This window comes from Hydractinia symbiolongicarpus, chromosome 3 (assembly GCF_029227915.1).
Source record: "Hydractinia symbiolongicarpus strain clone_291-10 chromosome 3, HSymV2.1, whole genome shotgun sequence".
In the NCBI taxonomy this organism is placed as follows: domain Eukaryota; kingdom Metazoa; phylum Cnidaria; class Hydrozoa; order Anthoathecata; family Hydractiniidae; genus Hydractinia; species Hydractinia symbiolongicarpus.
In genome coordinates this window covers 20041634-20102581 of record NC_079877.1, presented here as the reverse complement: position 1 = coordinate 20102581, position 60948 = coordinate 20041634, and the positions used below count along the sequence as shown (strand labels likewise).

The 60948-nt window shown below is 33.8% G+C and overlaps 3 protein-coding genes and 1 long non-coding RNA gene across 7 annotated transcripts; 1 reads left to right on the top strand and 3 right to left on the bottom strand.

Moving 5' to 3' along the window:
• Window positions 1–6375: 6375 nt before the first annotated feature.
• Window positions 6376–23126, bottom strand: LOC130636149 (disks large homolog 2-like). Its single transcript, XM_057445778.1, has 15 exons — window positions 22862–23126; window positions 20949–21092; window positions 17956–18009; window positions 17646–17873; window positions 17275–17484; window positions 16362–16518; window positions 10991–11120; window positions 10745–10901; window positions 10084–10292; window positions 9631–9807; window positions 9462–9537; window positions 9095–9383; window positions 8839–9011; window positions 7484–7685; window positions 6376–7010 (listed from the first exon to the last, which is right to left on the bottom strand). Exons 1-15 carry the CDS (start codon window positions 22937–22939, stop codon window positions 6904–6906), a joined length of 2391 nt encoding a protein of 796 aa, XP_057301761.1. The 5' UTR covers window positions 22940–23126; the 3' UTR covers window positions 6376–6903.
• Window positions 11868–17484, top strand: LOC130636150 (uncharacterized). 3 transcript variants are annotated; one of them, XR_008982225.1, is made up of 3 exons: window positions 11868–11934; window positions 12193–12346; window positions 13417–17484. It is a non-coding gene; the product is annotated as an uncharacterized LOC130636150 (long non-coding RNA). The 3 variants fall into 3 exon arrangements; XR_008982226.1 differs by lacking the exon at window positions 11868–11934 and having other exon boundaries at window positions 12003–12346; window positions 13417–13509; window positions 14659–17484; XR_008982224.1 differs by lacking the exon at window positions 11868–11934 and having other exon boundaries at window positions 12003–12346.
• A 2028-nt stretch (window positions 23127–25154) lies between the features above and the next one.
• On the bottom strand, window positions 25155–39941 carry LOC130636147 (uncharacterized). Its single transcript, XM_057445777.1, has 7 exons — window positions 39548–39941; window positions 32295–32339; window positions 32161–32204; window positions 27133–27301; window positions 26977–27047; window positions 26800–26855; window positions 25155–26119 (listed from the first exon to the last, which is right to left on the bottom strand). The coding sequence occupies exons 1-7, from the start codon at window positions 39908–39910 to the stop codon at window positions 25728–25730; spliced, it is 1140 nt and encodes a 379-aa protein (XP_057301760.1). The 5' UTR covers window positions 39911–39941; the 3' UTR covers window positions 25155–25727.
• Window positions 39942–43154: 3213 nt separating this feature from the next.
• LOC130636144 (leucine-rich repeat and calponin homology domain-containing protein 2-like) lies at window positions 43155–53785 on the bottom strand. Of its 2 annotated transcripts, XR_008982222.1 has the most exons (21): window positions 53543–53785; window positions 52500–52641; window positions 52291–52417; window positions 50755–50860; window positions 50538–50677; window positions 49892–49957; window positions 49707–49774; window positions 49535–49601; window positions 49047–49136; window positions 48810–48970; window positions 48595–48732; window positions 48051–48075; window positions 47424–47540; window positions 47309–47338; window positions 47133–47183; window positions 46615–46669; window positions 46352–46446; window positions 45377–45514; window positions 45172–45249; window positions 44528–44729; window positions 43155–43423 (listed from the first exon to the last, which is right to left on the bottom strand). XR_008982222.1 is itself a non-coding variant. In XM_057445772.1 (20 exons), exons 1-20 carry the CDS (start codon window positions 53676–53678, stop codon window positions 44592–44594), a joined length of 1968 nt encoding a protein of 655 aa, XP_057301755.1. In that variant the 5' UTR covers window positions 53679–53785; the 3' UTR covers window positions 43155–44591. The 2 variants fall into 2 exon arrangements, 1 of the variants encoding a protein (XP_057301755.1); XM_057445772.1 differs by having other exon boundaries at window positions 43155–44729.
• Between the last annotated feature and the right edge of the window lie 7163 nt (window positions 53786–60948).

Genomic DNA, 60948 nt, shown 5'->3' with positions numbered 1-60948 from the left:
GGCATTAGTTGACAAAAAATCAAAATTTTGATGTGACCATCATTTTCAGCATACTTTTTTATTAACTGTGTCAATTTTTGTCAAAAATAAAGCAGTTTTAATTTTTGGATAAATTTTGTCCTGAAATGACATTTAGGTGACAAAAAATCAAACTTTTGTACCATCATCATTTTCAGCATACTTTATTTGTTAACTGTGCCAGATTTAGCCGAAAATGAAGTGGTTTTAATTTTTGGACCAATTTTGGCCTAAAATAGCATTTAGGTGACAAAAATCAAAATTTTGATGTCACCATTATGTTCAGCATACTCTTTTTGTTAACTGTGCCAAATTTTGTCGAAAACAAATACCAATTTTGGCCTGAAACGTCAATACGAGACTTCCCAGTAGTTAAGGAGCTTGGGTACGAAGTTTACATCTGTGACTGAGCAAAGTGAAATCCCATGGTCGATTTTTTCTCAAAAAATGCTCCGAAAGAAAAAAACGACGGTTTTAAAGAATTTCCTACGCCTTCGGGCGCGGAAATTCAACAAACAAAAGGAATTGGAATCAACGGTTGGTGAATTTAAAACAAGCCTTGAATTTACGCAAGGGTTAATTGATGACAAAATAAAGGACATGGATAAAGCATTAAACGAAAAGATTGAAGAGATTAAACAAACAAACGAACAGCAACGAGTAACAAAAGAAAAAATATACGTAGAAAAACAAACAGAACTGAAACACAAAATACGAACACTAGAAGACAGAAATCGACGAAACAATCTTCGTATAGATGGGATTGGTGAAACAGAGGGAGAGAATTCAGAGGAAATCGAAAACAAGGTACAGAGGTTGTTTAAAAATCGATTAATCATCACAAAAGACATAGACATTGAAAGAATCCATAGAATATGACCATATACAGCACAAGATAACGCCAGACCACGGACAATAATATTTAAATTACTGAATTACAAAGACAAACTCCTAATATTAAAAAATGCTAACAGATTAAAGGACACGAACATCTACATTAATGAGGATTTTTTGGATGCAACAAACGAAATAAGAAAGGAATTGAGAGTACAAATGAAAAAAGACAAACTAACCCAGTTTTTTATTTTTTATTTTAACATAGTATAACAACTTAACATAAAAATGGATGATAACGCATCTTTTTTCGATATATTTAACTCTAACTTACATTGAACGACATGACTGATCTAGACTTGAATATTTTAAAAACCTGAAAGTTGAAACTACTAATTTTTCTCCGATTGAAGCAAAAACTCATCTTGCAAAATGTAAAAACAAATTTTCATTGCTTAACATTAACACAAGAAGTATAAGCAAAAACTTCGAAAATCGGAAAACAATGTTATGCAACCTTAAATTTAATTTCAAAAACATTTGTGTAACAGAAACCTAGCTCAAGGAACACATGGTAACGAATTCAAATTTTAACATCATCAACCACGTTCAGGAAATAGGACTAGTGGTGGTACATGTCTCTTTATACACAACTCTATTAATTATAAATTAAGAAGTAACTTGAGTATAAATACTGACGACTGTGAATCAGTAAGGATACGGTAACCCCTGAGACACATACTCAGTATATTCAAAATATATCCCCTCTGCTCGCTATATTAACCCTAGCAAATATATATATTCTGAAAGCCGAATAAATTATCGCTACAATCCTGGACATAATATTATTGGAAAAGGCCAATTTTTGGCTATTTTTCGAGCTGGCCAAATGGAATCGCCTTGTCAAAACTCTGCAGCCGGCAGGCTGCAAAAGCTTCGCTTTGGGAGATGTGTAGGCCAGGTAAATAGCGTCGAAAATGCGCTACTGGCAGTTTCTGCCATGTCCACATTTCGGAACAATCCATACGACGGCCCGCTAAGGTGCTAAAATTCGGGGAAACGGGGTGCGCTGACGTCAGCAAAAATTAGTATGGGTTAAGAATTTGAAACTAACCAAATAACCTATGATCCGCGATCATTGACAAGTAAACTTTGACAAGTTCGTAATGCGTTTGTGTTTTGTAGAAACAGTGTTTATAACTGCTTGTGGGACAAACTATGAAATTCGGCCCTCTTTTCCAATAAATTAAGTCCAGGATTGTAGATAGAATGATTATAAGATATTTTCATAAAAAAAATCAAAAAAGTAGAAAAAAAATTATATACAAAAATTCACCCTTCCAGTTCATTTTGTCGAACACTTCCCTCAGTAAAATTTTTGTTCGTTGAAAAAAATATCATTGCGAAGCTCTTATTCAGCTCTAAAAAACTTTTGCTTTTTTTACTCAAAACAACACGTGGTTCCAAAATTATAGCATCTTTTGTGTTACAATAGCTGTTTTATGACTGATTTATCTATTTTTAAGCATGATAGATCAATAACTCGATATTTCCTCACTTTCTGCGTTAGAAAAAGCAAAGTTTCGTAGCCAAAGATATAATTGTGTCACAGTGGCAGTTGAAAGATTGATAAAAGTTTTAAAAAATATTAATGCAGGAGGGGTTGCATATTAGAGCATATTTTTTTCTTCAAAGTTAATAAGCTTTCGGTAAAAAAGCGGTGTTCGTTGATTATTGTTTCATTCATAGAACGAAAGAAGAAATTAATCATTTGTTACTTTCTCTAATTATGTGTTTTTCGTTGGGCGATGATTTATTTTTTTTATCTGCGTTTTTTTTAACTTCAGGGGCAGCGCCACTACTGGGGCTGAGGAGGGAGGGGGGGGGGGGGGGGGGGGGTGACTTCAGCCCTTTTCAAAAAAGTGAAAGTGAAAAACTTTTATCAATCTTTCAACTGACGCTGTACTAGAAGGGAACATACAGAAATATCTACAAGATATAAAATTATATCATATCTCAGGGCAAATTTTTACACAATGCAAGCTTCAAATACTAGCTGAATCGTTTTGCAACTTTACCAGCATTAATTCTTATAGTTCAACAGAGCCATGTGTTTAATTTATGTTCGGTATAGTTCTTAATATGTTTTTTGAAAATTATGCTCTGTCGTTAAAACTCTCGTCTCACTCTCGGCGTGTTAAAATACAGCAAAAGTGATGCAACGGATGGGTTTCGAAGGGGCGCGTAAACAAAAGAAGTTTGAATAGAATTTAAATGGACGTTGCTTAGATGTATCTCCTTCTCTCTTGAAATCTCTTTGATTGAACTGAAGATGAGAAACTTGCAATTGAGGTCGAAAAGCACCCTTGTTTGTACAACAAGGGCTGCAGGGAATATAAAGAAAGAGATCGATGCAAGAATGCTTGGGCACAAGTTGATTAAACCTAGGACTAGAGGAAGGTATGGATCTGTTCAAGTAAGTTTTCGCCACATAATGGTTAAGATTATTTAAGATTTTTTTTTTACCTTATTTACCTTATTTTGAATCAATGCTGATACAAAATAAGGTAAAATAAAGTTTTAGATGTTAACTATTTTACTATCTTTGATCATTGTCTCCAGAAATCATGCCTCTTCGTCTAATTACTATGCTCTGATCTCCTCTACTTGGGTCACGGTATGCAGAATTGATGAAGAGGAGCGGCATGCTTATAATCGAGTTACTGGCGAAGAAGACGATGACGACGATGTGTGGGAGCCGGAAGAAGACAAGCCTAGAAATGTGTTTTATCTGTTTTGTGATTTTGACGATGAACCCAATTTGTAAAAAGACGTTTTTACATACCATTAGAAAGAAAATTACATCTTTAAAAAACACTTTTTCTTTTTTCTATCATAAGAAATATAGGCCACCTTTTTTATAAGAACATAAAAAATAAGTTCATAATCACGAATCGCGAAAGTTTATTTTGCCAAAACTTTCCAATTTCGGATTTCGCGAAAGTTTATCTCGCGAAAGTATTTCAATTTGTAGATTCGCAAAAATTTATCCAAAAAATTTCGCGAGAATTTGGACTCGCGAAAGTTTCTCTCGCGTAAGTTTCTCTGAATAAAGTATAAGAGGAGGTACAGGTTGGCACCATGATTTGACCAGTTTTTTGTAGAGTAGTTTAAGTGGAATCGATGGGGCCCGGAAAGGCAAACTAAGCTTATCAAGAAATTCCGCGGCTTTATTTCTGCAATGTACGATACCTACAAAAAGCCAAATAAAGCGGGGCTGAAAGTTCGCCTAAGTCAAAATCTGCAAGAGCTAGATTGGCAAGTCCTAAATTATTTGAGGAAAGAAACCCTGTTCCGACAAAGAAGGCATGTGTAACACCAATTCGATTAAAAAGAGAAGATGCCAATTGGGAGGTAATATTTCTAACTTATGTAATTTCATTTCCGTGTTACACTACTCTGGACATCTTGAAGGAAGGAAATAAAAACACTTGTTAAGAGCTTGAGAATGTGTATCAAGTATATATCGAGGATAATGTCCAGCATGAACATAGTAACGTACTTGCTAATCATGTTTTGTTTATTTGTTTTTAGATGCTTGTTTACCCTGAAGAAATAGCTAAGAGATATTTTACAAGATGCAATATATTTTACAATATATTTACAAAAGTTTCTATCTGATAATTTTTTAGGTGGATGTAAATGACAGCGAAACATTGTCTAATCTTGATCCTGATCGAGTTGCCCATGATTCATACTAACTAGTTGCACGAAATGACCACAAATTATGTCCCAACAACGTAACTCGTTGCCAGCAGTGCCGTGTATTGTTTCAAGACACAGATTTAGTGGTAGTTAAAACTACTGGTTAAAGAGAAAGATTTCACAAAATTGGAAGGTTACGTACAAGAGCAACATCTAGCTATTTGCATTTTCTTACATCATGTTTAATGAAATACGACCAACGATTTACATTCGCATCAGGTAAAGTTACATCTAGTACTGTTGATATGCTACCTGATGGAAGTAGGGCATTGTTCATACAAAAAGGCAAAATAATTTGTATAAAAATTTGACATGTTACACAGATGATGACATGCTTTTTATATATTTGTCATTTTCCTTTTTGTTGAAAGTTGTTTTGTTAAAAGTTGATGTGCTAAACGTCATTTCTCTTTTGTTTCCATTGTACTCCCATACTGCTTTAGTTTTCACACTATTACGGAAACCTTTCCTCTAAGCTTTAAGGGTTAAAATGATAACTTTAAAGAGCCTTTTTTATGAAGAATTTCGATAGGAATATTATTACTTGGTGCGGTTCTTCTTGTGTTTCGTAATTTTATTTTAATATATGTATCTCCTTGTAAAAATGAATTTGTTTCTCTTGTTTTCCCAACATCAGTTCGCGCCGAACTATAGACCAAACCAAGAATGCTGAACAAAATTCCTTAGTACTGTCAGAGAATATCCAAAACCCGGAACATATATAAAATAGCCAGCCTAAAAACATAAACAAGTTAATCATTATGAAAAACAAAACACAAGTCTCTAACAAATGCATATAATGGGTTGGTTCTAGGTCGTTGTAGATTGTTTTTAGGTCGTTGTAGGTGGTTTTTAGGTCGTTGTAGGTGGTTTTTAGGTCGTTGTAGATAATTTTTAGGTCGTTGTAGGTGGTTTTTAGGTCATTGTAGGTGGTTTTTAGGTCGTTGTAGATGGTTTTTAGTTTAGTAAGTACGAAAATATTCTTAGTTATCTCAAGTCAAAGATCTTATTTTTGACGTTTACTAGAGTAAGTATATCCAAAACCTACTTACTTTCACCACATTCAGTAAAAATTCTGTAAAAATGTTGTTAGAAAGATATATAGATACTTAGTTGTGACATATAGTTATTTATTTGTTATCAGAGTAGTTATCTTAGTAGATTTTAGGATTTTGAAATGTATATTTTTTCTTGCTTAAAATTTATTTTCTGGCTGCCATAAAATAATTTTTTGTTCGCCTCTTCTTTTACATTCTCAAATTCAGGAATGTTATGAACTAATGAAACACTACATGCCAGAACCCTCTACAAAACTATTCAATTATCCGTAATAGCCTAAGTGAAATCTCAAAACTAACGTCTATCTGCTCTGAATATTAACATTCATTTGTATTGTCTATTTAGTTTAGTAAACATTTTAAAGAACGTTCATCCGCAAAACTTTCCACCGTATTTTTATTTTTTTTGTACTTTAATTCCATAGAGTCAATTTCATTAGGAAAAATCTGTATTTCTGAAGGCTATGTTGGGCGAAGAACTGACTTTGCCTCTACTAAAATTACTGATTTTTTGGAATCCGAAATGCGGAAACTTCGGGAAAATGTAATCATCCTCAAAAATATATGTTTCGCAAATAAAGAATTTTGGGTACTATCCGCAAACATTTCTTCCGCCAATAAATAGTACCCTAAGGTACACTTTGGTAGAATAGCATGGGACTGATTTGCAGATGGTAGAAATAATAGAAAATCAAGGATGGTAGAGAAAATAAAATGTTCACGTCTGACAATAATAACCCTATATACAGTACAGCGGAGGATTACAAGAAGTTGTGAATAATATTAGTTATAAAAAAAATCATTCATTGCTAATTTAAATTCAGGGAATTCGCTTTTTAAAACATTATAAACGAAAGTTCTTTTTAAATAAGTAACTTAACGACATTGTTGAACTAGCATGTTCAAACTGTTACTGGTCTACAGACACAAAACTTCCTTTGCCTTGTTCCACACACATACAATCAGAACGTTTTCGCATGAAAACACTAAAAGGAATGCTTCATATTTAGTTATAAATATATATACGAGTTATCTTTGCGTTCGGGAACAGGTTTGTGCGGACAATTTCAAGCACAATGCACGAAATAAACTAAAAAATAATACTATCCACATCTAAAACTTTCAAAACATTTATGTTAAAAAATAATTCGAGGTGTGGACGCAGTTATTGACAGGGCGGATACACATAAACTACGTATATATATAGTTAAGATTGTCCCAATATTCTTTATAACTTTTCTTTAGTAGGGATCCACACGACAGGCGAACTTTGCTGTCGAATGACGTCCTTAGACCGTTGATAAATTTCGTCGTACGATTCGCCAGTGACGATAGCTAAAGAAAAGAAAAAGTCGGCTATTGAGTTTAGGCTCCAAAAATAAAAAGTTAGTAAACAAACCCTTACTAACTCCCTGAACCCTTTTTAGGCCTGTTTTTTAGGGCTAGGAAAGCATTGTGTTCTCGAGCACTTGACACAAATACAATTGTAATAAAAAATTGTATGAGTTTACGATGATGTCATCATGTATTTCGGAAAATAGGAATAAAATAAGAGTTAAAATCTTTGCAATAAAATGTCTTGAAAACACACAAATAGGCAAAAATATTACTTTCGATGGAAATTGAGATTTTAATAACGTTTTCATTCATTAAAAAAACAAAAAAAAAAACAAGAAAACACCGGTCTGAATATGTTAACGCTAAGGGCATTAACATATTCTCCTGAAAAAAAAAGAAAGAAAAAAACGAAACAAAAAAAAAACGAAACAAAAAAAACTCAGCAACACACCGGCCGTTTTTTTACTCACCAGTATAATATTCTCCAAATTCTTGTTCTAATTTCTGTGCCCTTTCAAAAGCTTTTTGCGCAGGTTCGAGTAGTAACCTCTTGTTCATGTCTTGCATCCACTCAACTGAAAGTGGTTTAATGAACAGAGCGATAGGGTACAATTGTGCCACTTGTAACCGTTTGATAGCATACCCACTGACGTCAAGAATGCAGTGTTTGCCCTAAATACACAGTCGAAAAATACACATTTGTGGAAAAACCTACTTCAAAGATTTTACAGGTTAAAAAAATATATCGTTTTTGTAACAACTCATTTTTAAATCTTACGTGAATTTAATTTTATGAAATTAGCAGCAAAACCAGAAAAAACAGATTAAATTTTCAGAACTTGCCGTGACTGAATGATGAAGGATGGAAAAGATGTTTATTTCCACGCGTGAATAAAGCATTCCAGTAAACCTGATTATTGATGTGCGGAAATAAAAAAAATCGTAGGAATCCTTTTTAGTTATATAACTAAGCACTAATTTTAACCCTAAATATACTGGGCTTTTTTGAGGCCTATAAGTCTCCAGACATGGTAAGGTCATGAAACTTTGCACAGACATTGCCCATTATATAAGTAACAATCTGACAGGTTGGAATTTTTGCTAATGTCAGCATTTTTTTGATGAAATCACACTCGAAGAGGTGCAACAGAAATTTGCGATTTCTTTTAATTTTGCTCCATCAAAGTTAATATTGAATTTCGAAGACACTTTTGGAGTAAATGTATAATGATTGAAAGTTACCATAACTAGAGTACCTGTAAATGCCCACATTTGGCAATAATTTGCTTAAAATTGCGTGCTTAAATGATCAAACTATCCATAATTTTCGTATAACTTGCTAATTTAGCAACAAAAAAAATTGGAATCGTTTTATTTCATCATGCAATGGAACTTTTTATTCCATAATATGTATTTAGACTATTTGGGAACTGAATAGAATGCCGAAATGAACAAAACATAGAAAAAAATTATTTTCAACAATATAAAACAACATGAATATCATATACATTACAAATATTTTCAAAATATTATTTAATGATGGAATTTCCAGGTAAAAATACAACAGGTGGCCAAATGACAAAACAATAAGCACAATCACATTCAGCACCTGCCAAACAGTTAGTTATCATATCAACAGGTGGCAATTTAATGAATTTATTTTTTGGGAATATCATCCTAAATAAATTTTAGGAAAAGTCATGAAGTTTCGTGGAATTACCGTTCAGAATTAGCCGTTCAGAAGTTATTAAAAAAAAACCAACAGGGGGGGCGGAATTACACTTAGCTAAATAGCTATCCCGTGTGATTAAACGTATGGAACTACCTTTTCGGAAACCTCTCGTACAGAGTGTACACTGGTTCCGTAGAGATTCTCGTTGTACTGTCCCGCTTCGATGAATAGATGGTTAGCTATGTCTTGTTCCATCTTCTCACGTGACTCGACGAAATGATAATCACGACCAGATACCTCATGTTCGCGTGGAGGCCTCGTGGTATCTAAATGTTAAAAGAGAGATAAAATAACAAAAGATTATAATTTTGTCATTCGGGGAATTAGATACGATACTAAAACAACTTACGTGGAACGCAACTGCCAAACTCATTAGGAAATTCTTGAATAAGATCGTCGTTAATCCTGTCTTTTAATGGTCCGAGTATTATAATAGGCCTCGTATATTTTAACTCTTGTTGTGCTACACACTCGTAAGAAAGAATGACATCTTCCGATTTCGATAACATCTCGCTATCACTTTGCGAAGGATCGGCGTCTGTGTCACCATCTAGTTCTTTTTTGCCTTTAAATGGAAATCGCTTAGCAAAATTAAAACTGCGTTTTTGTTTGGAGCTAAAAGACGCGCCACCACTGTTCTATAAGAAAGAAAAGAATATGAATCATCAGTAAGACACGTGCTGCGTGAGACGACTCGATGATCAAACGAACCATACCTTATAAGCTTCATCGTTAATCATGGCTTGTTTGAATTTGACTGTTTTTTGGCGCGCACGTTCTCGTCGTTCAACTCTAAAATGGCAGAAATTTTAGAAATGGTTTTTATGTTTAAAATACGTGGTATTACCACTAAGAGGGTGGAGGTTTGACTATCACAACTAGTACCTTCGTTTACTTGGTATAACACCAAGTTCTCCTTCCTCTCCGTCAGCATTTAAACGCACAGCTTGCCACCATTCGTCGTCACTGGCGTTCGTCACATGAAGAATATCACCAAATTTAAAACTCAACCCTTGACTGGGTAGACCACTGTCCCGGGACTTGTCATACTCAAACAAAGTTCTAAACGAAATAAAAAACACAACCTTCACAACCAACCGAAGCTTTAGTCATGTTATATTCAGCCTGTTTTCGATCTGTGCAAATCTGGGAGGAGGAGAGGGAGGGGCAGTGTCTGTAGATCTCCATCTGCAGACCAAACGCGGATGGTGAAAGTAATACATTAGCAGATTTTATTTCAAACCACGACAAGTCAAAGGATGTTACGAGCTATTAAGGTTGTTATAAATATTCTTTTTTTATAAATATTCTTGTTTGTAATTTTTTATGCGCTAGTACCTAACATATAGCGTCCTCTTCGCAGATGTTTTCAAGCTCCCTCCTCCGGTGCTGCTCATCATTCTATCTCTTAATGCGTGGATTTTCTGTTCGAATCTGTTATACTCTTCCGGCTTGTATTGCAGCTTTAACGTTGCCACTGCTCCAGCACTTTTCAGTGCTCCTGCGGCTTTTTCATGGGTAGCAGATACAATATCAATGTCGTTCACCTAAAAAAAAAGCAAAAGAATTGACTAACGACAATGTATGATCGAAAAACAATATGGCCTAATTTTTACAATTATTTTTTCAACAAGAGTTTTACTTAAATTTAGCCAAACAAAAATATGTTTAAAAAAGCATTTCATCAATACAACCTGGAGCAACTTTTAAGACGCAAGAAGAAAAATTGGCAGTATGTTTAATTATAGAGAGGTGCACACATGGTTTGTGGCTACTAATGATGTTCTACCCGCTAAACTATTGTCTAATTCCATATTTTTCACAAAGAACAATATTGGCACCCGTTTTTGAAGAGGGGTTAGTAAAAAAACTATCCCTTAAATACAATTTCAAAAGTTTTGATAAGCAACATGAACTTTTTTGCATGTAAACCAAAAATTAAGCTTGTGTAGGCAGAATGGAAAAGTGAGGTTGAAATTTGTGACGTTTTTAAGCTTACCAGTAGAATTTGATCTCCACGTTTAACCTGTCCAGATAAATCGGCTGGGCCACCAGCTAGGATGAAGGAGATAAAGATACCTTCTCCATCCTCTCCACCGACTATATTGAAACCTAAGCCCGATGGTCCACGATGGAGTTCTACAGTTCTTGGCTCTCTACAATCAATACGAAACATTCGGCGATTAAAATCACTATGCATTGAAAAAGTGCACTGTCAAAATGTTTCTGTAGGTCAACTACTTACCTTGTGGTGTTATCAATGCTTCCAACACTTATGGCATCCTCATGCACATCATCATTTTTCATGTTGTCCTCTTCATCAACAACAGGGGGTAGAAATTCAGCAACAACACCTTCATTAGTTTCATTTGGATCTACACAAATGCAGAATGAAGCCAGTAAACAACATGTCAACAACAGGAAGAAAAGGTTAATTAAGCCCACAGGTATCATATTTATCGTTGTTTTTAACTCAGGTCAGGACAGGATGTCAGGACAAGTTCATACATATCAGACACTGACATTGCGAAAGAGCAAAACAAACAATACAGCTCTTCACAGTTTAAGGTGACGGTATACCTTTTGAGCATGGTTTTTAAAATCGCGATTTTTTCAGCGATAGTTAATCAAAGTTTATTCATTCATACATCACCAAAAAGCATTTTCAACCACCTATCAAATGGTATAAAAATAATTTGAAACTTTTAACTCGTGAAAAGTACAGAGACATTTTTGAAACACACCCTGCCTTCAAAAAAAGTGACTTCATTTACAAAACTACTTCGTTAGAACTACTTCATTAGAAGTTCTATAGAATCGTGATAGATGTATGTAAAAACGATTTTTTAATTATTTCCCACAAAGTTTTTGATTTATTTTACTTTTTCTAAAAAAGCCATTTTTTAACTTAAACTTTTGCCTGATGATGTAATATCTAGAGAATTGTTGATTTTTTAAAAATAAAAAAAAATCGCTTTTAGATAAACACGTTGGCTACAACACAGTAGCACTCTCCCTTGTAGATCTTCTGCAGTTTTGTAAATGAGATTTGATATGTAATAGATGGTATACGAAAAAAACAACACTACGAGAAAGTGTTTCAAAGATTTTTTAAAATATCACACCTTTCATGCATACTCATAATGATGGTGATACTTTCACACTTCTGAGGCGATGAATATTCAGAAGGTTGTCCTTTTAAATTTTATTATTCGCAAAGACGTCACTGAGAATACCATAGAAAAAGAACTTTCTAAGTCGTTTAACATTTTTCTGTGACTTGCGGAAACAGAACAGCATGGCATACATTTTAGATATGAAAGTGTTTTTTTTTCAGATGCAATGGTCATTTCTTTTCGGAAAGGAAATAGAATTTATTTTCAAAAGTTATACTCAAAAGGATGATAAGTGTTAAAACATTCACTCTTAACTCTTATTCAATTTAAGCTGTGAAAGACCGATCAGAAAAAAAAAGTTGGTTATTTGGATGAAGTCAATATTCCCCTTCGAAAAATAAATAAATAGTTTCACCATTGGGAAGATCGTCGTTTCTATAGTGTAAATGGCTAATAAAAAAAATCGATTTTTTGATACAGTAAAGGTATACCGTCACCTTAACTTGTGCACTCATTTTCTGTATTAAAAAAAGAAGTAAACAGAGTAAATTGAATAAGGCTTTGACCATGGGCATTATAAATATTTCTCATTTTCAGAAGAAATAATTAGTCTTGTGGCATGAAAATTTAGTATGATGTTGCCAGTAACCCTACTTAAGGCGGTAATACACGATTCGATTAATCTAATGTTCAGACTTGTCGAATTCGATTTTAAAAAAGCCGAACCGGTTTAACTTTTTCGATTAATCGAAAGGTTTTTAACCAATCAAAATGCTTAAAATCTGTACATCAAATAATTTGGAAGCGCTCTGGAGCTTATTAAATAAGAGATCCAAAAGAAATTAAAATAATCTTCTTGCTCTAACCGAAATTCGTTTAATAACATACAACAAACTCCAAAATTAGGTCTTTACTGCGGCCAGGCCTTTTCATCCACATATGACGTTTCTAACGTTTTCTTGAATTTGTAGTTGCTGAAATTATAACTGCAACAGCAGCGAGTTCAACTTCGTCTTCGCTCTCTGAAGACATTTTATAAAAAGGAAAATATCAAAAATCTGTTCTTGTGCATCACCTGTGAATTATTTTAATGCTCAATATAATTTCGATAAATTGAATTCGATTAATTGAATCGTTTATCATCGCCTTTAGAACATATGCGAAGGAATTATAACTTTTCTTTTTAAAATGTTTCGCAAAAAAATTATTTCGCTTTTCTTCATGGTCAGAGCCTTCTTAATTCATAAAAATTTGCTTCTTTTTTTCAATTCTCAATAAGAACGTTGTAACAAAAGAAAGATTTATTTAAACAATGGTTAGCTGAAACTGTGAACTAATGCATTTGTTTATAATTAACTGGGAGACACCCAGTTCTTGAATTCACCTTGTCCCGTTATGCACTAGCTATTTCCTAATCTTTTATGACTGCCTGCAAATACCCTAATCAGAATAGAGTCGGTTAAAATGTTTTGCCCAATCGCATCAGCGAAAAATTCTGGACACACTCACCCTACTAACTTTTTTAATAATTAGATCAATTCTTTTCCTTTCAAAGAGTATACAAGCGAGGCTAGTACGTGCAAAATTCTCTCTGCTAAAACATCCACGTGAAGTAAACCGAAAGTCCAATCAAAGCTGAAAATATCAGGTAACTGGCTAGTTGTGTTCCTAATTCTTTTTCGACTGCTCTAGTTTGTTTTCTTTATTTCGCATGAATGCCCTGTTACCTAAAGCTAGGTACAGTATTTTTGTTATTTATTATTTGCAGTATTTTGTTATTGCAGTGTTTTTGTTCTAGCCAACATTCACATTGCCACTTACATTACGAGCAAATTACAAGCTTTTTACGCACATGCTCTTTAAAGTTATGACATAAACAACTGCCAACGTCAAATATTTTGATTGCTAATAAACGTGGTAAGGGCCTATTTCACCAGGGTAATGACAAATTTGGCAAAGCAAAAGGTATACATTGTTTCTGCACATCACATTTTGGTATTGCTTTCAGTGCTTTTAAGGAACTAAATATTTGCAATGCTAATGATTTAGAATACGTAATTGAGCAAGGTAACATACTTTATAAAAGCACTGGTAGCACAGGATTTTTATCTTGCCCTGAACTACTACACCAATAAACAAATAAACAGTAGAGCATGTAAATGTCAATTCACTTTTTACTGACAATGTTTTTGGATTTTTGCACACAGGTACAAATTGCCTACCCCACTTAATTGATAATTTAATGAATAATTCCCCTCACATTGGAAAAATGTTTATTTGTCAAGTGCTTCATTTAAATTGCTAGATTTGAAAACAAAATTTCAAATGATTATGCACAACAAAGTGTATTATTATTATTACATATTATTACTCCGAATATTTATACAGGACATAGCCACTTCAGTGTTGGAAACACTGTTATCAATGTGGGTCCTGTGTTCGGAATGTATACATTAAGTATACACCGGTAATACCTACCCAATTTCCCTCACATGGCTTGGGTTGACTCATAGCTGGTAAAGTGGTAAAGACACTTGCTAAACATACCCGTGCTGTGGACCGAACCACGGACCTTGTGATTGCGAAGCGAACTCAATAACCACAAGGCCACGCACGGTTCGAGTGATGTTTAATAGCAAAACAAAACAAAAACAGTCTCAAACTTCGACTCTGTTTACATGCTCTAGCTTGTTGTTAAATTCTTGAAAATTATTTTTTTTACAATGATCTTGTTCTACTGGAATTTAGCTTGTTTTTCTCATCGCCCGAACCTCACGATAATTTTTAATCACCATAGGATAGACCAAGAAGTGAGTGAATCTTCACAAGTCCTGTTGAGCTATGAACGCTGTGTGACGTCACAAGCGATTAAAATTTGTATGAACCAAGTTGGCTTTTGTTTGATAATGGGGGCGACCATCAATGTAATTATCGTTTTTGGGGAACAAAATTTGCAAAATGAAAAATTTTAATGCCAAGTTGTTTTCAGGATATGTAAGAATGTTTTTATTACAAAAAAACTTTAGTAAGTTTTTTCGTTAGTTCTCCTTTTAAACAAAACAAGAGATGAGAACGATTATCGTAAATCCTCAACGCTTTTTTAAAACTCAAAACGTTTTAATGCGGTGCTTAACCGAGGGAGGCGCTTATTGAAAAAAATTTTTTCAACAAATCTTTTGTCAATACAAGATGGCCATATATTACAGAAATAACTATAACTGAAGTATTTTCCCTTTATATATTCCTCTAGCTAACGTCCTCGATTAAGCTGTGCACTTCTTCGAATAATCGCCGTATTTCTGTGTACTATGCGGTGAGGATATACAATAATTTCATTTGATTCTTTTTCATATCCAGACCACAAACCGTCGTGTAAAATTGCCTTACTCGGAGCTTCAATTAAAGGTCATTCTGTCAACAAACTTTGCCTAAATATATCTATAGCTTACCAGGTGTCTATTTTTTACACTGGATCCTCGTCAAGCTTCATCAAAAAGTACCGCATATCAGTGCAAAAACACGACAATTGCAAAATGGTTCATATAGGTAATATAGAAACAACGAATTGGTTTCCAAGAATATTATGCATTGACATTCAGTTTCTCCCAGTTATTAAGCCAAGCTTCTTGTTTGTTTATAAATTACTCTGGCTTGCTAAAATATTCAGGTATGCTGCATATGCTTGTTATTCAAAGCTGAGTTAAACAAAATACCAAAAAAAATTGTTAGTAGTTTAGTATTTATTTGTTTATTCTGCATTTTTACCTCTTTTTCTTTTCAGGTCACAAGCTGATACATAACTCGTAAAAACAAGGAATTTAGAGCATTTTTCATCAATTTGTGCTTGTTAATTTTAAATCAATTTATCGTTCCTGAAATAAACTATAATAACTAAGTTAATATTTGCTGTTATGATACAGGGAATTCAAATTCAAGAACTTCTGACTTTAACGCTAAGGTCTAAAATCAATTTGCTGTTCAACTTATTTTTATACCGATATTTCCAAAGTTGTCCTATACTATATTAAAAGCTTGAGTGTTTTGTTTTTGGTAAACAACGATGGAAAAAGGAAAGGTAATTGGCAGTGTATACTATGAATACATGTTTGGGAGAAATAAAACATAGATTTTGGTTAACTTGATAGACGAACCACAAGACTGCCACCTGAGATGAAATTTTCGTGCGTTTTTTTCTACCGTCTGTGTATATAATGACCTATCTTTTATTATAAACAAGTGTTATTTTTCATTATCATTTAACTGATTTCAATCTTGCATTTTTTGCAAAATAATTCACCAAATATTTCACAATAAGTATCAATATTATCGATATGGTAACTATTATCATAACTATATGAAGTTTTACGCCACAATACCAAAATTTGGAAGGAAAAACTTTCCGTGAAAATAGTTGTTGAAAAAATCTGTCTATCAAGGTTCACTTTAAGGGTTTATAAAAAGCAATCATCATAAAGACCAACTACTACTCAAATGATTCACCTTGTAAAGAAGAAGTGTGTGAATCATTTTGTGACGTTGTTTCTTCAGTCACAGCAGGTGTTGTACGTGATATTTGTAATTTGACATCTTGGCCAGTTGACTTTAGCACTAAAACTGCATTTTCATGTGTTGTGTTGACCAAGGAGTTTTTGTTTACCTAAAATAAATATCAATAATGTAGAATCTTTCATTACAAAACAACTGATATTGTGTCTGTTGGAAAGAGAGAATCAAAATTTAAATTGCAATGTATAAAAGATAATATGCAAGACATTTTGTAATGAAGGTCAGAGCATGCTAATGTTTGCAGTGGGGATCACTAAACGAAACAATGCATATTGTTGGTAGAGAGGAGAGGATAAATTTTACACAGAGTTTATTTAGAGTTTATATTTAATCAGCAATCACACAAAAAACAGATTTTTCGCATTATAAGTGCAGTATAAGTTTCCATGTAGAATATATTTGTAATAAATGAACTTTAATAAATAAATTGCTAGGTTCAAAGTTTTGAAATATTTTGGTAGGCAGCCAGTTAGCTATAGAGTTAGCTATATACATGTTTTAAATTACTTTAGGAACTAACTGTTGGTACAGAAGGTTTTGCAGCATATAAACTTGGTTTATTGACGAATAAGTAAAACGTTTCAGGGACAAGTTAGCTTTTATTAGCCCTGTAGCAAAGTTAACCTGCAGTATGGTAGCCCAGTTGTGTGCCTACTACTTTGTTTTTTCTAAAGGAGGGATTTCCAGGAAATTCCCATGTGGTTGTTGTTGTGTTGGTGGTTACTGTCTTGTAAAAAGATTCATGGAAAAAACATTTTCCTGGAAAAAACAGCTGAGCTTGCTTAACCCCTATAATTGCATTTTACCTAAACAACTACACAAAAATTAAAAATACTCTAACTCCTACCATAAGTATCTTATCTCCGACTTGCAGTTGCTCATCTGCATGTGCAGCACCACCTGGAATAATTTTTGTTACAAATATGCCAACATCTCCTGGTATGTGCTGGTTATCAGTTCCTCCAGCAATTGTAAAACCTAATCCAGTATCTCCTTTGTGAAGTTCAATGTCTATTATTTGTTCTTTGGGTGGTTCGATTTTAACCCTCTTAATTTTCTACAAAAAACAGAAACAGAAATCAATAATATGAAAAAATGTTGAATGACAAATGATGTAATCAAAAAATTCCAATACAGTATTTCAATACAGTATTTAAACGTTGCATTTCCATGCCATTGCATTTTAAAAGACTAAAGAAACGAGTGTTGAAGACTTACCAATATCACTTCTTCCCCAGCTGATTTAAGTGCTTCCACTGCAATTATGTGCTCAACAGTCACTGTGTCAATATCATTTACTTTTAAAATTATATCCCCTACTTTCATTGTACCATCATGATGAGCTGCCCCACCAGGAATTATTTTTGTTATATATATACTTGGTTCATTGGCAATGTGAGGATTATCCGTGCCACCAGCTATACTAAATCCTAAGCCAGCATTGCCCTAATGTATAAATATTCAAAGTCATGCAATTGACTAGGGAATGAATAATTCAAAAGACAAATCTATATGAAAAAAAACTTACCCGCTTCAAAATTACATCTAAATATTCTATTTGTTCTCCCTCCTCGCCTAGAGCCTAGAAATAAATCATCTTTTTAGTTCACCTCTATCATAGTTAAAAAGATGCCCAAAACACCAGATAACATTTACTCAATGCATGCCTATGAGGCTTAATCTAACTTAAAAAAAGGAAAAAGGAAGAAAACTGCACAGGGGCTACTGTTTTGGCACGGGGTATAAATGTTCCATCAAAGTTCATGGCCAGGAATTTAAACACATGTACAATATTCAAACATAAACAATATTTAATGTAAATTAAATTACGAAAAGTTGAACGGTGGCTCAATGGATCAAGAGAATAATTATTTATATAAAATGATACTTTGTTATTGTCAGTTAGTTCTTATTTTATTTTAGCAATTTTTTAAGTTTAATTTTCCAAAGGACGACAATAAAAATATTAAAATATTATAATAACATAAATATTGCACTATTCTTTTACCAATGTTTACAATAATTAGTGCAGCCACAAGTATAAAACAAATCAATTAAATTGGCTTCTGAAAAAAAGTTTTCAGTCAACGATAAGGGTTGCATACCTTAGGGTAACTAATTTGGCAGGAAGAAATTTTGGCAGGAACAAAATTTGGCAGGAATTTAAATTGGCAGATGGCAAAAAAATTTAAATTTGGTGGGAAATTAGTTTGGCGGATGTCAAAAAATCACATTTGGCATCAATTTAATTTGGTGGGTAGCAATTGCAGCTCTATATCCTCGACTTTCTTTCCAAGGGTTAGTTGTTTGTCAAACTGCTGCGCAAACCAATCAGCGAATTTTCTTTTCATATACGATTTACAGTGGCCATTTACAGTGAGATCCATAGGTTGAAAGATCTGGGTCATGTTGTTAGGAACAGTGACAAAAAAGAATTTGTTTGCTTGAAGGAGATCTGTAACTTCCTCCATAAGTTGACCCCTGAACACATCCAAGATTAGAAGGGCTAATTGGCTTGCAATGTCCAACTTCTCTTTATCTCTCTCCACGTAAGATATGACAATTTCATCAATGAATTTAACTGAATCTTCAGTGTTACTGAGGTGCTTTGGATTAAAACTTAACGAGAATGATTCAAGGAATTTGAATCGTGGCAAACTTTGTTTGGTTTTACCACCGTATATTAATTGTATTGGAAGAAATTTTCCATCCAGCATGATTACAAAAGTTTCTGTTATGCAACACTTGTCTGAACAACCGGCAATTGATACAGATTTTGTTCCTTTCTTGACCATGGCATGATGCGACACAGGAACATACTTGAGCGGTGTCTGATCCAAATTCATAATAAGGCTTGTGGGAATGTTGTGTTCTTCTACGAGCGATGTGATTTTGTGTAGAAACAATAGCTCAGCTTCTTTTTTTGCACCATCTGGTATTTCCACTTTTACTGTTGTTTTCATTCTCCTTGAAAGTCCCATTCAGTGAAAAAGGCTTTTTGTCCACGAGGAAGAGTCAATATTGACTGGACCACCGCGACTTCTATAGACACGCAAATACTTTTGTACCATAGCATCAAGTAAACCTAACAGTAATGGTCTTCCTCTAAGCATCAGTGACAGTTCCTGTTGAGAGTTTCCCCATGCTCATGGGTCTTTTCCAAAGTTGCTTCAATTCATTGTGAACAGTTATTGACGTCTGTTGGATATGGTGTTGGAATAAACACAATGGAAGGTCGTGAATAGAAACACCAAATGGTTCACAAGTATGCAGCAAATAGTACATACCAGGACAAATGGACTTCCGTATTCCGTCATGAATATATCCAGCTAGTTTATTTGAGAGAAAATGGTTTTGACATTTTGAAGTATCGGAAACGTGGTGTCAGCTATTTACCCAAAATTGTGGAAGGTGACTGCAGTTGCCAATTAAAGAAAGTTAAAGCGAAGTGCAGATTATGTGATGATTCAGTCATACAAAGTATAATCAGAGAAAAAGAATGCTTGATTTGATCAAGATTTGCTCAATGTCTTGAATTTTACTCTCGTCACATGATCTACTGTGTTGTACTTTCACTGTACTCCGTAATCACGTGATCATTTCTACAAAAACTCGTTGCGCGATAAGTTCAAAAGGGTGATTAGAGCTAGGCAGCTAGCTGGCTTGAAGTAATAAGGAAAAAATGTAAACGACACAACAATATATGAGGAATATAACTCAATATGAACTTATTCAAAACTATGCTTTATGTAGCATTCACTTATTCTGTCAGTTCAGTTCACACAAAAGCTTTTTTCTAGCTAGCTAGCTACCCTGTTTGTGCAGGTATGATTGTTCGTTTTTGGTTGTATGTCTCAAACCCATAGTATCGTAACTACTTCTTCCAAACTTTCAAAAATGTATGATAGTTCTTTTAATGATCACTTTACCGCCAAAAATATGTTTATCAAAGGTTTAAAAAAGATCTTCCATCAACCACATTAAAAAAACAAAGTGGCGTCCAGCGTTTCCCGCTTCCTTTCTGAATTTATTATCGCTCGCGAAGGAAATGCTTCCACAAGATCCAATGTAACATTTTACGGTCCAGATTTGCCCGCCGTGTGACGTAATCATCAGCATCCTAACTTTTATTTGCATTCAATATGTATTTTTATTCTTGCATTTTTTAGACGTTAGGTAGTTTTTTCAATTTAACAACGCTATGTGCAGCAACAATAGTGCTATGAGGTCATAAAAAATAAAAACATTGAAATGTTGCAAACACTGGAGAAAAAATGAGCCAATGAGTTACCATGGGAAAATGCTTTTGAAGATATCCTTATTTCAAGTTTTTTTTAAAGAAAAATTTATATTTATGGTTCAAATTCAAAAAAAAAGGTTTTCCTAGAATGATTTATTCCAAACATATGTTCTTAAAGGAGTAATTTTGAGCCTTTTACAATGTTGGATATTATTTTCTATTATATGTCTGGACTGTCACTAAAATTGCTATATTGTTACACAATTGTCACATAGACTAACCTGTTCCTGTAGAGTTTGACCATTATTTTCCTTGGTTTCTTGTTTTTCTTCATTTTTGTTTTCTGTAGAGTTCACTTCAGGTTCTTGTTTTTCTTGTAAAAGTTTATTAGCTTCATCATCTTCTTTTTGCTCTTCTTCATCAAGCTAAATAAGAAATGAAGGTTGAAAAAAAACTTTGACTGTAATAAAGGTGTCACCAAATTAAAAATAAAACCAGTTGGATGGTCCATGAAAAATTTGAGAGATAAAGTTTGATGACTATTATTGGAAGAATTATATCCAAATATTTTTTATGAAATATCTATGTAATAATATGCTAACCCTGTGTGTCAAATTTAAGGGGTCATTAACGTCAATTAATTTTGACAACAATGTTAATTTAATGAAAGCAATACATTTTACTTTCAACTTTGAGGCCAAATAACTTTAAAACAGGTGAAATGACTGATGTCTTTTGTATGGATAACTAAAATATCATTTTGAATGCAGCATCCCTCTAAACATATTCCTCTGTTTTCATGTAACAAAAATGCAATTTTTCGCCTATTGGTGAAATCAAAGCTAATTATCAGTTAGTAAAATATCACATTCATTCTCCTACAATTATTTACCCAAAAACAACTATAGATATACCTTGTGGTGGCTGTTATCATTATCTTCATTTATCTGGAGATAATTTGTTTTTCAAGTAAAATTGCAAGATATACTGTATATTTGCCATACTGTATTTTAGTCTGTGTAGTTATAACTTGCTTGCTCAGCCTACAGCCTTATTTAAACCTTTTTTACTTCAGCAAAACTATAGCTGTAGTAGCTCGAATTGTTTTAGATGCAGTCTATATGAAACTCCACATTACGTCATTTCTTGCCAACTTTTTCTGTTCACTGGCAACACTGCATGAATGTGACATGATAGCATCTACAACATTATAAAACCAGACAGGTGGGAGAACATTTTTAAGACAATAACTTTAACTGCAACATGTGCAGCTTTACCAAGTTTTTCCAATGACAAGTCTGCCTTTTGAACAATGAAAGGGTACATTGTGGTGTTTGAATCAGGGGTTAGCTACATCGAGGCAAGCTGGTAAGTATTGCAGTTATTTCAATCATAAACAGGCTTTAGAAATAATTCCAATGGGTATCACATAAATAAATGCAACACGGAAGTGAGACTTTAATCACATGACTAGGATGACATTTCAGCTGATTCGCTTTTTGTTTGACCCTGCACAAATACTTTCTCAGTTTACCCCAATTTTTGTTAAGTTGTTTTAAGATAGCATATAGTCAAAACTATAAAGAGCTGTTTGTTCAAATAATTATGTAATAAGCATGTTAGTGTTAGCTAAAGAAAAAACAGTAAAAAGGGTTGGTCTGTCAAAAACAAAAGAAAGTCAATAATACCAAGCTACTGTGTTAAACAAATATTAATGGATGCCTTCCATATACTTATGTCACACAAAAAGTTCCCTATTTGGGGGATTCACCAATATGACTATAGCGAATCAACACCACAGAGGGTGAGCATGAGTGAAATGTATATATTGTAAAGAGTGGTGTCTGACACATATTTCAAGAGAGAGCTCACTACTAAACTCGCTACTAGGCTCTATGTAATAGTGATGTACTAAGCTCTACTTTAATATGATTCAATATCCTTTTCAGTGGAACTTTAACTTTTGCTATTAGCTAGCTTTAATAATGCTATTTTGTGGAATTTAATTTTTAAATGGACAAAAATTTAGTAAATAAGTTTAGCTAAAATTTCTTCCCATTAAGATGGTAGAAATTAGCTAGACCAAAGAATAAGGGGAAATTATGAGGCTTGTCTGTCACAAGGTGGAAACCTGATCTAGATTTTATATATTCAGATTGAAAACTGCTCAATTTTACGTAGAGAAAATACAAACCTTCCTTTTGGCTTTTTTACGATTTAATGGATTAGAGCAAACAAAACGTTTTTTAAAGCTCTTCTTCTTTCCTGCCATAATCACCAAATTTTAGTCAGTTTCACTGAAGCATCACAACCTCTTTTACTTTGATTTATCACTATATTTATTAAGGGTAAAGTTTATTCAATTCCTCAGCGAAATCATACAATGTATATAATGTTTTGGAATATCACTCAACCCTATTGTGATTTTGTTTGTGTGTTTTTGTGATATTCAAAATAAAAGGAAGGGGGCGCTATTGCCCCGAGTACAATCAAGCGGGTCGATTAAACCGTAAAATAGGCGTTTAACTTTTACGACGATGTTTTAAGTTTAATGTAACTTCCAGAAGTGAAGCTGGGGATTATATAAAAATAAATTTTTGATAGCAATTTTAATGAACTAAGATCGCCAAATCCAGTTAGACTAATTGTAGAATTCTAATGTGTATTGTTGTTTTACACATGATTTTGAAATGATACTTACATGTCCAGCTTGGTGTAGACACCGTCGAACATACAAAGGGCTGTACATAAACTTCCAGTAGACCTCAGAAATTTTTTTTGCCGATATTTCACGCAATTTTTACTTTATTACTATGGTCCTCCCTTATTTTTTTATTAAAATTACGAGTTTAGTACTTAAAGGCTTGCGACAAGAGACAACCAACAGCTCGAACTTAAGATCATGAACACTGCAATATAGCAAAAACAGGCAGTCAAGTACTTAGGTTTTTTTATCGATGATAAGCTAAAGTGGACAGATCAGGTAAGTGCTGTTAAGCACAGAGTCTCTCGAGGTATTGGCATCCTGCATAAAGTGAAATTTCTTATTCCGCCAAGTCTACTTGTACACATTTACTATAGTTTCATACAATCACATTTACTTTATGGCAACTTAATCTGTGCCTCTCCAAATACACCCATGACTGGCCTTCAAAAGCAGATTCTGAAAGATCAAAATAAAGTAAATTCAATTAAAGGACTGAAACTTTTAAATTTACACCAAATCTATAAAATTGAATGCTGTAAATTATTGTTTAACCATCAACTCAATATATTGCCTCTAAATGTGGCTATAAATGTAACCAAACTTCTACTGTTCATCATCACCATCAAACAAGACTTTCATGTACTAGGGGTATGTTTGTACCCCACCAAGTCAGCAATTGCCAAATCTGGCTTATAAATACTGGAATGAATACTACACAAAAAGTATTACATTCCCAACTTCAATTCACACTTTCATCTATCACCTCAAAAACAAGCTACTAAACCTCTATCAACTATAAAATAAATGTATTTTCAAACGAGCAAGGTAAAACTCGGGTTCTACATATGAAATCAAAGTAAATTTCGCGGTAGAAATTTTCGCGGAAATTTAATTTTTCTGCGTATTTGGGCAAAACCCCGCAAATAATTTGTACCCTTTGTAGCTTTCAGTTCAGTAGTTTCTTTTGGCGCCCCTTCCTCTGATCCCACACTTTTAAATGTTGTAACTATTATAAATTTGACTTCTTAGCTAAGTGAGATTTAGATATAAAGAAACTATTTAGACTTCGTACAATTTGGTGTCTACATTAAGAACGAAAATTTTCGGACGGAAAAACTTTCGGATTTTTTGTTGTCTGAAAATTTTGTGAGTGCCGAAAGTTTTTCCGTCCGAAAATTTTGGTTTTCCTAATATTTTTTTTTAAAAAAAAACAGGACCAATGCATAGAAATTATATATAGGATAATTCGGAAAATCAATAAAAACTGCAGTTTTAGAACTTCTTATTTTCGTTATTTTCACATTTGGCTGAGGCTCTATCTATAAATTGGATCCTGAAGGACCTTTTTAGATCTTGATTAAATATATGTACACTTTAAATGCTTCTAGCCTTCTTTTTGTGTCCTTTCCTTTAATCATTAATTTTGAAATTTGATAAAATTCGTTCAAAAGACTTTTTTGACTTCATAAATCTTATCCGAAAATTCTTCCGCTAAAATTAAAAAAAATTGTGTCCGAAAGTTTTCCCCCTGAAAATTTTAGTTCTTAATGTAAGTAATTATTTTTACATTTTTTCTAAGAACAAAAATAAAAAAGAAAAATGGTTAAATTTCAAATTCTGCACTTTGTTCGTTTTCCAGTTAAACATCACCATCGATCTGAACACAGACATACTGATTGACTTTACTTTCAATGACACTGTTCATCGCAGGAAAATAAAATAAAATAGATTTACTTGAGGGAAAGGCACAGATTTTGAAGAGAAGTAAAAAAAATATCGGTTGTTAAATAAAATAACGTATCTTCTTCATCAATATTCTACAATATAATAATTTAAAAATACAAGTTCTGTATTTATTTATTTACAACAACCGGTGTACAACATGTCATATTATGGCGGCAAAACTTTCCTAATTAAACGTTGAAGGTTAATTTTTGAAGCTCTTTAATTCATCAGATTTAGTAACAGGAAAGGCATGGGACAAAGGCTGATTGGATTAGAGACAAGGTGGGTCGTTCCAATATACTGCCACAACAATAAATTTTATTAATCGAAAAGGAATAGGGATGAAATATATACAAGGTTAGGCAATGAGACAGTAAGCAGAAAAAAAATAGCCGCATTTGAAATTCTAACAGTAAAAGAGGATTCTAAATTCTATCAGGATTGGCGATTATTCCCGTCATTCATTCAGTTCTAACAAAAAGCTGTTCTCAGCTAAAGAATGAAGCAAAACAAACGAATGAACAAAAATTTCAAGATCACTCACACGAATTAAAATCTGCGGCCTTGCATGACATCAGCGTTTTCGGAAGGTAAAAATAAAAAAAACGACTTCGCTTCGTTTTTTACGTCATTCTTTGACGGATGTAAACGTATAACTTGTGCAGTTGCTTAGCGACGCTTTGCGGGAACTGTCATGAGCTTGGTGTATACTGGAACTATTTACACCAGCAGCTAGCGGTGACTGTGGTGCCACGTATCGAGGTTTAACAAACGCGAACGCGTTTATTGGGCGTGTATCGCATGAAAGCGGATTATTGACTAGCGTGGCTGATGTTGTAATAGAGTTCGTAATAAACACGTGTTCAGAGTCCTCGTCGCCAGATAGACGCGCGATATGTACGTCCAAGAGATGGTCTGGTGAGGAATTTGACGAAGAGCTGCTGATCGTACTTGCTGGTGAGTGGTAGAGTGAATTACGTTTAGCAGGTGAACCTAACGACTCCGGATCATCAGGATCAACTACAAAGTAAAAAACGCATTAACATAGGGAACATGAGTAAAAATACAAATTTACATGGGATACGAGTAAAAAAAAGCATTAACATAGGGAACACGAGTAAAAGAAACACGTTTACATAGGAAACACAAGTAAAAAATAACACATTTACATAGGGAACACGAGTAAAAAAAAAACGCATTTACATAAGGAACACGAGTAAAAAAAACGCATTTACATAGGGAACACAAATAAAAAGAAACCATTTACATAGCGGAGATGGTGTAGTGGTAGCGCATTCGACTTGTAATCATACGGTTTCAGGTTCGAGTTCTCACTCCGGCGCACTTTAAAAGCAGTGTTGTAAGCCCATTTAGTGCCATCTACTGACCGCTAACCGGCTTGTGTGGCAGGCAAGCAAGTTAGAGCAATGCTATAAGTATCTCTTGCGGTAATGTAACATAGTTACAGTCTGAGGGGAGAAAGAGCCAATCGCTAGGATGGAATTCTCAAGGACGATAAAACTTCCCGTTACTTACTTACTTACTTACTTATTTACATAGGGAACATGAGTAAAAAAACATATTAACATAGGGAACACGAGTAAAAAAAACGTATTAACATAGGGAACACGAGTAAAAAAACGTATTAACATAGGTAACACGAGTAAAAAACAGACTTTAAAATTAAATTCTAGTCTTACGTTTCCTTTTCGACGTAAGTAGACTGGGACGCAAATTGCTGGGGCTAAGACTGCGCCTAAAAATACGAGGAATCAATTTAGATGATGAAATACTAAAACATTGCCAATTTAGAGGGTAGAGCTTTAAAAATCTAAGCAACTTTATAAAAGACATCGTAAGAATATTATATATTATACCTGTAAGTACGCTGCTTTGGACTAATGGGTACACCAATAGGACTAGGTGTCAAACTTCGATTGTAAGGCAGCTTAAAAGATGGTGTTAAGTGTAAAAGTTAGATTTGCTATTTTATATCAATGTAATCTCTAGTACCTGCAATCAAGCACACTTACTTTGTCGATAAACCTAACAGGTGAGGATATTCCTGGATGCAGGCTGGAAAACACATCGTCAATGCTATCGCCTTTCTCGCGAGTATCATTAGTGAGTAAATACGTCTTGTCATTTAACCAAGACGTTTCATCCCAACTTCGGCTAAGATTGATCGCTGCTGTGATATCTCTATAAGAGAAAAATGGAATACATATGAAATTTTATTAGGACTACATTCTGCAGGTTGGCAATATATTGGCAATAAATTTCTAGGAGGTAATATAAGTCAAAATAAATAATTCTTTTCATGGTAAAAATCCTCTTGGTTAAATATTTGGTTAACTTTTACCCATATTAAACGACTTATATATTTTTACTCTTCTACAAATATACAGTTTTCAATATTGTATTTTAAGATTGTTTATAAAAAAGAAAACATGCCGATAAAATGTTAAAAATAAAAAAAGTGCTTTTATTCCTAAAAATTATTTAGTTTCGTGCTGTTGCGACTCATTGTTTGCCAAAAATAAAAAAATCATACAAAGTCAGTCATACACTGCTGAATAATACCCAGTGTCCACATTGGTCTGAAAGCAACCCATAATATTATTTTAAGCGTCTATAAGGTTCCTTTGCGCCCAGAATCCGAGTTATTAATTTTATCTCCACTCAGGAGTGTTCGCTGAGGCTTGACTCTCCTTCGATGTGCTTTGTCTCGAAGTACTATGGTTTTCACGGTAGTCGAACTATACATTGCTGCATTTCGCAGATTTTGTTGCTCTTTGATTCCTTTGTTTTCTGCCTTAAAATCAGTCGACTTCGGCGGCCGCCGAAATCGACTAATTCACATTAATGTCCTGATTGTAGGATAACTCGAGTTATCTTAAGATAACAAATTATCAGAGAAATATTGTAAGATTTCTTGATCATGGTGACATTAACGACTTTTTTTACCTTTGATGTTAGCGCTATCTTAAATTAACTGAAGTTATCTTAAGATTGCGAGAAAACTGGAGATTACTCATTCTACGCAAAACACAAACGCGTTTTAGACTTTATGGAATATTACCCAACTTGGTTAATTTCTTGAAAATTATCGTTAAATCCTTAATCATAAAAGACGAATTCTCGACCCCAGAGCTCTTTGAGATAAACTTTCGAGGATTTAATCTCAAAGAGCTCTGGGGAAAAGAATGCTCGACATGTTGTTTTATTAAAACTAGGTTTCATTAAAACAATCTTAACGCACATGGCAAAGTTTCCTGCTTAAAATATATAAAACCCACTGCGAACAAAGAAGATAAATACTTGAAATTTCCAAGTATAATATTTAATATAATACATTAATTTTACTAACATCCTAATACTTTCAATCCTGTAAAACAATTAAAATTTTGCCATGCTTTTAAAAGATGCATAAACAATCTTAACAGCTTGGTCTTTTACTTAACTTAGAATAAGTAAAGGCAGGACTACAGTCTGATGAATAAAAATTTGTATGAAGTCAGTATAAATATAATGTGGCTGTTTTGGTTTTTTTTTAAAAAATGTATTTTTTCTTAGTTATAATTTTTGTTGTTGTTATTACCATGTTTCTTATTGCGTTTGAAATGAAGATATGGCTATCTTTAGACAACACAAGTAATCTTAAGTTAAAAAAATATCGTCAAATTGTATCAATAACATCTCTAATCTAAAAATAACTGCAGACTAAAGATAGAATTATCACATTTATGTTATCTTAAGATAACTCGAGTTATTTTACAATCAGGACATTAATGTGAATATTCACGCATTCCAAAATTACATTAATAGAGTTATCTTAAGATAGCACTCGTTATCTTAAGATACTGTATTAATGTGACTTTAGAATGCCATAGAAGTGTGGACTTTTTAGACCCTCTGAAAACAAAAGAATTGTGACGTCAAGAAGGATCTCGTTGAAGTGTGGACTTTTGAACTTTCTTAAAACAAAAGAATTTTGTGATGTTAAGTAGAATCTCACCGAAGTCGTCGAAATTTATGGTAACAGAAAGTTTAATATTAGGGGATGGGTGCGTGGGAATAATTTACTCTTCCTTTGTTATTGCCTTGCGGTAGCCAGTCTCTTTGATAGGTTCGGCCAACTTCGGCGAGCTGCAATTCTGAAGTTTTCTTCCAATTCAACATGTCTACTAAAATGGCTGAGGAATCGTTTTGTATTGACTTGCAGCAAGTAAATGGAAGTTTTGAATATATGATTGCGGAATGAAGTTGAGCAATGTTACTAAGAATAAACATTACTGGAAAACATTTATTCTCTGCGTCGCCTGTGATTGCAGAAGAAAAGCAGGCTTAGACTCAACAAAAATCATAGCATCGACTCAACGACTACGCTTTTAGGTACAAAATTGCTTTCTATTGCCGTGCTAGCAAGTGTGAACATAAATATGTTTATAGTTTCACTTTCAACAAATTTGAAAAAGCTTTATGTTAAATTAAAAAGAACTTTGTGTTGTCTTGGGTTTCTTTTTTATTTAAGTAACATTTTTTTAAGTAACATTTATTTAAGACATTTTATAACAACACAATAAATCAAATAGCTAGGCAGCTGGTTACTTTTTGTAGCTGGTAAAGGTGTAATGTATAAAAATGTATTTACCTCGCTGGGGCTGATCCAGGTCAATTTGGACATCGGTATACCGATTTTGGGGACACCTAATTTGGGCGTCCAAAATATATTCTCTTTAATGATTTACTGATACGGAGCAATACAAAAGAGTACTGGTTTGAAGATATTTCGACAGGTTATTGATAGGACTCAACCCTTCTGTTAAAAGAAGCAACATGTACAGAATATTACGCTCTAAAAGTTGATCCCGTAGGCCTTTAGCTTCAGCGTCATCTCTCTGACTAAAATTGTATCCAATCCAATGCATTCAGTAAGGGCTCGACTGGGAAATATCAACAGTTATATAGAGACATTTTAAGTTTCTAATTTCCAGTAAGCCAATCTAGAGACCCCTGCAAAGTCTGGGAAAAAACTTATCTGCCTCTGCTATAAAACAACTTTGTATGTTTACTTTTGTAGATTCAAAGCTTCTGGCAATAGACAGTTTCTAAATGATTTTTAAACATGCCACGAGGCCAATGAAGAGAACACTAGTTTTCGGAGAAAGACTTTTACAAGACTTGATGTTTTGGTTTAAAATCATATCGAAATAGTTCCTGGAAATGGTGCTAATTATATACAATTCGAATAAGAAAAAGGCATGGTTTTATTTAATGGGTGAAATGGCAAAAGTTTTTCACATTTTCCAACATGGCGAAAATGACTTAGCATGTATACTATTACAACCCTATCCAGATGGACACAAAGATGTATAATAATGTAGTTAATGATATCTCTTCCTCAATAATTTTGTTTTGTTAAAAATTTAAAGTATTTATAGTAATTATCGCATAACAGCTACAAGTTACTTCCAAGTTTGATTCAACATTTTAAAAGTCCGAGCCAGAAATGGTTACCGAAGAATAAGAACAGTGTTTTTCTTGCTGTTAGGCTAATAGGGCTAAATATTTTTTGACTGAATGTTAAATCAGTGTTCGTTCTTTCGTTTTCGTAGGTTGTTGTGTTCTAAGTTTGTTTTTAATTAGCTATTGTTGCTTAAAAATTGAAATTTTAAGTAGCTACCTTTACCTGTACAAAATCTTGATATAATCTTGCCATTTTTTATTGTATTTATCTGTTGTTGTTTATGTTGTTGTTACTATGATCTAATAATACAAATAAAGCCTATTTACATATGCATTTTTGTGTTGTTTTTTGCTTATTTTTTTTTCAGGCCTCCTTTTTTATGTTATTAAATGTTTTGAATAGGTTAAATATGAAAAGTTTTTATTAGTAATATATACCGTCTTGCATTGCCGAATTATACGAATTATGTACGTTTTTTTTTACTGAATCTAGTTTTCGAGAACTTATAGCCTCAATATTAGCCAAAAGCTATTATATTCAGCCATAACATGCAAAAGCGAGCCTGCAAATATTTTTTGGACGTGGAAGAAAGAAGTTTTGCTGGCTGGCTAATTTTAGCCTTAATTTTTCCGAAAACATTTTTTTGCTTAAATTTAAAAATTTTAAGATTGTTTTTTTTTTCAAATAACATGTAAAAAATAGACCTGTAAAAGTCCCGTCTGCTGCATTTTAGAGTGCTGAAATAGGTAAATAAGCTAAAGTCCTAACTTGGGGGGGGGCTTACAGCGCCCCTAAAACCTCCAGCTGATCTAAAAAGCACAATTTTTGGCTTCTCTTCGCTTCGGAAAACCGCCTAAGATAAAAATCCTTCATCTGTTCCTGGTATATTACAGTACCTTTTCAAAGTATATTTTTTTAGTTATCAAAATGATCTCCGTATATCTTTAAAACACCCCTTTTAAATAAGCGCCCAAGTTAATATCTCAAAGATCAACAAGTGTTCATAATCTTATTAGTGCCCATATTCTTTTAAGTCTTTTTTTTAAAAATTTATCCCTAAATCTATCAAATCTCTACACTTTAGTGATGTCCCAACCAACTCAATCTTTTTATTTGAATAATATCTCCAATACTACAAATACTTAGCCTACTTGTTAACTCATCTGAACTCTTTCTGTTTTTCAAACTGGTGTTACACATTTACCTAACCATTCTCATATCATTTCCTTCTAAACGGTCAAGATCTTCCTGCTACACTGCCCAGGTCTCACTACCGTACAACATAACACTTCTTATATATGACCTCGTATAACCTACCTCAACAAGACTCTGCTAGTTTAAAGAGGAAGTAACTCTCTGAACTAGTTCTAAGCAGAACCTATCCTACAAATAAAACCACCAAATACCACTACCCAAGATATCACCTACGTAATACAAGTTCTGAACTATCTCCAACAAGCCAATGTTGCACATCAGCTGGAAAAACTTTCAATTTACACAGGTAAATTTGTGCACATTGCACTGGTTTGAGGAGCAAAGGAAATTGCTCCTCACAGGGTTAACAATAAAATTATGCTCTCATTAATCGCACCTTTCCTTTGCTACTTCCCTTGTAAGTTCATCAACTGATTCTTCCTAAAATAATTGATGGAATATCAAAAATAAAAAATTTAAAGGCTATGTTTACTGTTTATTTTCAAAATAAAAAAGATTTAGTGGACTCACCCGCCTTATTTGAATTACTCGAGGTGCAGGAGAACCTATAGATACCTAAAAAAGAAAGTTCAATTAAAACGAGAGAACAAAGCAGACTATATTCCTATTATATTCCGTAAAGGATAACACAGTTCAGCAAACACCAAACAACCATTTATAATAACAATAAAAGAAAAGTCCATAATTTTTTTTTTTTTCAATTTTTTGTAAGGAACTAGCCACTTAGGTCACATCTTAGGTCATGCACTGAGCACATCTTGATTTAGTTGAGTCTTGTGTGTCTGTAAATAAAATTTAATTAACAATATATTATGGTGAGATTCATTTTCTTTGTATTTAATAGACAGAAAACACCATAAAACAGAAAACTGCTTAAAACACAGTAAAAAACAAACAAGGAAACACTGTGCGTATTAACAAATGCAGTGGCAAAAGCATATCTATCTGTTTCTTTTGCATTCGATGATGCCACAACAAACTTGCCTCAAGAAATATCTGTCGTTTTTTTAACTGATAAGTTAAAAAATCATTGTCAACAAAGGCAAATGCTTTGACGAGTAATAAGTACAAGAGGACAATCTTACCCAAAAGGCACAAGAATTTTGTAAAATAATGGTTTCTTAAAAAGTTATATTTTCTTTAATCGCAAAATAATCCACACATAAATGGTGTACAAGGTTCTGTTTTATGCTAAATAAGTCGTTCTGATATCATAACACAATGCATTTGTTATTGGTGCTGATAATGTTTGCACATGTAAGACATAGATTTTTTATAAGACGGCACGAAAAACATCAAAACAACACTAACATTTCTTATTAAAATAATTTTTCAGTTTTTTTATAAGTGAAAGGAGAATAACTTGCTGTATAAATTTTCAAACGAAACAATCTTAAACTGCTGTATAGCTTTAGAAACAACACCATATTCTGATAACTTTTGAAACAGCAAAAAATAATTCTTGCTGCATAACTTTTAAAACAGCACAAGAAAACGTCTTGCTGCATATCTACTTATTTTGCTAAACAAGAGATCAAATCTATTCATTTTTTTAATGGGAGGCGAATTATTAAATTTTTTTTTGCAACAAAAAAATTATTATCTGCGTGATTGATGTGAAAATAGACTGAAAATATGCTTGTCGTAACACCCCCCTCTGTTGTAGAGACAGTTATTGAAGAATTGAGAATCGCACACCTTGACAACATAGAAACACTTTTCGGCATGCAAAGTATTCCATGCCTAGCCTCCTAATTTATTAAATTGTGGTAGAATGAGGTGGAAGAGCGTTGGATTAAATGGAAAATTACTTTCATGAACAAAGACTATTTTAAAGTTATGCTGCTAAAGTTATTCCGAAAGTTTTGTAAAGAAAAAAAGATGGCAATAAAATGAAACTTTGTTAACAACAATAGTTTTGTGCACATTTCTTTCACGTAATATTTTGTTAAAAAAATAGCGTAGAATAAAATGTTAAGAAATATATTTTTTAAAACGGACCAAGTTTAAAAGATATAAAAAAACATGCAAAAAAACAATAGTTTTTGTGTGATTTATTTTAATCTTTCGCGTAGTTAACAAATTATTAACTTTCATTACTTCGCACTAATACCTAAGAGGATTTTATTTTCAATAAGTTTTAACAATAAAATTGGCAGTTATGTGAAAATAATTACAGTATTGTTTTATCGCGAAGCTTTTGTTAAGGTGACAGCATACCTTTTGAGCATGATTTTTTAAATCGCGATTTTTTCAGCGATAGTTAATCAAAGTTTATTCATTCATACATCACCAAAAAGCATTTTTAAATACCTATCAAATGGTATAAAAATAATTCAAACTTTTTAAGTCGTGAAAAGAGAAAAGACATTTTTGAAACACACCCTGCCTTCAAAAAAGTGACTTCATTTACAAAACTACTTCGTTTCCAAATCTCATTCGATGTTTTTTAGAATCATGATAGATGTATGTAAAAACGATTTTTTAATTATTTTCCACAAAGTTTTCCCATTTTTGATTTTTTTTACTTTTTCTAAAAAAGCCATTTTTTAACTTTTGTCTTTAAGATGTAATATCTAGAGAATCGTTGATTTTTTGAAAATAAAAAAAAATCGCTTTTAGATAAACACGTTGGCTTCAGCACAGTAGCACTCTCCCTTGTAGATCTTCTGTAGTTTTGTAAAAGAGATTTGAAATGTAATAGATGGTATACAAAAAAAACAACACTACGAAAATCGTTTTAAAGATTTTTTAAAATAGCACACCTTTCAAGCATACTCATAATGATGGTGATACTTTCACACTTCCGAGGCGATGAATATTCAGAAGGTTGTCCTTTTAATATTTATAATTTGCAAAGACGTGACTGAGAATACCATAGAAATAAAACTTTCTAAGTCGTTTAACAGTGACTTGCAGAAACAGAACAGGATGGTATACATTTTTAAAACTGAAAGTGTTTTTTTCAGATGGTCATTTCTTTTCGGAAAGGAAATATAATTTATTTTTAAAAGTTATACTCAAGAGGATGATAAGTGTTAAAAACATTCACTTTTAACTCTTATTCAATTTGAGATGTGGAAGATTGATCAGAAAAAAAGTTAGTTATTTGGATGAAGTCAATATTCCCCTTCACAAATAAATAAATAGTTTCACCATTGGAAAGATCGTTGTTTCTTTAGTATAAATGGCTAATAAAAAAATAATCGATTTTTTGAAACAATGAAGGTATACCGTCACCTTAACTCACTCGCAACATAGCTCTCCCAAAGATCATTAAAGTAAATACGATAAACAAAAGATTAAAGGGCTTCGGACTTGTAGGAAAAGGTTTTGTATAGCGCATACGAAGAAGGTTACATTCAGACTGTACTGTAGGCTGATATTCATATGTATCTCTATAATAATACAGAGACTGTGTCTGTCTGTAACAGGCAAAGTGGATGTGTTGTTTTTTCTAACGAAACAGCCATGGTAACATGTCACTTTTGCTAAACTTTTATTTTTACTCTGTCTTTTGTGTGCTTTTTCAAATTGATTTAAAATTTTTGTTTTAAAAAGTTATGGTTAATTTATTTTATTTTTTTCATAAAACCTTTGTTTAATAATGTAAACTTTATTACACAAAAGTCATGGGTAATTAATTTTTATTTTTTCCTTAAGCAAGTGTGTATTGTCTACCGTTATATGAAAAACATATTTATTCCCGCTTGAATGGAATTAACAGCAAAACGTTTTGACGAAAAGAACAATAAATTTTATGGTTAATTTCGCGCACTATTTTGCTGTTTCTTTATGTAGTATCTATAGTGGATTTTTTCACGGGACTAAATACTAGTTATTAATAAATACATGATTTTGAGGTGAAGTGAAATTAATATCCGACGGCTGTGTTTGATTTAGTGGTGATTTCCACAAATAAGTTAAACTTTCATCAGAATTAATTGATGATGCTATTAACTCAGTGAATGACGGTTCTCGATTTTGTATAGTGTCCCCGATAATTGGCTCTGTCTCCCTGATAATTGGCAGCAAGTGGTGATTGTGGTGATAATTAACGCGTTTTTGTATTTTCGTTTTTAAGTTTGTTTCAATATTTTCAGTATTGTCTAATAATGTGTCCACTTTTTCATTGATGTTTGATACAACGAGTACGCATATATATATATATATATATATATATATATATATATATATATATATATATATATATATATATATATATATATATATATATATATATATATATATATATATATATATATAAAATTGTCAACTACCTTGATCTTACACTAAACCTTACTGATTCCACATACAGCCCGTATCGCAAACCTGACAACGAGACACACTATGTCCACAAAGAATCAAACCACCCGCCAAATATTATAAAACAAATCCCATTATCCATTGAAACACGTTTATCAAATCTATCATTAAATGAAGCTATATTTACCGAATCTGTCCCATACTACGAAACTGCACTAAAAAATTCTGGTTACAATCACAAATTCAAATATAACCCAACTAACAAACTCCGCAAAGCAAAAATAAAAATCGTAAAAGAAATATAATTTGGTTTAATCCTCCATACAACTGTAATGTTATCACAAATGTGGGGAAGTACTTTTTAAATCTTTTAAAAAAGCATTTTCCTAAAGACCACAAGTTAAACAAAATATTTAACAAGAACAATGTTAAGATTAGTTATAGCTGTATGCCCAATATGGAATCTATTATCACTGCCCACAACAAAAATATATTGTACAAAAATAATACACCATTAGTAAATACTTGTAACTGTCTCAAGAAAGAAGAATGCCCACTGCACAATGAATGAAAGGTTATTTACGAAGCCACTTTAGTAATATTTCTTTATCGTTGAAACATATTTTTTAACATGCAAAACTTTTAAAAGTTTTTTTTATTAAAAGCAACGTTTAGCAACGCAAACGGAAAGACCCTACATTCGGGACTTTTCCCTTCGCGATAAGATTTTGAAAACAAATTAAATTTTAATACCGAAGAAAGAAAAAATCTAAAAATATAACTTTTGACGTTTTATAGTATCACGCTACATTTTATTGTTAAAAACATTGTCTTTGTTTTTTCTAGCGCGCAACAGCTCTATCTCTAAACAATGCATCTTGCTGTCTATTTAGTTTTCGCGCAAATCTTTTATTTTATAAAACTATCAAACAAAAACTATCAAAAAATCATTTCTATCGCCGCTCTTCGTTATTAAACTTTTAAAATGCCATCTAAAAAAAACATTTCTATCGCCGCTTTTCGTTTTTAAACTTTTACAATGCAATCTAAAAAAAACATTTCTATCGCTGTTTTTCGTTTTTAAACTTTTAAAATGTGATCTAAAAAAACATTTCCATCACCGTTTTTCATTTTTAAACTTTTAAAATGCGATCTAAAAAAACATTTATATCGCCGTTTTTCGTTTTTAAACTTTTAAAATGCGATCTAAAAGAGCTTTTCTATAGCGGTTTTTCGTTTTTAAACTTTTAAAATGCGATCTAAAAAAGCTTTTCTATAGCGGTTTTTCGTTTTTAAACTTTTAAAATGCGATCTAAAAAAGCTTTTCTATAGCGGTTTCTCGTTTTTAAACTTTCAAAATGGGATCTAAAAAAACATTTCTATTGTCGTTTTTCGTTTTTAAACTTTTAAAATGCGACCTAAAAAAACATTTCTATCGCTGCTATTCGTTTTTAAACTTTTAAAATGTGATCTTAAAAGACATTTCTATCGCAGCTTTTCGATTTTAAACTTCTAAAACACGATCTAAAAAAACATTTCTATCGCCGTTTTTCGTTTATGAACTTTTAAAATACGATTTAAAAAAACATTTCTATCGCCGTTTTTCGTTTTTAAACTTTTAAAATGCGATCTAAAAAACATTTCTATCGCCGTTTTTCGTTCTTAAACTTCTAAAACACGATCTAAAAAAGCTTTTCTATCAAAATTAAATTTCTATCGCTAAAAATATTAAACAATGGCTCTTCGTGTCACATTGATAGAGTTGATAACATTTGCAATTATGCTATTTGGAATATTTATGTTAACACTATTTAACAATATTTACGCGCAGTTATAATAAACTATTTTTTCTTCAATAATCTTTTGTTTATTACGCGCAAGTTAATGACTTACAAGACTCGCAAGATAATTAATAATAACAAAAGACAAACAACTACCGCCTCCAAAAAAGGTGTGAAGCTTGAGCGTACGCGTACGCTTACATTTGGACTGTACTGTACACTTTGATATTTTGTTACTTTTGCTAACTTTTATTTGCCTTGCAAAAAAAATTCTTTTGACAAAAAAATCATACACATGTATTCAATTATTTAAAAATCTCTATTTTGAGTCACACAGAGTATTAACAGAAAGTGGATATGTCATTGATATGTCATTAACATCGGCCCCAAGATGTTGTGATTTTTATGCACAACACTTCACGACCTTAAAACTACAAAATATGAAAAAAGAGCACCTAGTTTTCAGGGCTTTTTTCAGATACTTTATGCCCTTGCTAACTAGCTATTAGCACACACTACATGTTTAAATATGAGTAGATGCCACATTAATTCATTCAATTCTTTCGAACTTTACTGTGTATACTAAAAAAGTCTCGTTTTGGACTCTCCTCTGCATAGCGTTTTTCGTTATATTTGGTTTACAATACACGAATTGCAAAATGAAAATCCTTCGGTCAAATACATAATCTGATTAAACAGATAATTTACAATTATTAAGTTTGTTTTTGTTAATTCGTTTTGTTAAGGGGCCTTCGAAAATTCTTTTCGGGCCCCGTTAGCGGGATATCACCGCTAAGATTTGGACCCCCTCCCCCCTCTTTTAGCAGATTTCTGTCCGTGAAATACACACATTCGGATAAATCTGGGAAGGCTCAGGGGCGTGTTTCAAACTTCAGTCCCCCTCCCCCCCTTAGCGGCGATATCTCGCTAACGAAGCCCAAAAATTTTTTTCGAAGGTCCCTAACGCGTGTGGTTTTAAAATACTAATACAGTCAGTATACATATGTGTTTTTTTAAAAATCCTTCAGTCTTTTAATGAACTGTTGCATAAAGCCCGAGTCACGCCAGACATAAACATTTCAGAAAAAACGGGTCATGAACTGTTGTGTACATTATAAAATATCACACATTTGAAGCAGTACTTGCGTTCATTTCCTTTTTATCATTTCACTAATGTAGTTATTTAAAAAAAGTGCTGGTTTTCTGTTGGTTACTTTAAAATACTGGTGATTCTCTAGTGGTTACTTCAAAATACTGCTGGTTACTTCTGGTTCCTACTTTTAGTATCTATGTTTGCCATTATGATTTTTGTTTTGCTGTCAAAGTTAACCTTACCGGTGGTAAAATTTGGCCTTCAAACACTTTTTGCTAATTTAGAGGGCTGAAAGATGGATCCATAGATTCTGAAACCATTGAAAATAAGTTTAAATGCTTCATAGTCACATGATAGTCGAATGAATTTATTTCTTTGTGCTGAAATTGTAGCTAATGGCAAAATTGTACCTCTGCAGGCTATCTAAGAAAATTAACTTTAGTGCCTTTTGTTTAGCCAACATTTTCCCATATGGTTCTGCTTTTTCTGCCCCACGCATGCATGTGTTTTGCAGAGTTTTGTAAAAATTAGAAATTTGTCTATAGCTAACCTAGCTATAGACAAGGGTCCCTAGGTAGGTCCCTAAAATTTCGATAATTTAAAACAAATATTAATTCACTAACCGGAGAAGGTGACGTAGAGCTGCAATCAACATTTAACGTCATTGGTGTCACTTGACTTCCCGCAGAGTATGTTCTTGAACGTGATCGTTGAATTGGGCTTTTCTGTTCATAAGTTTTGTTTGCATCAGTATCTATTTCAGTTGTAATCATTGATGTTGTTGACAAGGTTGAAGACGGATTTTTATTTTCTTGTACAAATACAGGTGCCTTATCATTTATATCTCCACTCTTTACCGATGGCGCTGATATTGTGCGCCTGAGAGATCTGCAATCACTGTCAATTTGCATATCAAAATTTCTTGCCACAGCTTTTTTTGGCTCGTCCGTTTCCATCTCTGTTATTACTTGCTTCACATCCGCCATATTTGATTTTTTCTTCGCTAAAACTTTCAATCAAAACACGGATGCTAATAAAAACAGGACCAATGCAGAAAAACATAACAGGTAAAAAAGTTTGCATTGAATGATTTCAAATTCATAAACAGCAGCCACATTTAACAGAGTGAACCGTCTTGCGATAGATCAAGATTTAATTAGCTAATAAAAAACTTTGCACTACTTTATTTGGAGAAACTTTCCCGAGAGAAACTTTCGCGAATTTCGCGTTTTTTGGCCTTTTTCGCGAAACTTTGTCTCGCGAAACCTTAAAAATTGGCCATTCGCGAAAGTTTATTCAGTACAAACTTTCTAAATTGTCGATTCGCGAAGGTTTATCCACTAAAATTTAAAAAAAAAATTGCTGGTTTTAAAAGTTATTTCTAGACTCACCATCATTACTTGGCTCCCCCTTCGATATAAAAAAGAGACAACTGGCGCTGGGAACGAGGTTGGAATAAACTTAGAAATAAACAAAAGCTATAATGTTTTAAACGTATGTATTTTAAAAAAAAATTAATCAAGGATCTGGACGCCGTTTGCAGAATTGATGAAGAGGAGCGGAATGCTTATAACCAAGTTAGAGTGGCGAAGAAGACAATAACGACGATGCGTGGGAGCCGGAGGAAGAAGAAGAGCCTAAAAAATGTGTTTGATCTGTTTTGTGATTTTGACGATGAACCCAATTTGTAAATAGAAGTTTTTACATACCATTAGAAAGAAAATTACATCGTTAAAAAACACTTCTTTTCTTTTTCTATCATAAGAAATATAGGCCACTTTTTTATAAGAACATAAAGAATAAGTTCAAAATCACAAATCGCAAAAGTTTATATCGCCAAAACTTTCTAATTTCAGATTTCGCGGAAGTTTATCTCGCGAAAATTTTTCAATTTGTAGATTCGCGAAAATTTATCCAAAAAATTTCGCGAGTTTTTGGACTCGCGAAAGTTTCTCTCGCGAAAGTTTCTACGAATAAAGTAACTAGTTGTTGCACTAATTCATCTCAGAGCTCTTACATTGCAGTCCTCTGGGACACTCTCACAATTTAGCCAAAATATTTTCGTCTTTTTCAATTTTTTGCGATTCAATAGCGTTTAAAACATTTGCGTCATCAACCTTTGCCAACCTTTATAACTTATTTACGCAATTTGCTCCAGAAATTAAAATTTTGCGGAACTGATTTTTGAATTGGGTCAAAGACACAAAAAAAATTGCACAACAATTTCTCTCTCGCAATATTTTTTGAAGGTAGCACCATGAAATAGTTGGAAAAAAATTTGTCAACCGATGAAAGGACACAGGAGTACCTGCTGTGAAGCTGTACCTTTTTTTCTGTCTGCCCTGGGGACACATAATCAAGAAATTATCAGTGACAAGTTGTTGCGTCAAGTACTCAATTCCTTTTTGCTCACAAAGCTTTCTATTCACTAAAAGAATGAATCTTGTCTGCATAAAGAGCTAAACAAGAAAAGTTTTTAAAAATTTTCAAGATCATTGATTGGTTTTCCAGGTCTTTGTTTCCACCCTTATAGACTTCATGTCCTTCCTCGACCATCCGATATCCTAAATTTAATTTCTAAATTTTAAGAATTATATTACCGTGGCAAGTAGTGCTTATGAAAAATTTAGGTTTTTATTGCGCATTCTGCCACTTTTTTCCAACCAACCGCAAATATAAATGCATAGCAACGCCAATAGCAACCATTTTCGCTTTTTTAGACAGCTTTCTTGCCCCTCCGTCGATGTTTAATTCCTTGCAATAGCTAGATGATACTTTAGGGCCCCCTAAGACATAATATGAAAGTTCAGAATATTAAATATGGTGTTCCACCACAAGCATTCAGAAAGCAGTCTTAATGACGCACCCTCCGAAGCGAACTCGTCATCAATTAGACTTAAGACTTAAGGTCTTAGGTATATGGTGCTTTTCAGGTAGAAATAGTGCTGGCGTACACCTTTTTTCGATCCACAAGTAAAGAATGTCCATAAAATAATCTTTAAACAAGTTTTTTGCCGTTTAAGTTTAGAATCCACGCAAAACAAGAATTCTCAAGATCTAAGCACCCACGATTTACAATTTCTTCTGTGGATGCAGGCATTAGTACCACCTAGTGTTTAAATGAAACCGATTTTGAAATCGAATTTTTGTCTTTCAGTTATTTTGTCGAGATATTGCCTGTTTTGCCCTGTTTTACCTTTCTGTCGTCCAAAAAATGCCGCATCAGTTCTCTGGAAGACGAGTCAGCCTTGCGAGAATGCGCTTTACTCAATCCATACACCTTGAGCGGCCAAAAAGGCGATTGAAATAACGCATGTTATTCAGTTATTTGGTTAGGTGTCGAGCAGCAAAATGTCATATTTTGCCTATACTTCTTCTAGCAACGGGTAACCAATCAATGGAATTTTTGACTTAATTTTGTAGTACCGTCATATACTATGATATCCTCATGAAGTATCTTCAGAAAAGACAATTCTCTGCGATATAGTTTTTTTCTAGGGGAGCCGCCTTAAAAACAAACGTTTGGCAAATTATAAAGCTTTCTATTTGAAGCGTATGGAGCTGGTGCCTTTTGGCTTTTTTTCTTAACAAATTTGTAACAGAATACCTTGGTATTTCCTCGCGAAAACACTTCTTTTCTTTCCCAACATTACAACTTGTTTGGTTTTAACCAAACATCTTTCTTTGATATCCCTTCTTCTAAACTAACCACCAGGGATGTTCGTATTGCTGTCCCGATGTCAGAGAAGATACAAGATTACCTGCGGACGTGTTTGCTTCTAAGCCTTGCATTTTTGAAAAATGAAAATTTCAGCTACAGGCATTTGTCTGATAATAATTTACGGGTGCTACCTTTTAAAAAAGTAAAGAATATGGGAAAATTAGAGTTACCACATAAAAATTGTAGAAGGGTCTGACAAAGTCTTTTTTTGTTTCGCTAGAATGGTAACAAACTCGGGTCACTGAGTAAAAAAATTACGAGTTTGTTTATTACCAGGCCTAAGAAACTGTTATAAATTAGGAATATTAATTATGACGAAATAAAAGGTAAAAAAGTGTTCGTAGCCAGTTAAATGAAGTTGACCATTTAAATCCCAAGGCATATCTTATCTTCTTATAATTTTTAAAATTGTAGGAGAATTTAGAAGATTTTAGTTAGTCAAGTGTTAGCTCATTAAAAAGTAGTGTCATGGTGGAAGCGCTATTAGAAAATAAATAAAAAAGACGAAGTTTCAAAAATACGTGTTTTCTTTGTGTCATTCGTGTAACGTGTTTAGGTTTCATTCTTCAATGTCTTTCTCGTTTCCTCACCATCACAGTTCATGCCCCAAAGGAAAATGTAAAAATTACAATATATATTATACATTATATTCACTGCAGCACGAACTTGAGAAAATTTAAAGTTATACATTTATTTACAAGGTAGAAACATATTGGTGTATAACAGTGCGGAAAGTTTGTTATAGTCCGTACCACGCATTTTTTACAAGGAATGTTTACCTTAAGGGAACTTATTTTGGCGGGAACTAATTTTGGCGGATTTGGCGGATTGGGGCAAAATCCGCCAAAATTAGTTCCCGCCAAAATTAAATATTTTACTCACCCGCCAAAATTAGTTCCCGCCAAAATTAAAAAAAATCGCCACCCGCCAAAATAAGTTCCCGCCAAAATTAAAAATTTCGTTGATCCGCCAAAATAAGTTCCCCTTAAAAAATCGACAAAAATCAACTTTTTTTCAATTTTTTATATCTTTTAGAAATATACCTTTGCGCTAGAAATATTATGTCATAATAAACCTCTAATACAAGATAATTTTTAATCAATATTTATGATTTCTAAGTCCTTGCTTGACGATGGTGACGACTTTTTAGGTTTGTTGTTAACTTTTTGCCTTTTTGGGGCTGGTGCAGCTGAGGTGTTTCCAAAAAAGTTTCGAATATCTTTTTGCTTTTTCGTCTCTTTGCTTTGGCTTTTGGCTGTATTTTTTTTACGCTTTGGTCTCTCTTCGGTTGGAACCACGACATCTAAAATAACTGCAATATGTAAGAACGAACCAAGAATCAATTCCTCTTTCGGCTCTGTATACAAGGCTTCTACAAGTTGTTGGTATCTTGCAAGAACCAAAAGATTGTTTACTGTCCCTGGTAAAGTAACAGTTATTTTACAGGGGATCTCCAAGCCTCCTTGAACGAGAGGTGATCTTCGATAGTGTACACTTGTCAACGTGGATTTCATAGACTTTAGTCGGAATGCATTTGACATTATCATAGACGATGAAGAAGAGTAGATTTTTAGTATTTGTTTTAAAATTCTTTGCTTTGTAATGCTTATTTCTACATCTTTACCAAAGAAAATTTTCGTTGAAATTTGAAAAAATCCTTCACTCGCCAAAATTAGTTCCCGCCAAAATTAAAAAATCCGCTGACCCGCCAAAATAAGTTCCCGCCAAAATTAAAAAAAACCGCCACCCGCCAAAATAAGTTCCCGCCAAAATTAAAAATTTCGTTGATCCGCCAAAATTAGTTCCCGCCAAAATTAAATTTTTTTTAGATTTCCTTCGTCCGCCAAAATTAGTTCCCGCCAAAATAAGTTCCCTTAAGGTAGTTAATGCGAATTTCGAATTTCGAATAAATTTACATCTAAAATTGTGAAAACGATTATTAAACGTTATCTCGGAGAAATTGGAACAGCCATGACTATTTGCGGTGGAGCAGCACCCATGGCCAGTAGAAGCGCTTGTACTGTCCGACACAGTTTCGCAGGACTTTTTTCTTGAAGAATGTCTGGTGCTGTACAGATGTCGGTCTAAGAAAAAGAAAGATAAAATCTCAATTTATTTTCACACTGAGATTTCACACTGGGATATGCTTATGCGAAAAGCACAATCAAGTGAGTATGCTCATGTTATGCTCATGGGATAAAAAATTTAAAAAAATAAATAAATGTTGACTTATCAGCCATATGGGTAAGATAAAATGGTCCTGTTTTTAGTTACATGATTACACAAGTTAAGTTCAGACAGTATCGTGGTGTCAATTAAGCTTTAAAAAATGTGTATAGTTCTTAAAATATCCAAAACATCTGAATAAACACACATAAGAAGGTTTTAACTAAGGCTGAGCAATATGCTTAGCATATACTTAAAAAATTCTCCTTCTGACCATGAATATTGTTAAAGGCTTATGCTTATAAATAAAACATGTAAAAAAGCTACATTGAAGTGCATACTAAAACAAGAAACACCCACCTTATCTACGCCCACTCGTCGACATGCATCCAAAAAAGCATCTACATTCATTTGACATTTGGGCATAGTTAGTTTAGGCTGAAAAAAACACACTTAGTTTACAGGACATCAATTTCTTTTCATTAAATTCAACAGCAACTGGCCAGATTTAGTTCGTGCTTCCACACACAAAATAAGAGTTTTCAAAAGCCATTCTTTTACTCACCACACCAGAGCTGGGCACATGTATAACTGCTATTGTACCCTTTCGTAAGTGATTGACTAAATGACATAGTACGATTCCATCTGACATCGAAGCTGGCAAATCGTCTGGTAACCGAATGCGTAGACGACTTTCTATAGCCTGAAGATAAACAGTAAAAATTAAAAAGATAAGATTCGTCTGCAAGTGTGCTGCTGAAGTAGTTACAAGACGAAGCGCAAGCTCTGCTGAAGTAGTTACAAGACGAAGCGCAAGCTCTGCCGAAGTAGTTACAAGACGAAGCGCAAGCTCTGTTGAAGTAGTTACAAGACGAAATTAGTTAAATTAATGGTAAACCAATGGTAAATGGAGGGTTAGCCCGAATCTGCAAGGAATCGAAAAGTAGTTCAGGACAGTATATTGTTTAAATGTTTGGTCTGCTTTTATTCCAGACATGGTATTAAAGTTAACTACTTTTCACGTTGCCATGATTCTTTTCTAAATCTTAATTGATTGAAAGAAAAAGTTTGTCTCAATCTTCATCGTTGTTGCCATTCAAAAAATAAAAGATAGTGTTTGAATTTTCTTCAAAATTTACGCAAATAAAGAAATTAAAATAACAAGTCCAAATTAAACGAAAATTTCATAGAAAATCGTTACAAAATTAAAATGAGTAAAATAATTCTGTTGAAAAAAATTTAGTTTAATGATAAAAATGTTCGGGTAATCTAAGCTTAGAGTGAACTGTAGCAATGTAGTGAGTGGAGATTCAAGATAAAAGTGTTCAATTACAACTACTACTTTTCTCACAAGTATATATCTATCTCACACGTTTACATCCGTACCTTCGTGCGTAACTCTCTAGCAAAATATTACACCAGGACTAGCATAACCCACTCACAAGAATACACAGGCACCTACGTTTCCATCTCACACGTTTACATTGGTACCTTCGTACGTACCTCTCTCACAACATTACACCGGCACCTATTTACGTACCTCTCTAAGTTTTTCCAGTTGTTCAAACTCCTCCTTCGCAGAGTCAAAGATCCTTCGCATTGTGAAATTAGCCGCCCCATCCCGCAATTTTTTATCTAGTAAGATATTGTAAAATAAAAGTTAGAACAAGTTAGTACGTTACCCTCAGTAAGACATGATAGCACTACATGCATGATAACACCACCAAATGAAAATCCAATTTAAATAAAAAAGGGAACGATATTCTCGGTAAAATTTTAAAATAGTTAGAAGCGGACACATACTTGTTTTTGGTTTTCCTAGTACATGTCGTTTGGCTATACCATCGAACACAACTTCCTTTAAAAATGAAAACAAAATTTTTATATCATATTGTGCTTTCTAATCTGACGTATTTCTAACTTCTAGCTTATGATTGCTATATACATTTTCGAAATTTGCATTTACACGTCTACGTAAAACAAAAACCGTACAGCTGATGCAACGGAACAAAAAAACTTAAAGCTTTAATTGACATTCATCATGGCTGCAAAAAATATTCGTTTCATAATTAGAGCTTACACTTGATAGAATTAGAAAAAGCAATAGGTTGAGTACGAAATTCTTTGGTATTTCTCTTTCTGTCATTTAAAAATTACAAAAAATTTAATAAATATACAAAAAATATAAAAATGTTCATTAATTTGGCTGGTACAAAAATTTCCATTCACTAAATAGAGCTGTCTGCATTAAACGTATCTGATAATTAAAGCTTCAACTGAAAACTTTAGAAATGTTTTAGTATGTAAAATGTGTAGCATACCGACTGGCTGGAGTGAGAAGACTCAGTGGATGTAACGCTAGTTGTTGAATTCTAAAGTAAACAAAATGATAAATTTGTTGCAATGATGAACGATGTTGACAAATTGGTGGCGAATGGTGGCCGTTGTTATTTCCTGTGTTATTCAGGAATACTAAAGTAATAAATCAGTTACTTACTGGTGAAACAAATTCGGTCTTTTCGGAACCCTGGGAAATCAAAAGTATCGTAATAGTAATCTGGCAGGAAAAAAAGATGGTTTTACAACTTTTCGATACATTGAACCTGACTCACATTTTCATTCCGATTTTGTGCTTTCGATTTTATTAATTCCAATCGGTATTTCGATTTCAAAATCTCCTCTTTATTTCGCAGAAGCTGTTCCTTGCGAGCTGCTAAATCATCTAGACGCTAGAAAACAAGTCAATGCCGAGCTAGCTTAGGGTTAGCAAAAATTGAATATATTGACTTAATGATTTGATTCTCCTATAGTTCGAGCAAACTGAAATGCACAATAAAATTTTCTTAAGAGACTCTTAGCTTTTTTCGTAATTCGAGATCTCGAGAATCCCTAAATCAGATATCAAAATTTCATTTTATAATTACACACAGGCTGTCACAGATAAATGCGGGAAAATTTTTTTGATTGCTTTTCCCCAATTTTTAAAAAAAGGCAACACATAAAAAATTAAAACCTAGTATGAACTATAGTGGGTTGGAAGAGAATAAATGGACTAGAATGCTGCTTCTGGTTTTTAAGCAAATTCAGCGCAAGAACTTTTTATATTTTGAACATCACTAGACTAACTTTTTCTCTCCTCATTAAGAATTCAATTAAGGATTTAAAGTAACCTGGTTATCTATAAAATAAGCACTTTGCTGACTAAGCATATTAACAGTCATAAGAACGAAAGTAAATACCTCTTCATCATTTCTCTTTTCATATCTAGGACAAAATAAAAACAAGTGGTTTTTTATGTACCCAGAGATGGATATAAAATAATGATTAATTTCTTTTTAATCAAGGGAAATCAGAAATCAACTAATCGCTTTTGAAAATTGGCAAACTTTTAAGTTAGGTGCTAATAATAGGTAGTCATTAATCTAGTAGGGAATATTATTATTATTAAAATTATTTACCCAGGATAATCTCTTCAGTGCCTATTGGTACTGCTATCAACGAGGGTCCTGCAAAGGGGTCCTAGTGCATTTAAAGCTCCCATTTGAGCTACGAAAGTCGTGCAAGTACAGCAATCGCTCAACTAGACAACTGCTTAAGATATCAATCTTATTGTCATGCTGAGGGCTAAGCAGAAAGGATAGATTTACACTTTTATAGTCTCTGGCATTACTCGGCTGGGGTTTAAACCCAAGACCTCCCGCACTGAAAGCAAACGCTCCATCCCAAGGCTAACAGTCGGTACGGCTAATAGTCAAGGCTAACAGTCTTCAATAAGAAACATACCTGGCATCTTCAGAGTCATTACTTTTTATTTGTGTACCTAAGTTGCGCACAGCTGATCGGTCCAACGACATCGTATGATTAGAGTCTGCCTGCTCATTGTCTGACCATTTTCGAGAAGATGACGTTGACGCACGAGATCTAAAGAAGAATTTAAATAAACAGGACAATACGAAATAAAACTCAAAAAAGGAATTTTTTTGATGAAGAATACCTACTTATATGGTTGAGGAGTGAGCTTGCCTTTCTCTTGTAATATCCTCTGTTTTTCTTTTATTTCTTGCTTCGACAAAGAAAACGAGTTCGGTTTTTTGGGTAGTTTGGGCTTATCTTTGGATGGTGACGGTGGGGTTTCGTTTTTGTAAACAGTTACAACATCCTAAAATTGTTAAAATACCTCGTAAAAACAAGATCGTCTTAACTATGGTAAACACTGAAATGGTTAACAAACATACCTGACAGGGCTCATCGTGACTTGATGATAGGTTTGGGGCCGTTTGTTTACGCAGCGTGCCAGAGTCTACTGATTCTTTTTCATCTTCACCCTAAAGTACACCACAGTGGCATTCGTACTCTTACAAAATTAAAAAAGACACCCTGCATAGGTTGTGTTGATTCAAAAATATATTTTTCTGTTTTAAAAATATGCATGATTAACGTGTTGTCGGTTGTATTCAGAAATTTTAGAAATGTAGACATAACATAATCATTTTTATACTTATGAATCATCTAAACATCATGCTATCTAAAGGTAACAATTAACTTCCCCTTCCGTTGAAGGTATTTAGGGCTATGGTGCCTATTAAGTAAGCAATCAAAATGTAGCAGATCGAAGTACAAAGTGTATTACAACTTTAGTGATTTGTGAATTTAAGAGACAAAATTTACAGACACACCTTGTTGTCAATCTCTAAGCTATATGCTATACATGACACACACGTACCTCGCTCATTGTATTTCGTCTATGGTTGTCTGCATCCGGTTGGCGTTCTGCAAAATTGAACATCTCACTAAAATATATCAGGAATAAATATTTCAATAATCAGATCTAGCGTTTTATTAACCTTAAATCATGCAGAAATGCATGACATAAACAACCAAGAAAACGTTCGCACCTGTTATTTGACACATTGCTAGGTGAGGGAGATCTGTTAATACCAGTTTCCTTTGGTATTGTCCATCTCTAAAACATGAATAAACACATATAAACCAAGGACGGCTAAGTTAAACAATTGACATGAGACAACCAATATTTTCTGTTGAAAACCCACTACTGTCACTCTTTCCTAGCACGACTCACCTTTTCCTGTTGTTGAGCAGCCATGCTTAGAAATTTGATAATATGTAGTCTTCCTCTAAGACATATCTAAAAGTAAAGAAAAAAACACAAAACTTATGATTGATTACACTACAATATCTAGAAATAAGAGCAGTATAATTCAGACCACACCAAGGCTTATCCTGACGAATTAACGTAATTATTCAAACAATTGCGATAATTGTTGTTATCATCACTAGCACATATGTCTATACGGCACATATCGATATTTGCATTTTTCTTGTCCACGTTGTCAATCTTTGTAAAAAAATGTAATCTTTTTGCTAATAATTAAAAATCTTTGGCATCTAGCTGCCCAATAAATATAGATGATGCTAAATAAAGAGAAATAACAGTAAAAAGAAGCAAAAAAAACTGTCTTGCTCAATGATTCTGTTATAGGTTGTACGTAAGGAATAGGAAATAAATCAATTTTCTTTTCCAAGTAAACTTGTGGGCGCAGTGTTCGTCGTCCACCAAATAAGGGTTGTAATTTACCACCTAACAGCTAAGCCTGCATGCTGAGAACAGTAACATTACAAGAAATAGTAGAAAGCTATTGTGATTTCATTACTATATTTTGTGCGGTTAAATACTGGGTTAATATAACTGTCATAACTCGACTTACCTGTGCAGGAGGTAAAGACAGTGGATTATTCGTCAAATCAAGTTGAATTAATGAGGAGATCAACCGAAATGCAGGTGGAATACATGAAATTTTGTTGCAAGAAAAATTGAAAGATGCTAAATTTTTTAGTTTACTCAGCTCTAAAAATATTGTTATTTAAAATATTATAATCAATATGCTTCACATGACAAAATATAAACAAATGTAACAAACTCACCATCCGGAAGTGACACGATTTGATTTCTACGGATATTCAAGAAGCGTAGTGAGTTTAGGTCTCCCATGGTGCTAGGAAGATTTGTCAATTCATTACATGATAAATCCTGTCACAAAAATAAAATTAGTCATAATAGTCTTTTCAATATGCGCACACCAAAAAATTTAAAAAACAAAAAAACAAAATAAAAAAATAAGGAAAACAAAAAAGAGAAAAACATTGGTGTGCATCCGTCTGAGTAAATAAAGTAAATATATGGCAGTTATATTTTTAAACTATTAAAACAAAGTATGGCTTAGAAATGCTCTGCAGCACTTTTTAATGTCAAACATTGTACACAATCACAATTTTTGACCATGTTTGCAGGAGGCAGGAGTAGCAGTTTAATTAAGCTGTATGAAAAATATTTATAATAATAACAATAACAAAACATGAAAATAATAGATCATACTAGAAAAAATGACACAAATTTTATTTAATAATAAGTTTAAAGCACACACAGAAGAATGTGCATCATGATTAGTGAAATTGCTAGTATTATGTTTACTTGTAATTAGCATTTCATTTGGGAGATACCATTCATTTGTTATAAAATTTTCTTAAATTAGAGTCTAGTGTGAAAATTGGAAAATATGAGCATCCCAGATCGTCTAAAAATGCATTTTTCAGTGTATGAGCAAAGCCTTCTTGCATAAATAAATATAGTGCTATGGCGCTAGAAATTATGGCTTACAAACTACACAAATTCATCAATTGGGAATGAGATTGTGCGAATAAATCAATCAAGCTATCCACTTTAGTTCAAAATTAAATATGACGCATCACATAGTGAATGGTGGGCATTGTGAGAGAAAAAGAAGGCAATATTTCTTTGTTTTAAAAAAAATGTTTGCTGACTCCGCGTTAGTTTGGACACCCATACCGTTATAATGGTATCGAAAAATGTCTGAGTATGGCGCTGCTAATGTGGTGAGAAGGAAAAAGTAAATACAACAAATCTCAAAAGCAAAATGCTAAGATCAAAAAGCATTCAATGTCTGCGCCTATGCTTGCTAAATTAGATTAATTATATTTCTTGACCTTCTGATGAAAAAAAAGCAACAATCTCAAAGATTGATACATGAAAAAGTGTTTTTATGTTGTACTGTAAAATACAAAGCCTTCAGACAAAAGCACAGACTATTCAAGGTTGACCTCAGGATATGCATTCTACAATACAACATTAAAACGGGATAGTATTTTTTGGTACAACATTCATCACAAGGACAACACTCATCACAAGGTCTGTAAACATCCAACCGTCTATTTCATAAGATTTTAGGTCAGCATTTGGTGAAATGCACACTTCCATAAAGCTACATATGCAATGTAGAAAAATTTCATGGATTCAGAAAAAGAATGTAAGTCAAGATAAGTGGTGCATGGCCTCCTTGAATCGTTTCCACTTCCCACTTTACTTTTTTGTGATCATGTGCAGTTATTAGAAAACATTGAATCAAAGTACTAAGACAATGCAATTTAAACACTATTACTCACCAAAGCTTGCAGTTTACTGAGCAGTCCAATTTCAGTTGGCAAAATAGAAATGTGATTATGACTAGCTTTCAATATCTTCAAAGGAAGTGAGCACAAATGTACTGGTAAACTTTGTAGCTGGTTTTGACTGCAATTGAAGACACAATAAAATAATTAAAACTTAATACAAAAGCAAATATGTTGCAACAGAACTAAAGAGAATTCCTCACCTTACATCCACATAGGACAATGCATTCAAATGGCTAAGATCGGGTAGTATCTTAACAAAATTGTTTGAACAGCTTAATTTCTCCATCATAACAAATGATAACAATTCTTGAGGAAGTTCAGTGAATCTATTCCATGATAATTCTAAAATAGACAATAATATACAGAGAATCCTATGAGACGTGTGCGACTGTACACGCTCGTGCCCACATACCCACAAATGCTATGCAGGTCCTCTGCACATTCTTATTTGTTTTTTTGAAAAATAATAGTATGGGTCTGTCAGTAAAGCAAACTTTATTTGTTAAAACACAGGCAAAAAGTGGCTTTAACGACAAAAGGAAATAAATGACCCCTAGCTTTACAATCTTTACGGAGAAAAGATAGAAACTCCCAGTGAAAAGATAGTATGGGTCCAGGTTAGGGGGGTTGACAAAAAAACAAATACACTATAGACTATCACGGTGAATACAACGTGATACAACACAGCGTTTGAATGTAATCCTGCAGTATAAACTTGCCCTAAGTAACTTTCTACAACCAAGCAATGTGTTTTTTTAATATATTTAATAGATTTTGTTAATATATTTAATGGATTTACGCGTGCAATTTGTATAGCACGCTTCTTTTTTTTTTTTTTCGTGGAATTACCTAAATACATTAACATGTTACATACATACCTTACCAACATTACGAAGATGTACTTTTCATATGTATTTAAAATACATATTGAAAGTTAAAAAAGTGTGTTTAGCACAGTTTACAAAATATTTAATAATTTATTATTTATTAATATTAATTTATTTATTAATCGAATGGGATTGCAATGCGCCAGAATGACAAGACTACTAATAATTCTATTTTTCGTGAGATTATATGAAAAATATTTAAGTTTCAAACAATTGAAAAATAATTTAAATGGAATAATGCCGACGACATATTGCCTGTCCCACTTGTAAGTCCAATTATGCAGACTTGTTTCATCCATATCTGGTGTTCACCTCTGCACCAGTGAAGGATCACATAACTAGGTAATTATACTCACCAACGACAAGAACATCCACCAAGTCATAATCGTCTACACATGTAGGATATGTTTTCAAGCCTTTATGAGTAATCTGTAAAACACCACTTTCTTCTGCATCCTCAAAACACTTCTCTATAACTGAGTGGCTATTCATTTTTAATATGCTAGCCAATATTTCCTCCAAAACATTTAAGCATGTTGATGTAGTATTTTCCTATGTTAAGATATTAAAATTCTAAAGAAAATTTAATTGTGTGAGACAGTAAATAGAGAAAATTGAACAAAGATGCATATTTAGATGTGCATTTTTTACAAGGCTAGTCTCACAAATATTGAGGGATATACCTTGTCTATTATTTCCAGGAGGGGCCATGGCTCAAATATGAAGTCCTTGAGTATTAAATGCTTATTTTGAGCTACGCAGACGCAATTAGGGTCCCTGCATTACCAGACAACGCCCTGCAACATCCAACGGCGCACACAGTGTGCTAACTTCCCCATTTACCTTACATGACTAGAATTACCCTGGGGCTATGGTAAAATTTACTTGGCCTTATTGAATTGCCAAAGCCAGCTCTCCGAATTAGCCCAAAAACCCATTGGCAATAAATTGCCAACGACATAGTCGTCAATTTGCTGGCAACAATTTGCCGACGCGAGAAAGAAACAGAACAAAATAAATTTTTTCTTTGACGATTTCAGCCACCGTATTAAATCGATTGTTTATAATTATATTGTTTATAAAGTTCGCAATGTCCGTAGAAGGCAGTGCTTTAAAGTTGCGAGCATCAACCTAAAAAACTAATTAACAATAGACAATTTATTTACCATTAGTAGGCTGTTTAGTCAGAAAGTCGGACAACACATTAAGCAAGTGGATATGAACAGCCTGGCAGTTTTTTGCCGTCGTGAAATGAAACCGCGGCAGCAATTGCAACGACGATTGCTGACGCTAATTTTGGGGGCTGCAAATCAAACCCCAGTCTCCTGCACAAAGTGCGAAAGTTATAACGACTAAGCCACAGGTGTGATCGCACAAATTCCTAGGGACTTCTCATTTGCAATTTTACCACAGCAAATAATTACTGACAGTATTATGTTTTAAAAATACATTGTTTATACATCGGCAAATGCTGAGTGCTGTCACGAATTACAAAGACTGCAACCACCATTACGCCTATTCAAGCTTTGCTCCCCCAACCCACCTCTACCCTTTTTGAATTGTGCGGCATGTTTAACGTTCAGTAAATTTCACAAGCTGCATCTCAAATAAAAGTCTTTTTAAATAAAAATTATGCACAACCTGCACTTCAAATAAAAGTTCTTGATATAAAAATCATGCACATTTAATATCTCGTTTGATTACTTAGCTGTGTGAAAAGATATGCAGAATTATTTTTATTGTTTTAAAGAAAATCGTTTGAGAGAACTTTATGCAGAATTATTTTTATCTTTTTTTAAAAAAACAATCATTCATAAAGAAATTTTGTTTTAATTTGCCGCAGAGGAAGGTATCTGTTCTGGCTATAACAGTCAGTAATGTTTAAAGCGCTACATAAATATTACGTAACAGTGTTACACTGGCTGTGCACTCGCCGACTGCCATTTTTAGGTTTGTTTATATTTGTTAGCACCAGCAATTTGTGCAAGTAATTTCTAGAAAGATATAAAAGATGGCGCATAAAGTCATAATGCTTTTACATTCATTAACATGGTGTCAGAAGTGATTTAAACAACCATTGTAATTGCAGCGCCACAAGATGAGCAATCTTAAACGTGCAAAACTCAAGCTGACTGGAAAGTCTCTGAAAACTTTAAGAACTTCGAGCTGAGATTTAGTGATTATTGCATTCAGTCAAACTACAGAGACTTGGATAAAGATCATGAGACCGAACGTGCAGCACACTACAAGCAGCTACTACTCGAAATATCTGCACTCACATCTTTAATGCCCCATGAAGCACTTCAAGTAATACATTGCACCATTGAGCCCCAGATTGACCAGATGATAAAAAGAAACCGTGGGTGTGGTTGGAGAAACTACAAACTCACTACACAGGTACAACCGGATCCACTCTGATGACAGACCGCTTCAAATTTTGACACGCCACACAGAACCCCAATGAATCTGTACAAGACTGGAAAGTCAGAATCAGACAGGCTGGTAGTTTATGTGAATATGGACCAGCCATTGATGCTATGTATCGGAACAAATTTGTTTTTGGATTACACGACACAAGCATTCTGACTGAACTCCTCAAAACACACCTTAAATGGATGGTACACCGAAAACAATGTCAGATGTTATTGCAGAGGCCAAAACTTTAGAATCAGCCCATCGTAAAAACCAACTTACCTCCAACACCACTAAGGGTTTAGACGAAACCACTCACTGGACAACATGTTCAGGGCAAAGACCATCAAGGCCGAAAGTGAAAAAGTGACACAATAAAAAAGACTGAAACGAGAGTTTTCTCTGGTGTGGTGATGTACATGCAGCAGATGTGGTGGAAACGATCACTTTCAACAGGTGTGTCTAGAACCCATCAACAACAACAACAAAGTGGGCAGCAACCGACGTTCACAGCGACCACAAACCACTGGAAAGCATTATGAAGAAGCCACTAAAACAAGCTCCAGCAAGACTCCAACGGATGCTGTCCATGCTTAATGGATACCACTTCACACTGGTATACAAGAAAGGCACATCTCTTCACATAGCGAACACACTCTCCAGAGCTCTGTGACAAATCCACCAATGACACAATCTCCTTCAAAATTTTTCCCCTTGAAATGGCAAAGGAGTATCCACAGCACCACCTCCAGCTTAGAACAGACACGGAAACTGAAATACTTGCAGCAACTTACAACGATCCAACAATACAGAAGCTCTACACTAAAATCCAGAATGGTTGGCCTGAGAAGATGCAATTAGTAGAACAGGACATTAGACAATTTTGGAGCTTTCAGGCTTTATTTACAAAGGACACTGTATATATGTTCCTGCATCCTTCAAACAGAGCAAGCTGCAGAGGATACATTCCAACCACATGGGCACTACGTCAAACACAAGGATAGCCAAAGACGTGTTATTTTGGTCTGGCATGTCTAAAGATATACAGGACATGTGTAGCACATGTGATGACTGTGCTAAATACCAGGAGACTGTTTCAAAACAACCTAAGAAATCACTACCAATCCAATCACTTCCATAGCAAATTGTCGGCCAAGATTTATTTGAGTTGCACAACAGGGACTACTTGGTCACTCTGTGTCACTTCTCAGACTGGATTGAAGTTGATAGACTCCTTAATACACTATCCACCGCCGTCATCGAATGCACAAAGGCCAATTTTGCACGCCATGGCATTCCGGACATATGCCATACCGACAATGGGCCATAATTCATCAGTAATGAATATAAAAACTTTTCGAATCCCTAGGGTTTTAAGTACACTAGCTCTGCATCATACTACCCCAAAGAAAATGGTAGAGCAGAAGCCGCTGTCAAGATTTCTAAAAGTTGAAAAAAGGTCACGACTTTCACACAGCGCTCCTCAACTGCAGAATTACTCCGCAGCAACGACATACAGTACTGTGAAAAGGTTTGTTAACATTGTGTTCGGGTAACGAGCATGGTCCACATGAACCACGATAAAATTGTGGTCTTTATGTATAACGAACATTCAAACATTCTATCGTGGCCACCATGCTAATATTATTATTTTAACAAAGGATTGTGTGTCCCACAATTATTTTCACGAGCTCCACGTTCTTTTAGCCAGTATAATTTAATTTTTTTTCTTTTTAAAAAAGTCTTTCATTAATGTTAATTTGTTTATTTCAGGTTTTATCAAGTTAAAAAAGGCATAATCGTAGTTTTTGCTTCCTGTATACTTTTTGGTCATGGACGCAATTGTATTTTTACAAAATGTCATTTGTCTAGAAAAAATTTGTCTTTGGCGATAAAAATGCTTTATATTGCATTTTAAAACGAAAAGCGGTGAAAGAACTGTTTTTTTAGATCGCATTTGAAAAGTTTATAAAGAAAAAGCGGCTATAGAAAGGCTTTCTTACATCACATTTTGATTCACGAACGATTAAAATCTATTATATAGCTAGCTTTATGACACACAATTAAAACAACGAGTGTTAATTTATTTTTTTGCTGTCGGTTTTTGATTTAATTGATAAACTAATACGGTCTTTGTTGTTTTACAATAGAAGTTATCTATCGTGGACGCCACAGTGTAAAGTTTAATTTTTGTTTGTGTAGTCTATGAAACATGATCGTGAGGTCCACAATTGTTAAAAAAATACGCATTGTAGGCTATCATGGTTCGTATGTAACATGAAATAAACACGAACCACGATGTGACAAACCTTTTCACAGTGCTGTACACACTTCCCAGCACAGAGACTCATGAGTCGCAGAACCAGGACAACGATGCCAACAACCGGAGACGCTCTGATTCCTACCTCCCAACAGAACTAAACAGAACATTATATGTAAGAGGATGGCTGTGAAGGAAATTTTCGATCGTGGAGCAGGACAAATACACAGCAGACCTGACATTGGAACACATGTGTATGCTAAACCACCACCGCAAAGGAGAGGACAACCATGGGCATATGGACAAATATTTAAAAAAGATGAACACTCATACACGTTATGAACACCAGACAACAGAATAATACGCCAGAACCGAGTCCATGCTACACCAGCTGCTGCAACATTAAAACTCCTTGTTATCCAAACATATGTGAATCCTGCACCTCAGCAGAAACTGCAACCAAGCCACATACCAACATCTACGTTACCTACTACCCTGCTGGCTCAAAGTACTTCAAAAATTCTGCAGTCAACAATGCTTAACACTCAACACCAGTCGCAACAACCTACTGAAGCACCACCGGTAGTAAACGCCCCATCGATGAATCCTGGTGGTAGACCACAGCACACTCATCACGCTTCGGTCAGATTAAGGACTATGACATGAGATAGAAAACCGGCTAGATAGATGCCACCTGAAAGACAGGTATTTATTTCCTTATTATGGAGTCTTGTGAAACTATTTTGATAGTATTTTTTAAAGGAAGGGGGGTATTACACTGGCTGTGCACTCGCCGACCGCCATATTTATTTGTCGGCACCCGGAATTGGTGTAAGTAATTTCTGGAAATATATACAAAATGGTGCATAATGTCACATGCTTTTACATTCATTAACAACAGGGTCACGTGCCACTAAAAAAGACTGGAGCTAGAATAAAAATTTTTAATGAAGAGAAGGTCAAAGATAGCTAAGATAGCGGTCGAGCAAGAAGAAATATAAATCTTTAAAAACTACATGATGTTTTACATGCAGTTTTAACAAGAAGTGAATAACCGTTTAGAATTTCTCATGCAAATCTTTCAGGTGAGTCCAACTTGTAAAAGTACCTCAAGATCCCTTTAACCAGTATCTAAAACATATTAAAAATTTGAATATAGAAAAAAAGAATTTCTTAAAAAATCCACTCTCAAATTTATGGAGGTTTGACCACAAAAACAGCATGCTTAGTCTGAATACTGGCCCATGATTGGTTTAACATGATACTCATCACGCATTTACATCCGCAATAATAATTTCTCCTATATGCATGAATTTTGGTGGAAAAATAATAAATATATGTATAATAAAATTTTCCTGCATGTTTTTGACTGTGTCTAGAGGACTAGAGGACAATAAACTGTGATGTACTTTATCTTGGCAGGCGTCATAGCCTGAATTTGTAGCTATTCCTGGTGGAATTTTCCCTGATAAAATTACTTGATCAAATGGGTGGGCAACCCCTGATCAGGTGAGACTTACCTTAATGGGCAGAGTAATTTTCTTGCTTAAATATGCTTTTAAAAAGAGCAAGCCGCAAGCCAAGAGGTGCAGGCCATAAGTGCAATATAATTTTTGTTTACATAAAAACATAAACTAATTATGAACCGATTTACTGATTCAAAAAAATTCACTGTGCAATTCCAAAAAAGTGCAAAAAAAAATCTGCTAAGGATTAAGAAATTTCAAAAATTTGTTCGTGGCCCAAAAATTCTTCGTCGCTCGCGAGCATAATTCCTCTTGTCATCATTATCCGATAACTTTTATCTACAAAACACGCCCCTGAGGCTTCCAGGATTTATCCAAATGTGTGTATTTCACGGACGGAGATCCGCTAAAAGAAGGGGGAGGGAGTCCGAATCTTAGCAGTGATATCCCACTAACGAGGCCCAAAAAGAATTTTCGAAGGCCCCTTAGTAGGAAGCGAGTTTAGGTAGCTATATGAAGAAAAAAGTGTGCATGTATTATCATATCTAACTAAAAACATGTTCATATCTTTAGCATAGCTAGCTAAGCTATTTCTTGCTGGCTAGGTCAGAAGTAAGTACACATCTTAAGAGTTATAGTTTGTTTATGCATAAAAAATAAAGTCTTGTCTGTTGTTTTGACATTGTAGAGTCACCTGATCAGGAAAAGATCCCATACTGCTTATTTAGCAAAAGTTGCTAGCTTTTTATAGACCACTTTCCAAGAGCCGCAAACGCCCGCATATATACGAGCGAGTTCGGGTGACTTTTCGAATAAAATTGGGGGTTGTCCCCCGAAACCGCCCGCACTTTCCCGAGCTCGCCCGGAACATTCCCGAAATGCAAATCCTTGTAACAAACCATGCGGACGATAGTTGGAAAGAAGGCACTAGAAGAGAAAGGAGTTAATAAAGTATATATATAAGTTATTTATAAAGTAAACTTTATCAAAAACCATCAAAAACAGTTCAGTTTTTATGAATCATATTAGTGTCTGTTTTTTTTGTTTTTCGGGCATTGTTCGAGCCTATGCGGTTTTTTTTGGGTGAATACTTGAATTTTTTACAAACGCGAACTCGCCCGAAAACGCCCGCACTTTTTACGGCGTATGTGGCTTATCGGCAACCTCGTCACTTTCCATGTGACGTAGTTGTTTTGATTTCATTTTGAGAACAATTGGAATGCGTGCACTTTTGTGTAGGTAAAAAAGCAGGACTCACACAGGGTAAAATGGATATTAATGAAGATTAAAGACTTTTTTGGGCAGCATAAGATTCAAGAGGAACAGGAATTAAATTTTAACTATATTCTTCTAATTCTTCTTAAAAAATTTCACTAATTGTGAGCAAATATTTCTTTGTTGCATGGATTTCTTTTATTACTGTGGTCTATTGTTTATATTTTCTGCCTACAGAAATGCTTGCGCATGTGCGAAAAAAGCGAGCTGGGATATACAATAATACAAACATCACTGATCAGTTCAAAATAGACTAGCTTTAATAGCTAGCTAGCTAATTATAGTCTGACTTTGTTCCTTCTCTAAAAAATATAATACTAGCTATACAAATAATGCTACTTAGCTAGCT

Excerpts from the sequence above, each read along its gene's own strand:
- LOC130636149 (XM_057445778.1), bottom strand. The coding sequence starts at position 22,939 with ATGGCAGGAAAGAAGAAGAGCTTTAAAAAACGTTTTGTTTGCTCTAAT. Across the intron at positions 21,093-22,861 it reads GTAAAAAAGCCAAAAGGAAG|CTTGATGAAGAAGAGCAAAA; the intron begins GTTTGTATTTTC and ends TTTCTTATTTAG. Across the intron at positions 9,384-9,461 it reads TTAACGATGAAGCTTATAAG|AACAGTGGTGGCGCGTCTTT; the intron begins GTATGGTTCGTT and ends TCTTTCTTATAG.
- LOC130636147 (XM_057445777.1), bottom strand. The coding sequence starts at position 39,910 with ATGGCGGATGTGAAGCAAGTAATAACAGAGATGGAAACGGACGAGCCA. Across the intron at positions 27,048-27,132 it reads CTGTTAGGTTTATCGACAAA|CTGCCTTACAATCGAAGTTT; the intron begins GTAAGTGTGCTT and ends CCATCTTTTAAG. Across the intron at positions 26,120-26,799 it reads ACTTACGTCGAAAAGGAAAC|TTGATCCTGATGATCCGGAG; the intron begins GTAAGACTAGAA and ends TTTACTTTGTAG.
- LOC130636144 (XM_057445772.1), bottom strand. The coding sequence starts at position 53,678 with ATGAATAGCCACTCAGTTATAGAGAAGTGTTTTGAGGATGCAGAAGAA. Across the intron at positions 46,670-47,132 it reads CTTCTCACTCCAGCCAGTCG|GAAGTTGTGTTCGATGGTAT; the intron begins GTATGCTACACA and ends TCATTTTTAAAG. Across the intron at positions 45,515-46,351 it reads AACTGGAAAAACTTAGAGAG|GCTATAGAAAGTCGTCTACG; the intron begins GTACGTAAATAG and ends GTTTATCTTCAG.